A 72,089-nucleotide genomic window follows, 5' to 3' on the forward strand; every position below is an offset into this window, starting at 1 on the left:
AGGATATTATTCATTGTGTAGGCTATTATCTCTAAAATATGTCCGCGCATTAGTTGTACAGTTGTGAGCTATAAAATATTGGGGGACAAATTAATTGTAGACCTATACATTTTATAAAGTATAATAAAAATTCATTAATTGGAAATAGCGAAACCTCTCTCTCTTTTTTTCTTAGATAGGCCTATCATCAGGGCCGTAGCTGGGGTCAGCGGGGCCCCGGTGAAGGTTGTACCCAGTGGGCCCTGTTTGAAATTGTTTAATTTGTATGGTCATTCATTTTTATTTATTTGTGCTATTTACACAATGTACAAAAACAATTGTTTAAAGTTTGTAGGTGTCAAGGTACAGAAATCGAATAATTAAATGTAAAATAGCACTGGATAGTCTTCAATGTAAAAATGAAATCTACAATCAAACCTACATTTATTCAGACACCTTCAACATTTCTCACATTATTACAGTTTATTTGCTATCGCTTGTAAAATGGTTATAAAATATGACAAGAACTTAGAGTTAAACTGTGTCAGAACAAAATTCGTCTTGATAATGTCATAACTTTGATAGAAATGTATGTAATGGATTACAATAAACCAAAACTACAGACAACTGTTATTATGACAATATTTACACAACTATCAATACTTTGTTGACTGTGCATTAATTCTTGTTAAAACTACAAAGTAATTCAGTAAAGAGCAGTGAGTGATTTTCTTTCATTTTCTTGGATTAACATTACAGCAACCAGTAGCTAAATTGGGCACGGTCTCTTTAAGGGACGATGAACGCATCCAATATAATACACATCCCATTTTTTCCTCAACTGTTTACTTTCACTTAAGAAATAACTGACAGTTTTTTCGAGCATACTTTCCAAGGCGGATATTTTGTCAAGTCAACTCAAGTCACCTTTATTTATATAGCGCTTTAAACAAAATACATTGCGTCAAAGCAACTGAACAAAATTCATTAAGAAAACAGTGTGTCAATAATGCAAAATGACAGTGACAGAATGGAGAAAAAAAACCTTGGGAGAAACCAGGCTCAGTTGGGGGGCCAGTTCTCCTCTGACAAGACGAAACCAGTAGTTCAATTCCAGCCTGCAGCAAAGACAGATTGTGCAGAAGAATCATCTGTTTCCTGTGGACTTGTCCTGGTGGTCATCTGAGACAAGGTCTTTACAGGGGATCTGTATCTGGGGCTCTGGCTGTCCTGGTCTCCACTGTCTTTCAGGGATATAGAGGTCCTTTCTAGGTGTTGATCCACCATCTGGTTTGGATACGTACTGGATCCGGGTGACTGCAGTGACCCTCTGATCTGGATACAGACTGGATCTGGTGGCTACGGTGACTTCAGAATAAGAGAGAAACAGACTAATATTAGCATAGATGCCATTCTTCTAATGATGTAGCAAGTACATTGGGTGTTATGGGAAGCGTTACCGGTTCCGGTTTACCTTATTAACGCAGCCTAAAAATCCTTTAACGGATTTGGATATTAAAAGCATATTAGTATGTTATGTGTAAGCCAGGTTAAAGAGATGGGTCTTTAACCTAGATTTAAACTGTAAAGAGTGTGTCTGCCTCCCGAACAATGATAGGTGGGTTATTCCAGAGTTTAGGCACCAAATAGGAAAAGTTTATTTTTATATTCTAGGTATTTTGTATGTATTTGTTGGCACAAGAGAATTTTCGGTGTTCAAGAGTTTTGAGACGCCTCTCTCTGTGCTTTTTGTTTGTTTAAACTGTGATTTGTATTTGTTCGTTCATCAGAATCAGAAAGAGCTTAAGCATACAAGGAATTTGTTTTAGTGACATAAGCTTCCAGTACACAGAGACAACAACACACAGAAAAAAATAAAATAAAATTAATTGAGATTTGCAAATTGACAAATAAATAAGTGTATAAACAATTGTGCTATAAATGATAATGGAATAGGATTGAGTGAGATGTGGGAATGTTCTAGGATGGAGGGTTAACAAATAAATATAAGGATATTGCACGTTTATAAGCATAAGTAGGGAACATTTAACTGTTCATGAGGTAGATTGCCTGGGGGAAGAAACTGTTCTTGTGCCTTGCTGTTCCCTATAATCGTCACCACCTTTCACCGCACTAGCGACGGCCCTATCTATCATCCATATACATAGTCACTGTGATGTTCGGATGTCTTTGAGGCAAATATTCTGAGACTCCAGTTGTTTCATGTCTGAAGAGTTAACAGACAGAACAGAGCACCCGTTTTATTTTCTTTAATTTTACAAAAGCCTATTGTTTTAGGACTATACACACACACTTTGCAATTTCAAATACCTTGTGTACAATAAAAACAATGGCTTAGTTTTCACAAAGTACAAGATAGACCAGTGCTGGCTTCAACCCCAGTGCGTTAAGGCATTTAACAAAATTAGTCATAGCTATGCGTCATTGTATTCAAGTAAATCCCCATATGCATCGGCGACTATGCCATTAATAAACAGCTTGCAAAACAGTGCAAGAGACACTTGCTTTCTACAAAATGTAAATGAAACTTCAAACAGATGAAAGCTAAAATGGGAACGAACCACTAACAAAACTAGACAGAACAACCTTGGATGGGATCAAAAGATCTTAAGTTAGCCAGCAAATATAGAAACTGTTCAAAATTCCCCAGGTCTCATTTAAACGGACACAATTTGAATCTTAAGCTGTTCGTTATTTTCCGTACGATGGATTTCCCCTCACGGTCCTTAAGTATTCCTCAAAGTGTTGGGGGCACCTTCTGGAACCATTTAATTGTAATCTTCTTGGCACAGTTCAGGCATATTTCAAGGCACCTTTTCTTCACTCAAGTTGGATTTAAAAATAAAAAAAATATAGACCCAGACAACACCAATTCTGCAATCAAGCATGTTTATTTGAGGAATGGTGACAAATCTTTCTGAACCATTTAAACGGGGTGGGGGAATCCATGAATAAGAGCACTGAATTGAAAGATTCCAACAAGTATCCATGCAAAAAAGCCCACGTATTAATGTGCCCGACCACATCCCTGACTGGGACCACGTGCCCGAACATTTCCCCAAGCACCTCCCTGACCTTGTCCCTGTCCGCTTCCCTGACCTTGTCCCTGTCCGCTTCCTTGACCTTGTCCTTGACCTTGTCCCTGTCCGCTCCCCTGACCCTGTCCTTGTCCCTGTCCGCTCCCCTGACCCTGTCCCTGACCTTGTCCCTGTCCGCTCCCCTGACCCTGTCCCTGACCTTGTCCCTGTCCGCTCCCCTGACCCTGTCCCTGACCTTGTCCCTGTCCGCTCCCCTGACCCTGTCCCTGACCTTGACCCTGTCCCTGACCCTGTCCGCTCCCCTGACCCTGTCCCTGACCTTGTCCGCTCCCCTGACCCTGTCCCTGACCTTGACCCTGTCCCTGACCCTGTCCTTGTCCCTGTCCCTGACCTTGTCCCTGACCCTGTCCGCTCCCCTGACCCTGTCCCTGACCTTGTCCCTGTCCGCTCCCCTGACCCTGTCCCTGACCTTGTCCCTGTCCGCTCCCCTGACCCTGTCCCTGACCTTGACCCTGTCCCTTACCCTGTCCGCTCCCCTGACCCTGTCCGCTCCCCTGACCCTGTCCTTGTCCGCTCCCCTGACCCTGTCCCTGACCTTGTCCGCTCCCCTGACCCTGTCCCTGACCTTGACCCTGTCCCTGACCTTGACCCTGTCCCTGACCCTGTCCTTGTCCCTGTCCCTGACCTTGTCCCTGACCTTGTCCCTGACCCTGTCCGCTCCCCTGACCCTGTCCCTGACCGCTCCCCTGACCCTGTCCCTGTCCGCTCCCCTGACCCTGTCCGCTCCCCTGACCCTGACCCTGTACGCTCCCCTGACCCTGACCCTGTCCCTGTCCGCTCCCCTGACCCTGACCCGGTCCCTGACCTTGTCCCTGTCCCTGTCCGCTCCCCTGACCTCGTCCCTGTCCGCTCCCCTGACCCTGTCCTTGACCTTGTCCGCTCCCCTGTCCCTGACCTTGACCTTGTCCCTGTCCCTGACCCTGTCCCTGACCCTGTCCCTGACCTTGTCCCCTTCCATAACTCTGACCACTTCCCTGACCATACCCACTTCCCTGGCCACTTCCATAACCCTGACCATACCCACTTCCCTGACCACTTCCGTAACCACTTCCCTGACCATACCCACTTCCCTGACCACTTCCGTACCCACTTCCCTGACCACTTCCGTACCCCTGACCACTTCCCTGGCCGTAACCACTTCCCTGACCACTTCCGAAACCCTGACCACTTCCCTGACCATACCCACTTCCCTGACCACTTCCGTACCCCCTTCCCTGACCACTTCCGTACCCCTGACCACTTCCCTGGCCGTAACCACTTCCCTGCCCACTTCCGAAACCCTGACCACGTCCCTCGCCATAACCACTTCCCTGGCCGTAACCACTTCCCTGGCCACTTCCATAACCCTGACCACTTCCCTGACCACTTCCGTAACCCTGACCGCTTCCTTGTCCATAACCACCTCCGTATCCCTGACCACTTGCCTCATCACTTTCCTGATCATCTGGTTCACTACATACATGGCCACAGGTGGTTGGGCAACACTTCTGTGCGGCAGGACACTGGCCATCATGGAAACAGCTTTCAGCACATCCTGGAACGCTCTTCGTTTTGGGACATTGACCCGGCTTCACTGCATGGACACAGATAGTCAGCTTTAGTCTGTGCATACAGGCTGTATGCCACTTCAATATACAGCACGAAACACAAATAGCAAGTTTCAGCTGCAGAGTAAATTATATTCCAATTATTCCTCTTTGGTAAAGCCATCCTAGGCTTAAAACCATCCTAAGAGAGTAAAGGTGGGGCATGGATTTTCAAAAGTGCTTTAGAAAGAGTTGGGTAGAGAACCAAAACACTTTGAGCCAATCAGCAGTAAGGGGCGCGTGTTCTGCTGATGGGGAGGAGAGAGAACGCTGTACACAGGACTGGCATAAGCAGAGGAACAGCAGAAGAGATGACGGATTAAAAAGGGAATTAAATGAGAAGTCTGCAGAACAAAAGGAGGTTTGCGATAAAGGCAAGTAGGACCGGTTTAAGTATGGGGTCAGCTTTCCAGCACTGGAGAAAACTCATGGAGCAGGAAGGCCTTCAATCGGATGCCAAGGTTGCTTGGTTTCTTCTCGATAGGCACATATTAATTCTGCTTAGTCGCTTGATATGCACATGTCAGGTTTGCTAAATGTATTATCGTGCACTTCAGCCATGTATATGTGGGGCTGGGCTACCAAAATAGGGGCAAAACCTTTTTGGGGGTCTTGAAGTTAATATTGGCTACCGGAAGAAATAAAAACCCCTCATCTACCAACAAAAGCAATAACATACCTGTATAAGGAGATGTACAGGAACGTCCACATCCATTGCTGCAACACTTCTCATTGTCAGGACAGCTAGAGTCACAGTCACATAACCTGGTACAGGAGCTTCCAGGTGTTTGGGGTGGACACTCTCCTGGCTTTACTGTTATACAAACATGACCAAAAGATTCACTGAAGTCCAAACACTTCCATTCACTTTCAACATTTTAGTCTATGCTTCAAGCTTATGTTGAATTCAATGGGTTACATTTGCTTGGTTTTGGCCTTTTTTTGTGGCCCCCTAGCATCCATTATTAACTGGAACTCTGGAAAACGGTAACATGCACACGCCCAATCAAATTGACAGCATGTGTATCCTACAGAACAGCCTCCATCAGAACAACAACCTCGATGGGACAGCACAACTGTCAGTGTCACCAGACAGTAACCAGCCACTAGAGGACTTAAGAGGATCTTTGGGGGAGGCCAGGGAGTGTGGTTTGGGTCAGGGGTTATGCAATGGGTCTCAAACCCTAAATTTAACCACTTAAAATCAAGGGTTGTAAGACCTACCACTCATTCCTTAATAGTGTTACTTTCAGAAGACCTTATTTCCTGATTGCTGCATTAACAATTTAACAGATCTTCTCACCTGCAGTTTGTCCTGGAGTAACATCTGTTGCATTTAAGTATCCACAAAGACACAAAACCGCAATCAATGAACAGTACACTAGAGCAGTCATCCTCCTGACCTGCTATATCACAATTTTCCTTGCTGGAAAAAATGCACTGAATTGGTGCGTCACAAAGCACAGACAACAAGGCACACAAAACTAACACAAATAACAGCGTCAATGCAATAGAAATTGCGGTAAAATGGGTTTTTAAAGACCCAAGGAGATCAAGTCAACTCCAGCCCTGATCAAACTCACCTGCCTGTAGCTGTAATCTGGAAGACCTTGATTAGCTTGTTCAGATGTGTTTGATTGGGGTTGGACGAGCTGAATGCTGAAGTGTGTTCACGCCATGTCATAATAATTTAGGTAGTTTAATTACTAGAGGACTGTGTGTTTCTACGTTGCCACTATCAACTACAAAATTAATATACAGTGGTCAGCAGGTACAGCAATCGTTTTATGGTACTGATAGGCATGCTTTGATTTATGTTCCTGAAGCATATAGTATACTGCCACATAAAACTGTGTGCTATTGCCTAATGAGCTACTGATAATGAAAACTGCACAAAATTAAAGGGTGTTTCAGAGATGAGTGTGCTCTATAGCCTCATTGCATATACATTTTTCTGTATACTGTATTTTTGCTCTGCATTCAACCCAAGGGGAAGTCGTGGACAGGGTAAGTCATGGCGCTTGCGGAGGGATGTAAACACTGACCAGAATGAACGAATGAAACTCCCGCGGCGAATAGAACGGCTTGCAGTTGACAAACTGCATTTCTAAATCAGGACAGCACATCTTCTTTAACACAGTTACATCTGTACACCACCGTTCATTGATGTAAAAGCATGTCCTGCCGCCGCGCGATTTCCCAGTTGATTCTGATTAGCGATCCGCTCTGAACAACTGAAAGCCCGGCAGATGGAGTGCGCTGTCCGGTATGGCGTCATTCAGCCAGGTTTCCGTGAAACACAGAGCAGCAGAGTGAGAGAAATCCTTATTTGTCCGAGAGAGCAGAAGCAGTTCGTCTGTTTTGTTGGGTAGAGAGCGGAGATTTGCGAGATGGATGCTAGGCAACGGCGTTCGAAATCCGCGCTTCCCGAGTCTGACGAGCGCTCCCGCTCGCTTCCCCCGTCTGCGCGTCCTGAAGCGCTTGATCAGCGCCGCCGCTCCTCCGATAACAACGTTCAGTAAAACGTCTGAATAATTTAAATCCGGTAAAAGATCTTGTGGTGTGTTCTGCCGAATGTTCAGCAGTTCATCCCTGGTGAAACTGATCGTGTTTGTTAAACAAAAAACAGGAAAAACGAACAAAAACAGCACAAACACTGGAGAGCCAAGCACTGAAGCAGCCATCTGGGGCGCCATCGAGTACATGTGCAGGAGGGACTGCGAGGAGAACTTCACAGAAGAGAGCACGGTTCAGTGTTGCAGTCCGTGATATGTGACTCTCTCTCTCTGGGTGTGAACTAAACACAGCGTGCGAGTAACCAGCTACTCTGTTAAGCTTTTCCGCGTCTTGTGTTTGGATGCTTTAATGTTTAAATCGAAAAGGCTTAAAAACACGTGAAAAAGATAAGCTTTCGTGACGATGCACAGCAGTGGCCCGTCAACTGTCCTGAGCATCTTTTTAGGCTGAGATTGTTGGGCCCGCCCCCTCAGCGGTGGGCCCCTATAATCGTCACCACCTTTCACCGCACTAGCGACGGCCCTGTCTATCATCCATATACATAGTCACTGTGATGTTCGGATGTCTTTGAGGCAAATATTCTGAGACTCCAGTTGTTTCATGTCTGAAGAGTTAACAGACAGAACAGAGCACCCGTTTTAATTTCTTTAATTTTACAAAAGCCTATTGTTTTAGGACTATACACACACACTTTGCAATTTCAAATACCTTGTGTACAATAAAAACAATGGCTTAGTTTTCACAAAGTACAAGATAGACCAGTGCTGGCTTCAACCCCAGTGCGTTAAGGCATTTAACAAAATTAGTCATAGCTATGCGTCATTGTATTCAAGTAAATCCCCATATGCATCGGCGACTATGCCATTAATAAACAGCTTGCAAAACAGTGCAAGAGACACTTGCTTTCTACAAAATGTAAATGAAACTTCAAACAGATGAAAGCTAAAATGGGAACGAACCACTAACAAAACTAGACAGAACAACCTTGGATGGGATCAAAAGATCTTAAGTTAGCCAGCAAATATAGAAACTGTTCAAAATTCCCCAGGTCTCATTTAAACGGACACAATTTGAATCTTAAGCTGTTCGTTATTTTCCGTACGATGAATTTCCCCTCACGGTCCTTAAGTATTCCTCAAAGTGTTGGGGGCACCTTCTGGAACCATTTAATTGTAATCTTCTTGGCACAGTTCAGGCATATTTCAAGGCACCTTTTCTTCACTCAAGTTGGATTTAAAAATAAAAAAATAGACCCAGACAACACCAATTCTGCAATCAAGCATGTTTATTTGAGGAATGGTGACAAATCTTTCTGAACCATTTAAACGGGGTGGGGGAATCCATGAATAAGAGCACTGAATTGAAAGATTCCAACAAGTATCCATGCAAAAAAGCCCACGTATTAATGTGCCCGACCACATCCCTGACTGGGACCACGTGCCCGAACATTTCCCCAAGCACCTCCCTGACCTTGTCCCTGTCCGCTTCCCTGACCTTGTCCCTGTCCGCTCCCCTGACCCTGTCCTTGACCTTGTCCCTGTCCGCTCCCCTGACCCTGTCCTTGACCTTGTCCCTGTCCGCTCCACTGACCCTGTCCCTGACCTTGTCCCTGTCCGCTCCCCTGACCCTGTCCCTGACCTTGTCCCTGTCCGCTCCCCTGACCCTGTCCCTGACCCTGTCCGCTCCCCTGACCCTGTCCCTGACCCTGTCCGCTCCCCTGACCCTGTCCCTGACCCTGTCCGCTCCCCTGACCCTGTCCGCTCCCCTGACCCTGTCCTTGTCCGCTCCCCTGACCCTGTCCCTGTCCGCTCCCCTGACCCTGTCCCTGACCCTGACCCTGTCCCTGACCCTGACCCTGTCCCTGACCTTGTCCGCTCCCCTGACCCTGTCCCTGACCTTGTCCCTGTCCGCTCCCCTGACCCTGTCCCTGACCTTGACCCTGTCCCTGACCCTGTCCGCTCCCCTGACCCTGTCCGCTCCCCTGACCCTGTCCGCTCCCCTGACCCTGTCCCTGACCTTGTCCGCTCCCCTGACCCTGTCCCTGACCTTGACCCTGTCCCTGACCCTGTCCCTGTCCCTGTCCCTGACCTTGTCCCTGACCTTGTCCGCTCCCCTGACCCTGTCCCTGACCCTGTCCCTGTCCCTGACCGCTTCCCTGACCTTGTCCCCTTCCATAACCCTGACCACTTCCCTGACCATACCCACTTCCCTGGCCACTTCCATAACCCTGACCATACCCACTTCACTGACCACTTCCGTAACCACTTCCCTGACCATACCCACTTCCCTGACCACTTCCGTACCCACTTCCCTGACCACTTCCGTACCCCTGACCACTTCCCTGGCCGTAACCACTTCCCTGACCACTTCCGAAACCCTGACCACTTCCCTGACCATACCCACTTCCCTGACCACTTCCGTACCCCCTTCCCTGACCACTTCCGTACCCCTGACCACTTCCCTGGCCGTAACCACTTCCCTGCCCACTTCCGAAACCCTGACCACGTCCCTCGCCATAACCACTTCCCTGGCCGTAACCACTTCCCTGGCCACTTCCATAACCCTGACCACTTCCCTGACCACTTCCGTAACCCTGACCGCTTCCTTGTCCATAACCACCTCCGTATCCCTGACCACTTGCCTCATCACTTTCCTGATCATCTGGTTCACTACATACATGGCCACAGGTGGTTGGGCAACACTTCTGTGCGGCAGGACACTGGCCATCATGGAAACAGCTTTCAGCACATCCTGGAACGCTCTTCGTTTTGGGACATTGACCCGGCTTCACTGCATGGACACAGATAGTCAGCTTTAGTCTGTGCATACAGGCTGTATGCCACTTCAATATACAGCACGAAACACAAATAGCAAGTTTCAGCTGCAGAGTAAATTATATTCCAATTATTCCTCTTTGGTAAAGCCATCCTAGGCTTAAAACCATCCTAAGAGAGTAAAGGTGGGGCATGGATTTTCAAAAGTGCTTTAGAAAGAGTTGGGTAGAGAACCAAAACACTTTGAGCCAATCAGCAGTAAGGGGCGCGTGTTCTGCTGATGGGGAGGAGAGAGAACGCTGTACACAGGACTGGCATAAGCAGAGGAACAGCAGAAGAGATGACGGATTAAAAAGGGAATTAAATGAGAAGTCTGCAGAACAAAAGGAGGTTTGCGATAAAGGCAAGTAGGACCGGTTTAAGTATGGGGTCAGCTTTCCAGCACTGGAGAAAACTCATGGAGCAGGAAGGCCTTCAATCGGATGCCAAGGTTGCTTGGTTTCTTCTCGATAGGCACATATTAATTCTGCTTAGTCGCTTGATATGCACATGTCAGGTTTGCTAAATGTATTATCGTGCACTTCAGCCATGTATATGTGGGTCTGGGCTACCAAAATAGGGGCAAAACCTTTTTGGGGGTCTTGAAGTTAATATTGGCTACCGGAAGAAATAAAAACCCCTCATCTACCAACAAAAGCAATAACATACCTGTATAAGGAGATGTACAGGAACGTCCACATCCATTGCTGCAACACTTCTCATTGTCAGGACAGCTAGAGTCACAGTCACATAACCTGGTACAGGAGCTTCCAGGTGTTTGGGGTGGACACTCTCCTGGCTTTACTGTTATACAAACATGACCAAAAGATTCACTGAAGTCCAAACACTTCCATTCACTTTCAACATTTTAGTCTATGCTTCAAGCTTATGTTGAATTCAATGGGTTACATTTGCTTGGTTTTGGCCTTTTTTTGTGGCCCCCTAGCATCCATTATTAACTGGAACTCTGGAAAACGGTAACATGCACACGCCCAATCAAATTGACAGCATGTGTATCCTACAGAACAGCCTCCATCAGAACAACAACCTCGATGGGACAGCACAACTGTCAGTGTCACCAGACAGTAACCAGCCACTAGAGGACTTAAGAGGATCTTTGGGGGAGGCCAGGGAGTGTGGTTTGGGTCAGGGGTTATGCAATGGGTCTCAAACCCTAAATTTAACCACTTAAAATCAAGGGTTGTAAGACCTACCACTCATTCCTTAATAGTGTTACTTTCAGAAGACCTTATTTCCTGATTGCTGCATTAACAATTTAACAGATCTTCTCACCTGCAGTTTGTCCTGGAGTAACATCTGTTGCATTTAAGTATCCACAAAGACACAAAACCGCAATCAATGAACAGTACACTAGAGCAGTCATCCTCCTGACCTGCTATATCACAATTTTCCTTGCTGGAAAAAATGCACTGAATTGGTGCGTCACAAAGCACAGACAACAAGGCACACAAAACTAACACAAATAACAGCGTCAATGCAATAGAAATTGCGGTAAAATGGGTTTTTAAAGACCCAAGGAGATCAAGTCAACTCCAGCCCTGATCAAACTCACCTGCCTGTAGCTGTAATCTGGAAGACCTTGATTAGCTTGTTCAGATGTGTTTGATTGGGGTTGGACGAGCTGAATGCTGAAGTGTGTTCACGCCATGTCATAATAATTTAGGTAGTTTAATTACTAGAGGACTGTGTGTTTCTACGTTGCCACTATCAACTACAAAATTAATATACAGTGGTCAGCAGGTACAGCAATCGTTTTATGGTACTGATAGGCATGCTTTGATTTATGTTCCTGAAGCATATAGTATACTGCCACATAAAACTGTGTGCTATTGCCTAATGAGCTACTGATAATGAAAACTGCACAAAATTAAAGGGTGTTTCAGAGATGAGTGTGCTCTATAGCCTCATTGCATATACATTTTTCTGTATACTGTATTTTTTTTTAAGGAACCCTACTTAAAACCCAAACTCATTTGGGAGGGGCACCTTGCTACAATCTGGGTAGCCATCAAAGGCAACATGAACACCCTTGATATACTTTGAACTTACACTTAAGAGAGGTAACGAGGAGCTTGAATGGAAACTTTCTACTCCTCTCGTGCACCATTTACAACCCCATGCTTGATCCCGCCTCACTGCAATGGTGGCCATGGGAACCGAACCATGGAGTGTAGGGGCTCAACTCTCATCCCTCGAGAGAGTCAAGCCTTGGTGGGACCGATTATTGTGACTGCATCACACAACACCCATTTAACTCAGAGAGCTAAACTTGCTTAATTCAAGCATCACTTTAATCCCATCGAGAGCTAGACATGCTCTCGCAAATGCTGACTGAAATCCCTCTGGAGAGAACAGAAAAGCAAAGCTCTTTACCCATCTGCATCATACCTAGCACATCCACTTTCTCATATTACACATATTCTTATTTGTATAAAAAATTAGAAACAACATGGAATTTTATTTGAAAAAAGTGAAAGTGATGTGACAAAGCCTAATATGGCGATTTATACTCTGAATTCATGCTCTGCATTCAACCCAAGGGGAAGTCGTGGACAGGGTAAGTCATGGCGCTTGCGGAGGGATGTAAACACTGACCAGAATGAACGAATGAAACTCCCGCGGCGAATAGAACGGCTTGCAGTTGACAAACTGCATTTCTAAATCAGGACAGCACATCTTCTTTAACACAGTTACATCTGTACACCACCGTTCATTGATGTAAAAGCATGTCCTGCCGCCGCGCGATTTCCCAGTTGATTCTGATTAGCGATCCGCTCTGAACAACTGAAAGCCCGGCAGATGGAGTGCGCTGTCCGGTATGGCGTCATTCAGCCAGGTTTCCGTGAAACACAGAGCAGCAGAGTGAGAGAAATCCTTATTTGTCCGAGAGAGCAGAAGCAGTTCGTCTGTTTTGTTGGGTAGAGAGCGGAGATTTGCGAGATGGATGCTAGGCAACGGCGTTCGAAATCCGCGCTTCCTGAGTCTGACGAGCGCTCCCGCTCGCTTCCCCCGTCTGCGCGTCCTGAAGCGCTTGATCAGCGCCGCCGCTCCTCCGATAACAACGTTCAGTAAAACGTCTGAATAATTTAAATCCGGTAAAAGATCTTGTGGTGTGTTCTGCCGAATGTTCAGCAGTTCATCCCTGGTGAAACTGATCGTGTTTGTTAAACAAAAAACAGGAAAAACGAACAAAAACAGCACAAACACTGGAGAGCCAAGCACTGAAGCAGCCATCTGCTGCGCCATCGAGTACATGTGCAGGAGGGACTGCGAGGAGAACTTCACAGAAGAGAGCACGGTTCAGTGTTGCAGTCCGTGATATGTGACTCTCTCTCTCTGGGTGTGAACTAAACACAGCGTGCGAGTAACCAGCTACTCTGTTAAGCTTTTCCGCGTCTTGTGTTTGGATGCTTTAATGTTTAAATCGAAAAGGCTTAAAAACACGTGAAAAAGATAAGCTTTCGTGACGATGCACAGCAGTGGCCCGTCAACTGTCCTGAGCATCTTTTTAGGCTGAGATTGTTGGGCCCGCCCCCTCAGCGGTGGGCCCCTATAATCGTCACCACCTTTCACCGCACTAGCGACGGCCCTGTCTATCATCCATATACATAGTCACTGTGATGTTCGGATGTCTTTGAGGCAAATATTCTGAGACTCCAGTTGTTTCATGTCTGAAGAGTTAACAGACAGAACAGAGCACCCGTTTTAATTTCTTTAATTTTACAAAAGCCTATTGTTTTAGGACTATACACACACACTTTGCAATTTCAAATACCTTGTGTACAATAAAAACAATGGCTTAGTTTTCACAAAGTACAAGATAGACCAGTGCTGGCTTCAACCCCAGTGCGTTAAGGCATTTAACAAAATTAGTCATAGCTATGCGTCATTGTATTCAAGTAAATCCCCATATGCATCGGCGACTATGCCATTAATAAACAGCTTGCAAAACAGTGCAAGAGACACTTGCTTTCTACAAAATGTAAATGAAACTTCAAACAGATGAAAGCTAAAATGGGAACGAACCACTAACAAAACTAGACAGAACAACCTTGGATGGGATCAAAAGATCTTAAGTTAGCCAGCAAATATAGAAACCGTTCAAAATTCCCCAGGTCTCATTTAAACGGACACAATTTGAATCTTAAGCTGTTCGTTATTTTCCGTACGATGAATTTACCCTCACGGTCCTTAAGTATTCCTCAAAGTGTTGGGGGCACCTTCTGGAACCATTTAATTGTAATCTTCTTGGCACAGTTCAGGCATATTTCAAGGCACCTTTTCTTCACTCAAGTTGGATTTAAAAATAAAAAAATATAGACCCAGACAACACCAATTCTGCAATCAAGCATGTTTATTTGAGGAATGGTGACAAATCTTTCTGAACCATTTAAACGGGGTGGGGGAATCCATGAATAAGAGCACTGAATTGAAAGATTCCAACAAGTATCCATGCAAAAAAGCCCACGTATTAATGTGCCCGACCACATCCCTGACTGGGACCACGTGCCCGAACATTTCCCCAAGCACCTCCCTGACCTTGTCCCTGTCTGCTTCCCTGACCTTGTCCCTGTCCGCTCCCCTGACCCTGTCCTTGACCTTGTCCCTGTCCGCTCCCCTGACCCTGTCCCTGACCTTGTCCCTGTCCGCTCCCCTGACCCTGTCCCTGACCCTGTCCGCTCCCCTGACCCTGTCCGCTCCCCTGACCCTGTCCGCTCCCCTGACCCTGTCCCTGTCCGCTCCCCTGACCCTGTCCCTGACCTTGACCCTGTCCCTGACCCTGTCCTTGTCCCTGTCCCTGACCTTGTCCCTGTCCGCTCCCCTGACCCTGTCCCTGACCTTGTCCCTGTCCGCTCCCCTGACCCTGTCCCTGACCTTGACCCTGTCCCTGACCCTGTCCGCTCCCCTGACCCTGTCCGCTCCCCTGACCCTGTCCTTGTCCGCTCCCCTGACCCTGTCCCTGACCTTGTCCGCTCCCCTGACCCTGTCCCTGACCTTGACCCTGTCCCTGACCCTGTCCCTGACCTTGACCCTGTCCCTGACCCTGTCCCTGACCCTGTCCTTGTCCTTGACCTTGTCCGCTCCCCTGACCCTGTCCCTGACCGCTCCCCTGACCCTGTCCCTGACCGCTCCCCTGACCCTGACCCTGTCCGCTCCCCTGACCCTGACCCTGTCCGCTCCCCTGACCTTGTCCCTGACCCTGTCCGCTACCCTGACCCTGTCCCTGACCTTGTCCCTGTCCGCTCCCCTGACCCTGTCCCTGACCTTGACCCTGTCCCTGACCCTGTCCGCTCCCCTGACCCTGTCCGCTCCCCTGACCCTGTCCTTGTCCGCTCCCCTGACCCTGTCCCTGACCTTGTCCGCTCCCCTGACCCTGTCCCTGACCCTGTCCCTGTCCCTGACCCTGACCTTGTCCCTGACCCTGTCCGCTCCCCTGACCCTGTCCCTGACCCTGTCCGCTCCCCTGACCCTGACCCTGTCCGCTACCCTGACCCTGACCCTGACCTTGTCCCTGTCCCTGTCCGCTCCCCTGACCTCGTCCCTGTCCGCTCCCCTGACCTCGTCCCTGTCCGCTCCCCTGACCCTGTCCTTGACCTTGTCCGCTCCCCTGACCCTGTCCCTGACCTTGACCTTGTCCCTGTCCCTGACCCTGACCCTGTCCCTGACCGCTTCCCTGACCTTGTCCCCTTCCATAACCCTGACCACGTCCCTGACCATACCCACTTCCCTGGCCACTTCCATAACCCTGACCATACCCACTTCCCTGACCACTTCCGTAACCACTTCCCTGACCATACCCACTTCCCTGACCACTTCCGTACCCACTTCCCTGACCACTTCCCTGGCCGTAACCACTTTCCTGACCACTTCCGAAACCCTGACCACTTCCCTGACCATACCCACTTCCCTGACCACTTCCGTACCCCCTTCCCTGACCACTTCCGTACCCCTGACCACTTCCCTGGCCGTAACCACTTCCCTGCCCACTTCCGAAACCCTGACCACGTCCCTCGCCATAACCACTTCCCTGGCCGTAACCACTTCCCTGGCCACTTCCATAACCCTGACCATACCCACTTCCCTGACCACTTCCGTAACCACTTCCCTGACCATACCCACTTCCCTGACCACTTCCCTGGCCGTAACCACTTCCCTGACCACTTCCGAAACCCTGACCACTTCCCTGACCATACCCACTTCCCTGACCACTTCCGTACCCACTTCCCTGGCCGTAACCACTTCCCTGACCACTTCCGAAACCCTGACCACTTCCCTGACCATACCCACTTCCCTGACCACTTCCGTACCCCCTTCCCTGACCACTTCCGTACCCCTGACCACTTCCCTGGCCGTAACCACTTCCCTGCCCACTTCCGAAACCCTGACCACGTCCCTCGCCATAACCACTTCCCTGGCCGTAACCACTTCCCTGGCCACTTCCATAACCCTGACCACTTCCCTGACCACTTCCGTAACCCTGACCGCTTCCTTGTCCATAACCACCTCCGTATCCCTGACCACTTGCCTCATCACTTTCCTGATCATCTGGTTCACTACATACATGGCCACAGGTGGTTGGGCAACACTTCTGTGCGGCAGGACACTGGCCATCATGGAAACAGCTTTCAGCACATCCTGGAACGCTCTTCGTTTTGGGACATTGACCCGGCTTCACTGCATGGACACAGATAGTCAGCTTTAGTCTGTGCATACAGGCTGTATGCCACTTCAATATACAGCACGAAACACAAATAGCAAGTTTCAGCTGCAGAGTAAATTATATTCCAATTATTCCTCTTTGGTAAAGCCATCCTAGGCTTAAAACCATCCTAAGAGAGTAAAGGTGGGGCATGGATTTTCAAAAGTGCTTTAGAAAGAGTTGGGTAGAGAACCAAAACACTTTGAGCCAATCAGCAGTAAGGGGCGCGTGTTCTGCTGATGGGGAGGAGAGAGAACGCTGTACACAGGACTGGCATAAGCAGAGGAACAGCAGAAGAGATGACGGATTAAAAAGGGAATTAAATGAGAAGTCTGCAGAACAAAAGGAGGTTTGCGATAAAGGCAAGTAGGACCGGTTTAAGTATGGGGTCAGCTTTCCAGCACTGGAGAAAACTCATGGAGCAGGAAGGCCTTCAATCGGATGCCAAGGTTGCTTGGTTTCTTCTCGATAGGCACATATTAATTCTGCTTAGTCGCTTGATATGCACATGTCAGGTTTGCTAAATGTATTATCGTGCACTTCAGCCATGTATATGTGGGGCTGGGCTACCAAAATAGGGGCAAAACCTTTTTGGGGGTCTTGAAGTTAATATTGGCTACCGGAAGAAATAAAAACCCCTCATCTACCAACAAAAGCAATAACATACCTGTATAAGGAGATGTACAGGAACGTCCACATCCATTGCTGCAACACTTCTCATTGTCAGGACAGCTAGAGTCACAGTCACATAACCTGGTACAGGAGCTTCCAGGTGTTTGGGGTGGACACTCTCCTGGCTTTACTGTTATACAAACATGACCAAAAGATTCACTGAAGTCCAAACACTTCCATTCACTTTCAACATTTTAGTCTATGCTTCAAGCTTATGTTGAATTCAATGGGTTACATTTGCTTGGTTTTGGCCTTTTTTTGTGGCCCCCTAGCATCCATTATTAACTGGAACTCTGGAAAACGGTAACATGCACACGCCCAATCAAATTGACAGCATGTGTATCCTACAGAACAGCCTCCATCAGAACAACAACCTCGATGGGACAGCACAACTGTCAGTGTCACCAGACAGTAACCAGCCACTAGAGGACTTAAGAGGATCTTTGGGGGAGGCCAGGGAGTGTGGTTTGGGTCAGGGGTTATGCAATGGGTCTCAAACCTTAAATTTAACCACTTAAAATCAAGGGTTGTAAGACCTACCACTCATTCCTTAATAGTGTTACTTTCAGAAGACCTTATTTCCTGATTGCTGCATTAACAATTTAACAGATCTTCTCACCTGCAGTTTGTCCTGGAGTAACATCTGTTGCATTTAAGTAGCCACAAAGACACAAAACCGCAATCAATGAACAGTACACTAGAGCAGTCATCCTCCTGACCTGCTATATCACAATTTTTCCTTGCTGGAAAAAATGCACTGAATTGGTGCGTCACAAAGCACAGACAACAAGGCACACAAAACTAACACAAATAACAGCGTCAATGCAATAGAAATTGCGGTAAAATGGGTTTTTAAAGACCCAAGGAGATCAAGTCAACTCCAGCCCTGATCAAACTCACCTGCCTGTAGCTGTAATCTGGAAGACCTTGATTAGCTTGTTCAGATGTGTTTGATTGGGGTTGGACGAGCTGAAAGCTGAAGTGTGTTCACGCCATGTCATAATAATTTAGGTAGTTTAATTACTAGAGGACTGTGTGTTTCTACATTGCCACTATCAACTACAAAATTAATATACAGTGGTCAGCAGGTACAGCAATCGTTTTATGGTACTGATAGGCATGCTTTGATTTATGTTCCTGAAGCATATAGTATACTGCCACATAAAACTGTGTGCTATTGCCTAATGAGCTACTGATAATGAAAACTGCACAAAATTAAAGGGTGTTTCAGAGATGAGTGTGCTCTATAGCCTCATTGCATATACATTTTTCTGTATACTGTATTTTTTTTTAAGGAACCCTACTTAAAACCCAAACTCATTTGGGAGGGGCACCTTGCTACAATCTGGGTAGCCATCAAAGGCAACAAGAACACCCTTGATATACTTTGAACTTACACTTAAGAGAGGTAACGAGGAGCTTGAATGGAAACTTTCTACTCCTCTCGTGCACCATTTACAACCCCATGCTTGATCCCGCCTCACTGCAATGGTGGCCATGGGAACCGAACCATGGAGTGTAGGGGCTCAACTCTCATCCCTCGAGAGAGTCAAGCCTTGGTGGGACCGATTATTGTGACTGCATCACACAACACCCATTTAACTCAGAGAGCTAAACTTGCTTAATTCAAGCATCACTTTAATCCCATCGAGAGCTAGACATGCTCTCGCAAATGCTGACTGAAATCCCTCTGGAGAGAACAGAAAAGCAAAGCTCTTTACCCATCTGCATCATACCTAGCACATCCACTTTCTCATATTACACATATTCTTATTTGTATAAAAAATTAGAAACAACATGGAATTTTATTTGAAAAAAAGTGAAAGTGATGTGACAAAGCCTAATATGGCGATTTATACTCTGAATTCATGCTCTGCATTCAACCCAAGGGGAAGTCGTGGACAGGGTAAGTCATGGCGCTTGCGGAGGGATGTAAACACTGACCAGAATGAACGAATGAAACTCCCGCGGTGAATAGAACGGCTTGCAGTTGACAAACTGCATTTCTAAATCAGGACAGCACATCTTCTTTAACACAGTTACATCTGTACACCACCGTTCATTGATGTAAAAGCATGTCCTGCCGCCGCGCGATTTCCCAGTTGATTCTGATTAGCGATCCGCTCTGAACAACTGAAAGCCCGGCAGATGGAGTGCGCTGTCCGGTATGGCGTCATTCAGCCAGGTTTCCGTGAAACACAGAGCAGCAGAGTGAGAGAAATCCTTATTTGTCCGAGAGAGCAGAAGCAGTTCGTCTGTTTTGTTGGGTAGAGAGCGGAGATTTGCGAGATGGATGCTAGGCAACGGCGTTCGAAATCCGCTCTTCCTGAGTCTGACGAGCGCTCCCGCTCGCTTCCCCCGTCTGCGCGTCCTGAAGCGCTTGATCAGCGCAGCCGCTCCTCCGATAACAACGTTCAGTAAAACGTCTGAATAATTTAAATCCGGTAAAAGATCTTGTGGTGTGTTCTGCCGAATGTTCAGCAGTTCATCCCTGGTGAAACTGATCGTGTTTGTTAAACAAAAAACAGGAAAAACGAACAAAAACAGCACAAACACTGGAGAGCCAAGCACTGAAGCAGCCATCTGCGGCGCCATCGAGTACATGTGCAGGAGGGACTGCGAGGAGAACTTCACAGAAGAGAGCACGGTTCAGTGTTGCAGTCCGTGATATGTGACTCTCTCTCTCTGGGTGTGCACTAAACACAGCGTGCGAGTAACCAGCTACTCTGTTAAGCTTTTCCGCATCTTGTGTTTGGATGCTTTAATGTTTAAATCGAAAAGGCTTAAAAACACGTGAAAAAGATAAGCTTTTGTGACGATGCACAGCAGTGGCCCGTCAACTGTCCTGAGCATCTTTTTAGGCTGAGATTGTTGGGCCCGCCCCCTCAGCGGTGGGCCCCTATAATCGTCACCACCTTTCACCGCACTAGCGACGGCCCTATCTATCATCCATATACATAGTCACTGTGATGTTCGGATGTCTTTGAGGCAAATATTCTGAGACTCCAGTTGTTTCATGTCTGAAGAGTTAACAGACAGAACAGAGCACCCGTTTTATTTTCTTTAATTTTACAAAAGCCTATTGTTTTAGGACTATACACACACACTTTGCAATTTCAAATACCTTGTGTACAATAAAAACAATGGCTTAGTTTTCACAAAGTACAAGATAGACCAGTGCTGGCTTCAACCCCAGTGCGTTAAGGCATTTAACAAAATTAGTCATAGCTATGCGTCATTGTATTCAAGTAAATCCCCATATGCATCGGCGACTATGCCATTAATAAACAGCTTGCAAAACAGTGCAAGAGACACTTGCTTTCTACAAAATGTAAATGAAACTTCAAACAGATGAAAGCTAAAATGGGAACGAACCACTAACAAAACAACCTTGGATGGGATCAAAAGATCTTAAGTTAGCCAGCAAATATAGAAACTGTTCAAAATTCCCCAGGTCTCATTTAAACGGACACAATTTGAATCTTAAGCTGTTCGTTATTTTCCGTACGATGGATTTCCCCTCACGGTCCTTAAGTATTCCTCAAAGTGTTGGGGGCACCTTCTGGAACCATTTAATTGTAATCTTCTTGGCACAGTTCAGGCATATTTCAAGGCACCTTTTCTTCACTCAAGTTGGATTTAAAAATAAAATATAGACCCAGACAACACCAATTCTGCAATCAAGCATGTTTATTTGAGGAATGGTGACAAATCTTTCTGAACCATTTAAACGGGGTGGGGGAATCCATGAATAAGAGCACTGAATTGAAAGATTCCAACAAGTATCCATGCAAAAAAGCCCACGTATTAATGTGCCCGACCACATCCCTGACTGGGACCACGTGCCCGAACATTTCCCCAAGCACCTCCCTGACCTTGTCCCTGTCCGCTTCCCTGACCTTGTCCCTGTCCGCTTCCTTGACCTTGTCCTTGACCTTGTCCCTGTCCGCTCCCCTGACCCTGTCCTTGTCCCTGTCCGCTCCCCTGACCCTGTCCCTGACCTTGTCCCTGTCCGCTCCCCTGACCCTGTCCCTGACCTTGACCCTGTCCCTGACCCTGTCCGCTCCCCTGACCCTGTCCTTGTCCGCTCCCCTGACCCTGTCCCTGACCCTGTCCGCTCCCCTGACCCTGTCCCTGACCTTGACCCTGTCCTTGTCCCTGTCCCTGACCTTGTCCCTGACCCTGTCCGCTCCCCTGACCCTGTCCCTGACCTTGTCCCTGTCCGCTCCCCTGACCCTGTCCCTGACCTTGACCCTGTCCCTGACCCTGTCCGCTCCCCTGACCCTGTCCGCTCCCCTGACCCTGTCCCTGACCTTGTCCGCTCCCCTGACCCTGTCCCTGACCCTGTCCCTGACCTTGACCCTGTCCCTGACCCTGTCCTTGTCCCTGTCCCTGACCTTGTCCCTGACCTTGTCCCTGACCCTGACCCTGTCCCTGTCCCTGACCGCTCCCCTGTCCCTGTCCCTGACCCTGTCCGCTCCCCTGACCCTGACCCTGTCCGCTCCCCTGACCCTGTCCCTGTCCCTGTCCGCTCCCCTGACCCTGACCCTGTCCCTGACCTTGTCCCTGTCCGCTCCCCTGACCTCGTCCCTGTCCGCTCCCCTGACCCTGTCCTTGACCTTGTCCGCTCCCCTGACCCTGTCCCTGACCCTGTCCCTGACCCTGACCCTGTCCCTGACCCTGTCCCTGACCCTGTCCGCTCCCCTGACCCTGTCCGCTCCCCTGACCCTGTCCCTGACCTTGTCCGCTCCCCTGACCCTGTCCCTGACCTTGACCCTGTCCCTGACCCTGTCCCTGACCTTGACCCTGTCCCTGTCCCTGACCCTGTCCTTGTCCCTGACCTTGTCCCTGACCCTGTCCGCTCCCCTGACCCTGTCCCTGACCCTGTCCCTGTCCCTGACCGCTCCCCTGACCCTGTCCCTGACCCTGTCCGCTCCCCTGACCCTGACCCTGTCCCTGACCTTGTCCCTGTCCCTGTCCGCTCCCCTGACCTCGTCCCTGTCCGCTCCCCTGACCCTGTCCTTGACCTTGTCCGCTCCCCTGACCCTGTCCCTGACCTTGTCCCTGTCCCTGACCGCTTCCCTGACCTTGTCCCCTTCCATAACCCTGACCACTTCCCTGACCATACCCACTTCCCTGGCCACTTCCATAACCCTGACCATACCCACTTCCCTGACCACTTCCGTAACCACTTCCCTGACCATACCCACTTCCCTGACCACTTCCGTACCCACTTCCCTGACCACTTCCGTACCCCTGACCACTTCCCTGGCCGTAACCACTTCCCTGACCACTTCCGAAACCCTGACCACTTCCCTGACCATACCCACTTCCCTGACCACTTCCGTACCCCCTTCCCTGACCACTTCCGTACCCCTGACCACTTCCCTGGCCGTAACCACTTCCCTGCCCACTTCCGAAACCCTGACCACGTCCCTCGCCATAACCACTTCCCTGGCCACTTCCATAACCCTGACCACTTCCCTGACCACTTCCGTAACCCTGACCGCTTCCTTGTCCATAACCACCTCCGTATCCCTGACCACTTGCCTCATCACTTTCCTGATCATCTGGTTCACTACATACATGGCCACAGGTGGTTGGGCAACACTTCTGTGCGGCAGGACACTGGCCATCATGGAAACAGCTTTCAGCACATCCTGGAACGCTCTTCGTTTTGGGACATTGACCCGGCTTCACTGCATGGACACAGATAGTCAGCTTTAGTCTGTGCATACAGGCTGTATGCCACTTCAATATACAGCACGAAACACAAATAGCAAGTTTCAGCTGCAGAGTAAATTATATTCCAATTGTTCCTCTTTGGTAAAGCCATCCTAGGCTTAAAACCATCCTAAGAGAGTAAAGGTGGGGCATGGATTTTCAAAAGTGCTTTAGAAAGAGTTGGGTAGAGAACCAAAACACTTTGAGCCAATCAGCAGTAAGGGGCGCGTGTTCTGCTGATGGGGAGGAGAGAGAACGCTGTACACAGGACTGGCATAAGCAGAGGAACAGCAGAAGAGATGACGGATTAAAAAGGGAATTAAATGAGAAGTCTGCAGAACAAAAGGAGGTTTGCGATAAAGGCAAGTAGGACCGGTTTAAGTATGGGGTCAGCTTTCCAGCACTGGAGAAAACTCATGGAGCAGGAAGGCCTTCAATCGGATGCCAAGGTTGCTTGGTTTCTTCTCGATAGGCACATATTAATTCTGCTTAGTCGCTTGATATGCACATGTCAGGTTTGCTAAATGTATTATCGTGCACTTCAGCCATGTATATGTGGGGCTGGGCTACCAAAATAGGGGCAAAACCTTTTTGGGGGTCTTGAAGTTAATATTGGCTACCGGAAGAAATAAAAACCCCTCATCTACCAACAAAAGCAATAACATACCTGTATAAGGAGATGTACAGGAACGTCCACATCCATTGCTGCAACACTTCTCATTGTCAGGACAGCTAGAGTCACAGTCACATAACCTGGTACAGGAGCTTCCAGGTGTTTGGGGTGGACACTCTCCTGGCTTTACTGTTATACAAACATGACCAAAAGATTCACTGAAGTCCAAACACTTCCATTCACTTTCAACATTTTAGTCTATGCTTCAAGCTTATGTTGAATTCAATGGGTTACGTTTGCTTGGTTTTGGCCTTTTTTTGTGGCCCCCTAGCATCCATTATTAACTGGAACTCTGGAAAACGGTAACATGCACACGCCCAATCAAATTGACAGCATGTGTATCCTACAGAACAGCCTCCATCAGAACAACAACCTCGATGGGACAGCACAACTGTCAGTGTCACCAGACAGTAACCAGCCACTAGAGGACTTAAGAGGATCTTTGGGGGAGGCCAGGGAGTGTGGTTTGGGTCAGGGGTTATGCAATGGGTCTCAAACCTTAAATTTAACCACTTAAAATCAAGGGTTGTAAGACCTACCACTCATTCCTTAATAGTGTTACTTTCAGAAGACCTTATTTCCTGATTGCTGCATTAACAATTTAACAGATCTTCTCACCTGCAGTTTGTCCTGGAGTAACATCTGTTGCATTTAAGTATCCACAAAGACACAAAACCGCAATCAATGAACAGTACACTAGAGCAGTCATCCTCCTGACCTGCTATATCACAATTTTTCCTTGCTGGAAAAAATGCACTGAATTGGTGCGTCACAAAGCACAGACAACAAGGCACACAAAACTAACACAAATAACAGCGTCAATGCAATAGAAATTGCGGTAAAATGGTTTTTTAAAGACCCAAGGAGATCAAGTCAACTCCAGCCCTGATCAAACTCACCTGCCTGTAGCTGTAATCTGGAAGACCTTGATTAGCTTGTTCAGATGTGTTTGATTGGGGTTGGACGAGCTGAATGCTGAAGTGTGTTCACGCCATGTCATAATAATTTTTTGTAGTTTAATTACTAGAGGACTGTGTGTTTCTACGTTGCCACTATCAACTACAAAATTAATATACAGTGGTCAGCAGGTACAGCAATCGTTTTATGGTACTGATAGGCATGCTTTGATTTATGTTCCTGAAGCATATAGTATACTGCCACATAAAACTGTGTGCTATTGCCTAATGAGCTACTGATAATGAAAACTGCACAAAATTAAAGGGTGTTTCAGAGATGAGTGTGCTCTATAGCCTCATTGCATATACATTTTTCTGTATACTGTATTTTTTTTTTAACGAACCCTACTTAAAACCCAAACTCATTTGGGAGGGGCACCTTGCTACAATCTGGGTAGCCATCAAAGGCAACAAGAACACCCTTGATATACTTTGAACTTACACTTAAGATAGGTAACGAGGAGCTTGAATGGAAACTTTCTACTCCTCTCGTGCACCATTTACAACCCCATGCTTGATCCCGCCTCACTGCAATGGAGGCCATGGGAACCGAACCATGGAGTGTAGGGGCTCAACTCTCATCCCTCGAGAGAGTCAAGCCTTGGTGGGACCGATTATTGTGACTGCATCACACAACACCCATTTAACTCAGAGAGCTAAACTTGCTTAATTCAAGCATCACTTTAATCCCATCGAGAGCTAGACATGCTCTCGCAAATGCTGACTGAAATCCCTCTGGAGAGAACAGAAAAGCAAAGCTCTTTACCCATCTGCATCATACCTAGCACATCCACTTTCTCATATTACACATATTCTTATTTGTATAAAAAATTAGAAACAACATGGAATTTTATTTGAAAAAAAGTGAAAGTGATGTGACAAAGCCTAATATGGCGATTTATACTCTGAATTCATGCTCTGCATTCAACCCAAGGGGAAGTCGTGGACAGGGTAAGTCATGGCGCTTGCGGAGGGATGTAAACACTGACCAGAATGAACGAATGAAACTCCCGCGGTGAATAGAACGGCTTGCAGTTGACAAACTGCATTTCTAAATCAGGACAGCACATCTTCTTTAACACAGTTACATCTGTACACCACCGTTCATTGATGTAAAAGCATGTCCTGCCGCCGCGCGATTTCCCAGTTGATTCTGATTAGCGATCCGCTCTGAACAACTGAAAGCCCGGCAGATGGAGTGCGCTGTCCGGTATGGCGTCATTCAGCCAGGTTTCCGTGAAACACAGAGCAGCAGAGTGAGAGAAATCCTTATTTGTCCGAGAGAGCAGAAGCAGTTCGTCTGTTTTGTTGGGTAGAGAGCGGAGATTTGCGAGATGGATGCTAGGCAACGGCGTTCGAAATCCGCTCTTCCTGAGTCTGACGAGCGCTCCCGCTCGCTTCCCCCGTCTGCGCGTCCTGAAGCGCTTGATCAGCGCAGCCGCTCCTCCGATAACAACGTTCAGTAAAACGTCTGAATAATTTAAATCCGGTAAAAGATCTTGTGGTGTGTTCTGCCGAATGTTCAGCAGTTCATCCCTGGTGAAACTGATCGTGTTTGTTAAACAAAAAACAGGAAAAACGAACAAAAACAGCACAAACACTGGAGAGCCAAGCACTGAAGCAGCCATCTGCGGCGCCATCGAGTACATGTGCAGGAGGGACTGCAAGGAGAACTTCACAGAAGAGAGCACGGTTCAGTGTTGCAGTCCGTGATATGTGACTCTCTCTCTCTGGGTGTGCACTAAACACAGCGTGCGAGTAACCAGCTACTCTGTTAAGCTTTTCCGCGTCTTGTGTTTGGATGCTTTAATGTTTAAATCGAAAAGGCTTAAAAACACGTGAAAAAGATAAGCTTTTGTGACGATGCACAGCAGTGGCCCGTCAACTGTCCTGAGCATCTTTTTAGGCTGAGATTGTTGGGCCCGCCCCCTCAGCGGTGGGCCCCTATAATCGTCACCACCTTTCACCGCACTAGCGACGGCCCTATCTATCATCCATATACATAGTCACTGTGATGTTCGGATGTCTTTGAGGCAAATATTCTGAGACTCCAGTTGTTTCATGTCTGAAGAGTTAACAGACAGAACAGAGCACCCGTTTTATTTTCTTTAATTTTACAAAAGCCTATTGTTTTAGGACTATACACACACACTTTGCAATTTCAAATACCTTGTGTACAATAAAAACAATGGCCTAGTTTTCACAAAGTACAAGATAGACCAGTGCTGGCTTCAACCCCAGTGCGTTAAGGCATTTAACAAAATTAGTCATAGCTATGCGTCATTGTATTCAAGTAAATCCCCATATGCATCGGCGACTATGCCATTAATAAACAGCTTGCAAAACAGTGCAAGAGACACTTGCTTTCTACAAAATGTAAATGAAACTTCAAACAGATGAAAGCTAAAATGGGAACGAACCACTAACAAAACTAGACAGAACAACCTTGGATGGGATCAAAAGATCTTAAGTTAGCCAGCAAATATAGAAACTGTTCAAAATTCCCCAGGTCTCATTTAAACGGACACAATTTGAATCTTAAGCTGTTCGTTATTTTCCGTACGATGGATTTCCCCTCACGGTCCTTAAGTATTCCTCAAAGTGTTGGGGGCACCTTCTGGAACCATTTAATTGTAATCTTCTTGGCACAGTTCAGGCATATTTCAAGGCACCTTTTCTTCACTCAAGTTGGATTTAAAAATAAAAAAAATATAGACCCAGACAACACCAATTCTGCAATCAAGCATGTTTATTTGAGGAATGGTGACAAATCTTTCTGAACCATTTAAACGGGGTGGGGGAATCCATGAATAAGAGCACTGAATTGAAAGATTCCAACAAGTATCCATGCAAAAAAGCCCACGTATTAATGTGCCCGACCACATCCCTGACTGGGACCACGTGCCCGAACATTTCCCCAAGCACCTCCCTGACCTTGTCCCTGTCCGCTTCCCTGACCTTGTCCCTGTCCGCTTCCTTGACCTTGTCCTTGACCTTGTCCCTGTCCGCTCCCCTGACCCTGTCCTTGTCCCTGTCCGCTCCCCTGACCCTGTCCCTGACCTTGTCCCTGTCCGCTCCCCTGACCCTGTCCCTGACCTTGACCCTGTCCCTGACCCTGTCCGCTCCCCTGACCCTGACCTTGTCCGCTCCCCTGACCCTGTCCCTGACCCTGTCCGCTCCCCTGACCCTGTCCCTGACCTTGACCCTGTCCTTGTCCCTGTCCCTGACCTTGTCCCTGACCGCTCCCCTGACCCTGTCCCTGTCCGCTCCCCTGACCCTGTCCCTGACCCTGTCCCTGACCTTGACCCTGTCCCTGACCCTGTCCGCTCCCCTGACCCTGTCCGCTCCCCTGACCCTGTCCCTGACCTTGTCCGCTCCCCTGACCCTGTCCCTGTCCCTGACCCTGTCCCTGACCTTGACCCTGTCCCTGACCCTGTCCTTGTCCCTGTCCCTGACCTTGTCCCTGACCTCGTCCCTGACCCTGTCCCTGACCCTGTCCCTGACCGCTCCCCTGACCCTGTCCCTGACCCTGTCCGCTCCCCTGACCCTGACCCTGTCCGCTCCCCTGACCCTGACCCTGTCCCTGTCCGCTCCCCTGACCCTGACCCTGTCCCTGACCTTGTCCCTGTCCCTGTCCGCTCCCCTGACCTCGTCCCTGTCCGCTCCCCTGACCCTGTCCTTGACCTTGTCCGCTCCCCTGACCCTGTCCCTGACCTTGACCTTGTCCCTGTCCCTGACCGCTTCCCTGACCTTGTCCCCTTCCATAACCCTGACCACTTCCCTGACCATACCCACTTCCCTGGCCACTTCCATAACCCTGACCATACCCACTTCCCTGACCACTTCCGTAACCACTTCCCTGACCATACCCACTTCCCTGACCACTTCCGTACCCACTTCCCTGACCACTTCCGTACCCCTGACCACTTCCCTGGCCGTAACCACTTCCCTGACCACTTCCGAAACCCTGACCACTTCCCTGACCATACCCACTTCCCTGACCACTTCCGTACCCCCTTCCCTGACCACTTCCATACCCCTGACCACTTCCCTGGCCGTAACCACTTCCCTGCCCACTTCCGAAACCCTGACCACGTCCCTCGCCATAACCACTTCCCTGGCCGTAACCACTTCCCTGGCCACTTCCATAACCCTGACCACTTCCCTGACCACTTCCGTAACCCTGACCGCTTCCTTGTCCATAACCACCTCCGTATCCCTGACCACTTGCCTCATCACTTTCCTGATCATCTGGTTCACTACATACATGGCCACAGGTGGTTGGGCAACACTTCTGTGCGGCAGGACACTGGCCATCATGGAAACAGCTTTCAGCACATCCTGGAACGCTCTTCGTTTTGGGACATTGACCCGGCTTCACTGCATGGACACAGATAGTCAGCTTTAGTCTGTGCATACAGGCTGTATGCCACTTCAATATACAGCACGAAACACAAATAGCAAGTTTCAGCTGCAGAGTAAATTATATTCCAATTATTCCTCTTTGGTAAAGCCATCCTAGGCTTAAAACCATCCTAAGAGAGTAAAGGTGGGGCATGGATTTTCAAAAGTTCTTTAGAAAGAGTTGGGTAGAGAACCAAAACACTTTGAGCCAATCAGCAGTAAGGGGCGCGTGTTCTGCTGATGGGGAGGAGAGAGAACGCTGTACACAGGACTGGCATAAGCAGAGGAACAGCAGAAGAGATGACGGATTAAAAAGGGAATTAAATGAGAAGTCTGCAGAACAAAAGGAGGTTTGCGATAAAGGCAAGTAGGACCGGTTTAAGTATGGGGTCAGCTTTCCAGCACTGGAGAAAACTCATGGAGCAGGAAGGCCTTCAATCGGATGCCAAGGTTGCTTGGTTTCTTCTCGATAGGCACATATTAATTCTGCTTAGTCGCTTGATATGCACATGTCAGGTTTGCTAAATGTATTATCGTGCACTTCAGCCATGTATATGTGGGGCTGGGCTACCAAAATAGGGGCAAAACCTTTTTGGGGGTCTTGAAGTTAATATTGGCTACCGGAAGAAATAAAAACCCCTCATCTACCAACAAAAGCAATAACATACCTGTATAAGGAGATGTACAGGAACGTCCACATCCATTGCTGCAACACTTCTCATTGTCAGGACAGCTAGAGTCACAGTCACATAACCTGGTACAGGAGCTTCCAGGTGTTTGGGGTGGACACTCTCCTGGCTTTACTGTTATACAAACATGACCAAAAGATTCACTGAAGTCCAAACACTTCCATTCACTTTCAACATTTTAGTCTATGCTTCAAGCTTATGTTGAATTCAATGGGTTACATTTGCTTGGTTTTGGCCTTTTTTTGTGGCCCCCTAGCATCCATTATTAACTGGAACTCTGGAAAACGGTAACATGCACACGCCCAATCAAATTGACAGCATGTGTATCCTACAGAACAGCCTCCATCAGAACAACAACCTCGATGGGACAGCACAACTGTCAGTGTCACCAGACAGTAACCAGCCACTAGAGGACTTAAGAGGATCTTTGGGGGAGGCCAGGGAGTGTGGTTTGGGTCAGGGGTTATGCAATGGGTCTCAAACCTTAAATTTAACCACTTAAAATCAAGGGTTGTAAGACCTACCACTCATTCCTTAATAGTGTTACTTTCAGAAGACCTTATTTCCTGATTGCTGCATTAACAATTTAACAGATCTTCTCACCTGCAGTTTGTCCTGGAGTAACATCTGTTGCATTTAAGTATCCACAAAGACACAAAACCGCAATCAATGAACAGTACACTAGAGCAGTCATCCTCCTGACCTGCTATATCACAATTTTCCTTGCTGGAAAAAATGCACTGAATTGGTGCGTCACAAAGCACAGACAACAAGGCACACAAAACTAACACAAATAACAGCGTCAATGCAATAGAAATTGCGGTAAAATGGGTTTTTAAAGACCCAAGGAGATCAAGTCAACTCCAGCCCTGATCAAACTCACCTGCCTGTAGCTGTAATCTGGAAGACCTTGATTAGCTTGTTCAGATGTGTTTGATTGGGGTTGGACGAGCTGAATGCTGAAGTGTGTTCACGCCATGTCATAATAATTTAGGTAGTTTAATTACTAGAGGACTGTGTGTTTCTACGTTGCCACTATCAACTACAAAATTAATATACAGTGGTCAGCAGGTACAGCAATCGTTTTATGGTACTGATAGGCATGCTTTGATTTATGTTCCTGAAGCATATAGTATACTGCCACATAAAACTGTGTGCTATTGCCTAATGAGCTACTGATAATGAAAACTGCACAAAATTAAAGGGTGTTTCAGAGATGAGTGTGCTCTATAGCCTCATTGCATATACATTTTTCTGTATACTGTATTTTTTTTTTAAGGAACCCTACTTAAAACCCAAACTCATTTGGGAGGGGCACCTTGCTACAATCTGGGTAGCCATCAAAGGCAACAAGAACACCCTTGATATACTTTGAACTTACACTTAAGAGAGGTAACGAGGAGCTTGAATGGAAACTTTCTACTCCTCTCGTGCACCATTTACAACCCCATGCTTGATCCCGCCTCACTGCAATGGTGGCCATGGGAACCGAACCATGGAGTGTAGGGGCTCAACTCTCATCCCTCGAGAGAGTCAAGCCTTGGTGGGACCGATTATTGTGACTGCATCACACAACACCCATTTAACTCAGAGAGCTAAACTTGCTTAATTCAAGCATCACTTTAATCCCATCGAGAGCTAGACATGCTCTCGCAAATGCTGACTGAAATCCCTCTGGAGAGAACAGAAAAGCAAAGCTCTTTACCCATCTGCATCATACCTAGCACATCCACTTTCTCATATTACACATATTCTTATTTGTATAAAAAATTAGAAACAACATGGAATTTTATTTGAAAAAAAGTGAAAGTGATGTGACAAAGCCTAATATGGCGATTTATACTCTGAATTCATGCTTTGCATTCAACCCAAGGGGAAGTCGTGGACAGGGTAAGTCATGGCGCTTGCGGAGGGATGTAAACACTGACCAGAATGAACGAATGAAACTCCCGCGGCGAATAGAACGGCTTGCAGTTGACAAACTGCATTTCTAAATCAGGACAGCACATCTTCTTTAACACAGTTACATCTGTACACCACCGTTCATTGATGTAAAAGCATGTCCTGCCGCCGCGCGATTTCCCAGTTGATTCTGATTAGCGATCCGCTCTGAACAACTGAAAGCCCGGCAGATGGAGTGCGCTGTCCGGTATGGCGTCATTCAGCCAGGTTTCCGTGAAACACAGAGCAGCAGAGTGAGAGAAATCCTTATTTGTCCGAGAGAGCAGAAGCAGTTCGTCTGTTTTGTTGGGTAGAGAGCGGAGATTTGCGAGATGGATGCTAGGCAACGGCGTTCGAAATCCACGCTTCCTGATTCTGACGAGCGCTCCCGCTCGCTTCCCCCGTCTGCGCGTCCTGAAGCGCTTGATCAGCGCCGCCGCTCCTCCGATAACAACGTTCAGTAAAACGTCTGAATAATTTAAATCCGGTAAAAGATCTTGTGGTGTGTTCTGCCGAATGTTCAGCAGTTCATCCCTGGTGAAACTGATCGTGTTTGTTAAACAAAAAACAGGAAAAACGAACAAAAACAGCACAAACACTGGAGAGCCAAGCACTGAAGCAGCCATCTGCGGCGCCATCGAGTACATGTGCAGGAGGGACTGCGAGGAGAACTTCACAGAAGAGAGCACGGTTCAGTGTTGCAGTCCGTGATATGTGACTCTCTCTCTCTGGGTGTGCACTAAACACAGCGTGCGAGTAACCAGCCACTCTGTTAACCTTTTCCGCGTCTTGTGTTTGGATGCTTTAATGTTTAAATCGAAAAGGCTTAAAAACACGTGAAAAAGATAAGCTTTCGTGACGATGCACAGCAGTGGCCCGTCAACTGTCCTGAGTATCTTTTTAGGCTGAGATTGTTGGGCCCGCCCCCTCAGCGGTGGGCCCCTATAATCGTCACCACCTTTCACCGCACTAGCGACAGCCCTGTCTATCATCCATATACATAGTCACTGTGATGTTCGGATGTCTTTGAGGCAAATATTCTGAGACTCCAGTTGTTTCATGTCTGAAAAGTTAACAGACAGAACAGAGCACCCGTTTTATTTTCTTTAATTTTACAAAAGCCTATTGTTTTAGGACTATACACACACACTTTGCAATTTCAAATACCTTGTGTACAATAAAAAAAATGGCTTAGTTTTCACAAAGAAAGTACAAGATAGACCAGTGCTGGCTTCAACCCCAGTGCGTTAAGGCATTTAACAAAATTAGTCATAGCTATGCGTCATTGTATTCAAGTAAATCCCCATATGCATCGGCGACTATGCCATTAATAAACAGCTTGCAAAACAGTGCAAGAGACACTTGCTTTCTACAAAATGTAAATGAAACTTCGAACAGATGAAAGCTAAAATGGGAACGAACCACTAACAAAACTAGACAGAACAACCTTGGATGGGATCAAAAGATCTTAAGTTAGCCAGCAAATATAGAAACTGTTCAAAATTCCCCAGGTCTCATTTAAACGGACACAATTTGAATCTTAAGCTGTTCGTTATTTTCCGTACGATGGATTTCCCCTCACGGTCCTTAAGTATTCCTCAAAGTGTTGGGGGCACCTTCTGGAACCATTTAATTGTAATCTTCTTGGCACAGTTCAGGCATATTTCAAGGCACCTTTTCTTCACTCAAGTTGGATTTAAAAATAAAATATAGACCCAGACAACACCAATTCTGCAATCAAGCATGTTTATTTGAGGAATGGTGACAAATCTTTCTGAACCATTTAAACGGGGTGGGGGAATCCATGAATAAGAGCACTGAATTGAAAGATTCCAACAAGTATCCATGCAAAAAAGCCCACGTATTAATGTGCCCGACCACATCCCTGACTGGGACCACGTGCCCGAACATTTCCCCAAGCACCTCCCTGACCTTGTCCCTGTCCGCTTCCCTGACCTTGTCCCTGTCCGCTTCCTTGACCTTGTCCCTGTCCCTGTCCTTGTCCCGGTCCGCTCCCCTGACCCTGTCCTTGACCTTGTCCCTGTCCGCTCCCCTGACCCTGTCCCTGACCTTGTCCCTGTCCGCTCCCCTGACCCTGTCCCTGACCTTGTCCCTGTCCGCTCCCCTGACCCTGTCCCTGACCTTGTCCCTGTCCGCTCCCCTGACCCTGTCCCTGACCTTGACCCTGTCCCTGTCCGCTCCCCTGACCTTGTCCCTGACCTTGACCCTGTCCCTGTCCGCTCCCCTGACCTTGTCCGCTCCCCTGACCCTGTCCTTGTCCGCTCCCCTGACCCTGTCCCTGACCTTGTCCGCTCCCCTGACCCTGTCCCTGACCTTGACCCTGTCCCTGACCCTGTCCCTGTCCCTGACCCTGTCCCTGACCCTGTCCCTGTCCCTGACCCTGTCCCTGTCCTTGTCCGCTCCCCTGACCCTGTCCTTGTCCGCTCCCCTGACCCTGTCCCTGACCTTGTCCGCTCCCTTGACCCTGTCCCTGACCTTGACCCTGTCCCTGACCCTGTCCTTGTCCCTGTCCCTGTCCGCTCCCCTGACCCTGTCCCTGACCCTGTCCCTGACCCTGTCCCTGTCCGCTCCCCTGTCCCTGACCCTGTCCGCTCCCCTGTCCCTGACCCTGTCCGCTCCCCTGACCTTGTCCCTGTCCGCTCCCCTGACCCTGTCCTTGACCTTGTCCGCTCCCCTGACCCTGTCCCTGACCTTGACCTTGTCCCTGTCCCTGACCGCTTCCCTGACCTTGTCCCCTTCCATAACCCTGACCACTTCCCTGACCATACCCACTTCCCTGGCCACTTCCATAACCCTGACCATACCCACTTCCCTGACCACTTCCGTAACCACTTCCCTGACCATACCCACTTCCCTGACCACTTCCGTACCCACTTCCCTGACCACTTCCGTACCCCTGACCACTTCCCTGGCCGTAACCACTTCCCTGACCACTTCCGAAACCCTGACCACTTCCCTGACCATACCCACTTCCCTGACCACTTCCGTACCCCCTTCCCTGACCACTTCCATACCCCTGACCACTTCCCTGGCCGTAACCACTTCCCTGCCCACTTCCGAAACCCTGAACACGTCCCTCGCCATAACCACTTCCCTGGCCGTAACCACTTCCCTGGCCGCTTCCATAACCCTGACCACTTCCCTGACCACTTCCGTAACCCTGACCGCTTCCTTGTCCATAACCACCTCCGTATCCCTGACCACTTGCCTCATCACTTTCCTGATCATCTGGTTCACTACATACATGGCCACAGGTGGTTGGGCAACACTTCTGTGCGGCAGGACACTGGCCATCATGGAAACAGCTTTCAGCACATCCTGGAACGCTCTTCGTTTTGGGACATTGACCCGGCTTCACTGCATGGACACAGATAGTCAGCTTTAGTCTGTGCATACAGGCTGTATGCCACTTCAATATACAGCACGAAACACAAATAGCAAGTTTCAGCTGCAGAGTAAATTATATTCCAATTATTCCTCTTTGGTAAAGCCATCCTAGGCTTAAAACCATCCTAAGAGAGTAAAGGTGGGGCATGGATTTTCAAAAGTGCTTTAGAAAGAGTTGGGTAGAGAACCAAAACACTTTGAGCCAATCAGCAGTAAGGGGCGCGTGTTCTCCTGATGGGGAGGAGAGAGAACACTGTGCACAGGACTGGCATAAGCAGAGGAACAGCAGAAGAGATGACGGATTAAAAAGGGAATTAAATGAGAAGTCTGCAGAACAAAAGGAGGTTTGCAATAAAGGCAAGTAGGACCAGTTTAAGTATGGGGTCAGCTTTCCAGCACTGGAGAAAACTCATGGAGCAGGAAGGCCTTCAATCAGATGCCAAGGTTGCTTGGTTTCTTCTCGATAGGCACATATTAATTCTGCTTAGTCGCTTGATATGCTCATGTCAGGTTTGCTAAATGTATTATCGTGCACTTCAGCCATGTAAATGTGGGGCTGGGCTACCAAAATAGGGGCAAAACCTTTTTGGGGGTCTTGAAGTTAATATTGGCTACCAGAAGAAATAAAAAAACCCTCATCTACCAAAAAAAGCAATAACATACCTGTATAAGGAGATGTACAGGAACGTCCACATCCATTGCTGCAACACTTCTCATTGTCAGGACAGCTAGAGTCACAGTCACATAACCTGGTACAGGAGCTTCCAGGTGTTTGGGGTGGACACTCTCCTGGCTTTACTGTTATACAAACATGACCAAAAGATTCACTGAAGTCCAAACACTTCCATTCACTTTCAACATTTTAGTCTATGCTTCAAGCTTACGTTGAATTCATTGGGTTACATTTGCTTGGTTTTGGGGTTTTTAGTGGCCCCCTAGCATCCATTATTAACTGGAACGCTGGAAAACTGTAACATGCACACACCCAATCAAATTGACAGCATGTGTATCCTACAGAACAGCCTCCATCAGAACAACAAACTCAATGGGACAGCACAACTGTCAGTGTCACCAGACAGTAGCCAGCCACTAGAGGATTTAAGAGGATCTTTGGGGGAGGCCAGGGAGTGTGGTTTGGGTCAGGGGTTATGCAATGGGTCTCAAACCTTAAATTTAACCACTTAAAATCAAGGGTTGTAAGACCTACCACTCATCCCTTAATAGTGTTACTTTCAGAAGACCTTATTTCCTGACTGCTGCATTAACAATTTAACAAATCTTCTCACCTGCAGTTGATCCTGGAGTAACATCTGTTGCATTTAAGTATCCACAAAGACACAAAACCACAATCAATGAACAGTACACTAGAGCAGTCATCCTTCTGACCTGCAACATCACAATTTTCCTTGCTGGAAAAATACACGGAATTGGTGCGTCACAAAGCACGGACAACAAGGCACACAAAACTAACACAAATAACAGCGTCAATGCAATAGAAATTGCGGTAAAATGGGTTTTTAAAGACCCAATGAGATCAAGTCAACTCCAGCCCTGATCAAACTCACCTGCCTGTAGCTGTAATCTGGAAGACCTTGATTAGCTTGTTCAGATGTGTTTGATTGGGGTTGGACGAGCTGAATGCTGAAATGCGTTCACGCCATGTCATAATAATTTAGGTAGTTTAATTACTAGAGAACTGTGTGTTTCTACGTTGGCACTATCAACTTCAAAATTAATATAGAGTGGTCAGCAGGTACAGCAATCATTTTATGGTACTGATAGGCATGCACTGATTTATGTTTCTGAAGCATATAGTCTACTGCCACATAAAACTGTGTGCTATTGCCTAATGAGCTACTACTTCATATAGCCAAAATTGTAAATTCTACTTCTTGTTACAAGTATCAAAGAACCATCACTTCTACCACAAAATACTGCTTTTTAAGTTATGTTCCTGATGTATCCGAATTCCTTAGCATATCCAAAACCTCAGAACAACTTGATGATGTAAAAGAAACTATGAACTCTCTCTTTTCTAGTACTTTAAATACAGTTGCTCCTTTACGCTTAAGGAAGGTTAAGGAAAACAGTTTGACACCATGGTATAATGAGCATACTCGCACCCTAAAGAGAGCAGCCCGAAAAATGGAGAGCATCTGGAGGAAAACAAAACTAGAGGTATTTCGTATTGCTTGGCGGGAAAGTAGCATATCCTATAGAAAAGCATTAAAAACTGCTAGATCTGATTACTTTTCTTCTCTTTTAGAAGAAAACAAACATAACCCCAGGTATTTATTCAATACAGTGGCTAAATAAACGAAAAATAAAGCCTCAACAAGTGTTGACATTTCCCAACACCACAACAGTAATGACTTTATGAACTACCTTACTTCTAAAATCGATACTATTAGAGATAAAATTGCAACCATTCAGCCGTCAGCTACCGTATCACATCAGACAGTGCACTATAGACCCCCTGAGGAACAGTTCCACTTATTCTCTACTATAGGAGAGGAAGAATTGTATAAACTTGTTAAATCATCTAAACCAACAACATGTATGTTAGACCCTATACCATCTAAGCTCTTAAAAGAAGTGCTTCCAGAAGTCATAGGTCCTCTTCTGACTATTATTAATTCCTCATTGTCCTTAGGATATGTCCCCAAAACCTTCAAACTGGCTATTAAGCCTCTCATAAAAAAGCCACAACTTGACCCCAGAGAACTTGTTAATTATAGACCAATCTCGAATCTCCCTTTTCTGTCCAAGATACTAGAAAAGGTGGTATCCTCACAATTATATTCCTTCTTGGAGAATAATGGTATAAGTGAGGATTTCCAGTCAGGATTTAGACCGTATCATAGTACTGAGACTGCTCTCCTTAGAGTTACAAATGATCTGCTCTTATCATCTGATCGTGGGTGTATCTCTCTATTAGTTTTATTGGATCTTAGTGCTGCGTTTGACACAATTGACCACAACATTCTTTTGCATAGACTTGAACACTTTGTTGGCATCAGTGGAAGTGCATTAGCATGGTTTAAATCGTACTTATATGACCGCCATCAGTTCGTAGCAGTGAATGAAGATGTATCATATCGATCACAAGTGCAGTATGGAGTACCTCAAGGCTCAGTACTAGGGCCGCTACTCTTCACACTTTATATGTTACCCTTGGGAGATATCATTAGGAAACATGGTGTTAGCTTTCACTGTTATGCTGATGATACGCAGCTCTATATTTCCTCACAGCCTGGTGAAACACACCAATTTGAAAAACTAATGGAATGCATAGTCGATATAAAAAATTGGATGACGAGTAATTTCTTACTGCTAAATTCAGAAAAAACAGGTGTTAATCATAGGGCCTAAAAACTCTGCTTGTAATAACCTAGAACACTGTCTAAGACTTGATGGTTGCTTTGTCAATTTTTCGTCATATGTTAGGAACCCAGGTGTGCTACTTGATCGCAATCTTTCCTTAGAAAGCCACGTTTCTAGCATTTGTAAAACTGCATTTTTCCATCTCAAAAATATATCTAAATTACGGCCTATGCTCTCAATGTCAAATGCAGAAATGTTAATCCATGCATTTATGACTTCAAGGTTAGATTATTGTAATGCTTTATTGGGTGGTTGTTCTGCACGCTTGGTAAACAAACTACAGCTAGTCCAAAATGCAGCAGCAAGAGTTCTTACTAGAAGCAGGAAGTATGACCATATTAGCCCGGTCCTGTCCACACTGCACTGGCTCCCTATCAAACATCGTATAGATTTTAAAATATTGCTTATTACTTATAAAGCCCTGAATGGTTTAGCACCTCAGTATTTGAATGAGCTCCTTTTACATTATACTCCTCTACGTCCGCTACGTTCTCAAAAAGATCCTTTTCCTATTTGGCGCCTAAACTCTGGAATAACCTACCTAACATTGTTTGGGAGGCAGACACACTCTTGCAGTTTAAATCTAGATTAAAGACCCATCTCTTTAACCTGGCATACACATAACATACTAATATGCTTTTAATATCCAAATCCGTTAAAGGATTTTTAGGCTGCATTAATTAGGTAAACCGGAACCGGAAACACTTCACATAACACCGTACTTTCTACATCATTAGAAGAATGGCATCTACGCTAATATTTGTCTGTTTCTCTCTTGTTCCAAGGTCACCGTGGCCACGAGATCCAGTCTGTGTCCAGATCAGAGGGTCACTGCAGTCACCCGGATCCAGTACGTATCCAGACCAGATGGTGGATCAGCACCTAGAAAGGACCTCTACTGCCCTGACAGACAGCGGAGACCAGGACAACTAGAGCCCCAGATACAGATCCCCTGTAAAGACCTTGTCTCAGAGGAGCACCAGGACAAGACCACAGGAAACAGATGATTCTTCTGCACAATCTGACTTTGCTGCAGCCTGGAATTGAACTACTGGTTTCGTCTGGTCAGAGGAGAACTGATCCCCCAACTGAGCCTGGTTTCTCCCAAGGTTTTTTTTCTCCATTCTGTCACCGATGGAGTTTCGGTTCCTTGCCGCTGTCGCCTCTGGCTTGCTAAGTTGGGGTCACTTCATCTACAGCGATATCATTGACTTGATTGCAAATAAAAACAGACACTATTTCAACTGAACAGAGATGACATAACTGAATTCAATGATGAACTGCCTTTAACTATCATTTTGCATTATTGAGACACGGTTTTCCAAATGAATGTTGTTCAGTGCTTTGACGCAATGTATTTTGTTTAAAGCACTATATAAATAAAGGTGATACTGATAATGAAAACTGCACAAAATTAAAGGGTGTTTCAGAGATCAGTGTGGTCTATAGCCTCATTGCATATATATTTTCCTGTATACTGTATCTTTTTTTTAAGGAACCCTACTTAAAACCCAAACTCATTTGGGAGGGGCACCTTGCTACAATCTGGGTAGCCATCAAAGTCAACAAGAACACCCTTGATATACTTTGAACTTACACTTAAGAGAGGTAACGAGGAGCTTGAATGGAAACTTTCTACTCCTCTCGTGCACAATTTACAACCCCATGCTTGATCCCGCCTCACTGCAATGGTGGCCATGGGAACCGAACCATGGAGTGTAGGGGCTCAACTCTCATCCCTCGAGAGAGTCAAGCCTTGGTGGGACTGATTATTGTGACTGCATCACACAGCACCCATTTAACTCAGAGAGCTAAGCTTGCTTAATTCAAGCATCACTTTAATCTCATCGAGAGCTAGACATGCTCTTGCAAATGCTGACTGAAATCCCTCTGGAGAGAACAGAAAAGAAAAGCTCTTTACCCATCTGCATCACACCTAGCACATCCACTTTCTCATATTACAGATATCCTTATTTGTATAAAAAATTAGAAACAACATGGAATTGTATTTGAAAAAAAGTGAAAGTGATGTGACAAAGCCTAATATGGCAATTTATACTCTGAATTCATGCTCTGCATTCAACCCAAGGGGAAGTCATGGACAGGGTAAGTCGTGGCCTATTGGTTAGAGAGTATAACTCCTAACCTTAAGGTTGTGGGTTTGAGTCTTGGGCTGGCAATACCATGACTTAGGTGCCCTTGAGCAAGGCTCTGAACCCCAAAACTGCTCCCTGGGCACTGCAGCATTTTTGGCTGCACACTGCTCCAGGGGTGTGTGTGTTCACTGCAGTGTGTGTGCACTGTGTGTGGCTGTATGTCACGTCACTTTTATCCAAAGTGAACATACGCAGAGCAGTGGGCAGGCATTTATGCTGCAGCACCTGGGAAGCAGTTGGGTGTTCGGTGCCTTGCTCAGGAGAGAGTGCTGTATATTCACTCCCCCCACTTATAATTCCTGCTGGCCAGAGACTCGAATTCGTAACCGACTCCGACTCTGTAACCATTAGGGCACTACTCAGTAAAACAACTACAGAACCCGTAGTCAAGTTTTTTTTTCTTTCCAAGAATTGGATAAACAAGAAATGGTAAGTGCTATTAATAGGTCAAGTGCTGGCAAAAAAGATGAGTCTTTAGATGTTTTTTGAAAATGAGTAATGAAGCTGTTTGAATTGAGATTGCAAGGTCATTACACCAGCTGGGAACAGTCCAGGAAAAGGTCTGTGAACGTGATTTTGAACCTCTTTGGGATGGCACCACAAGGTGTTGTTTCCTTGAAGAATGAAAGCTTCTGAAGGGCACATAAGTTTGAACTAGCAGCAGCAGGACTCAAACCATGGATGCTAGGATGTAAATCTCACTGCGACTGCATCAGTAACACGCAGTGTCTGCAAGAGGCGAGCACGGTTATGCAAACACTGTCTACAGTATCAGGTAAAAGGTGAAGCAAAGAAGAACCAGGCTTTCTACTTTCCCTCTCAGCAGTTCTGCAATTTGCATACTATGTATTCACAAAGAAATAACCGCAAGGAGTGCATTCAGCTCCCCCGAGATTTAAATATATGTGCTTCTTGCCCACACACACAGCATATGAGTCACTTGAATCTGTGGATATCAAAGCAAAGCTTCATTTTATAATGACGTGCATTTTAACCCTTTAGGCGCCAGAGGTTTACAGGGGAAATGAATTCACTTTAGCAACATATAAAATACTAAGTTCCCTTCTTAGGGAGCTCTCAATCTGAATAGCATTATGGGCAATAAATTCTTAAAGGGGAACAGCCCAATTAATTACTATATATATAGTTAATGTTCTTATTATTGAAAACAATTAATTAAACATTGTACTAAACATTTATGACTCTCATTAATCTAATTTAAGTTACAACATCCTCCCCCCCGATGAACGACTGTTCATCAACTTAAATCTCTAATGCATAAAGCAACTGAACGGGTCTTCTTAATACAGTTGCTGTGGTGATCCGTGAATGGTGGTGATAATCCAGAATCGGCCGAAAAGGAAACAGAGCAAGAGCAGGAACAATGAAGGACGAAAACAGTCCCAAGTCAATATCTGCCTAGGAAATTGCCTAGTGTTAATCTGGATCGCTATTTGTACTCGTTGTGAATACGCAGGCCACAAGAAGTAATTAGGTGGGTTTTTTTATTTTTTTGATCACTTTTACTCAGGCCATGCTAGCTGGCAACAAAGGATTCCATTCATTGTGCTAAGCTAAGCTAACGCCGACCCAGTCAAACTAAAACAATGCATGCACTGACACAAAAATGCATTTGCCCACCTATCTAAATGTAGGAAATAATGTGAATAAGCCCTATTTCAAAAAACGGTGGAGTGTTCCTTTAAGGTGGAGTGGGATAACCCCGCAGAGAGCCTAGCTTGTAAGAACTCCAGAACTGTACCAACTGGGCAGTTAACAGGGTCAAGGTGGCGATCTCTGCACCAAGAAGTGAAGAATGTCCACTTCAGGGAATACAGTTTCCTCGTGGAGGGAGCTCTGGATTGGAGTAGGGTCTCAACAACCTCTGTTGAGAGACCAGCTGCTAACAGTTGTGCCCCCTCAGGGGCCACACCCACAGCTTCAACGACTCCGGGCGAGGGTGAATTATCGTGCCCTGCACCTGTGAGAGTAGGTCTGTCCTGATCGGTATCTCCCACGGAGAGCCGTCAAGGAGCGAGACTAGATCTGAGAACCATACTTGGCCCGGCCAGAACGGGGCTACTAACAACAGACGGACCCCGTCCTGGCGTACTCTCGCCAGAACTCCCGGGAGCAGAGCGATAGGGGGAAATGCATACAGACGAAGCCTCGGCCAGGTCTGTACCATAGCGTCCAGTCCCAGAGGAGCTGGATGAACTAGAGAGAACCAGAGGGGACATTTCGATGTCTCTTGAGTTGCAAAGAGGTCCACCTGGGCTTTGCCAAACACTCTCCATATCTGCTTCACCACCTCGGGGTGAAGCATCCATTCCCTGGGCCTCTGCCCCTGCCTCGACAGTATGTCTGCTCCCACTTTCAATCTCCCAGGAATATACACTGCTCTGATCGAGAGGAGTTTGCCCTGGGACCAGAGAAGAATCTGGTATGCCAGCTTGTACAAGGGGCGTGGCGCAGACCCCCCTGGTGATTGATATAAGAGACCACTGATGTGTTGTCGGTGCGCACCAACACATGGTGACCTCTCAGGTCTGGGAGGAAATATTTTAATGCTCGATAGACTGCTAACATCTCTAGGCAATTGATGTGCCATGTCAGATGGCGACCACTCCACAGACCGCGGGCAGGGTGGCCACTCATGACCGCACCCCAACCGGTGAGGGACGCATCTGTCGCTAGCGTTACACGGTGACGAAGAGCTCCCAGCACCGGGCCCTGATTCAAGAACCAAGGTTTCTTCCACATGTCTAAGGCACGAAGGCATCGCCGCATGACTTTGATAACTCGAAGTGGATTTCCCCTCGGGGAAAAACCCTTGGACTTGAGCCACCACTGTAGGGGTCTCATGTGCAGCAGGCCAAAAGGTATCACGTTGGACGCAGCTGCCATCAGCCCTAACAATCTCTGGAATTGTTTGACAGTGAGTGACTGGCCTTCTTTGACTCTCTAGACTGATGTGAGGATCGACTCGATCCGAGCAGGAGACAGACGTGCCTGCATCGTGGTCGAATCCCACACTACGCCTAGATAGGTGGTTCTCTGAACTGGAGAAAGTACACTCTTCTTGGCATTTAGTCTCAAACCCAGCTCCCCCATGTGTGCGAGAACGACATCTCGATGTCAAACTGCCATCTGCTCTGATTGAGCTAGGATCAACCAATTGTCAATATAATTTAGAATGCGGAATGCTCTGCATACGGAGGGATACCAGAGCCGCATCTACACATTTCGTGAACGTGCAGGGTGAGAGTGCAAGGCCGAAGGGAAGTACTCGATATTGATAAGCTTTGCCCCCGAAAGCGAACCTCAGAAACTTCCTGTGTTGTGGAAGGATGGATATGTGGAAGTATGCGTCTTTGAGATCTATTGTGACAAACCAGTCCTCGGATCTGATTTGAGCTACAACCTGCTTGACAGTAATCATTTTGAACTTCAGTGACATAACTGAGCGGTTCAGGTGACATAAGTCTATGATCGGACGCAACCCCCCCATCCTTCTTTGGAACTATGAAATACCGGCTGTAAAATCCGGATTCCCTGTCTAGAGGAGGGACCACCTTGATGGCCTCCTTCCTTAATAGGGTATTCACTTCTTGTTCCATAACCAGAGCCTGCCGGGGGCCGACCACAGTTGGTGTAACCCCGTTGAACTTCGGTGGTGGATGACCGAACTGAATGCAATAGCCTTTTTCTAATGTACCCGGGACCCAATGAGATACATTTGGCAGTAGCTTCCACGCTGCTAAATAATCTACTAAGGGAATCAGTCTCTCGAGACTGACCTCTGGTGTAAGAGGCCCCCGAAGGGGCGGCGAGCATCCCAGCTCCGCTGCGCTCACGGGCGGAAATAACTGGGAGTAGTGCTCGCTGGAGGCCGCTGCGCCCTGAAACTCTGGCAGGGTTGGCAGACCGACCTCCTGAGGGCACTGAGGTGAGGCGTGCACCGTATACTGAGGTGGACTGTGCTCTACCCCAGTAGGGGCTACCCTCTGGACCCTGGTGTCAGGATCTTTTCGTCGAGGACTTCCGGGCCTCGATGACTGTTCTTAAATCTGGCTTTTTAGCTTTGGAAGTCCCCGACTCAGGGCGTCGCTGAGGCCCTCGGTCCCGTCATGGGGGAGCACGAGCGGCGACACTCTGTTTTTGCGCTTCCCGGTATGAGGAGCCGGTATGTGGCGTGGTGATCTCCCGCCCAGATGCACCACGAGAGCGACGAGGGAGGAAATTCTGGAACTCCGCCACCTGTTTGCGTGCCTCCTGGAACCTGTCGACGACAGTGTTGACTGTGTCGCCAAACAGGCCCGAGGCTTGAAGCGGGGCGTCCAGAAGGCAGACCCTGTCTCTTTCTTTTATCTCCGACAGGGTCAGCCACAAATGCCTCTCCGCGGCCACTAAGGCTGCCATAGACCGCCCAATCGCGCGAGCGGTCTCTTTAGTGGCGCGGAGGGAGAGATCAGCGGTCTTTCTAAGTTCTTCAATATCTTCAGACTTAATCTCCTCTCCCTCATCGATATCTCCCAGCAGATCGGCCTGATAAGCTTGTAGGACTGCCATAGTATGAAGGCAAGCCCCAGCCTGACCTGCTGCCACATAACCCTTGCCCACAAGCAATGATGTAACTCGCAGCGGCTTAGTGGGCAACGCCCGAGCCTTTAGGGACGATGCCGAGCCGGGTGACAGATAGCCCGCGAGAGTCTGTTCGACTCGTGGCATCGTTCTATAACCACGCTCTCCCAGCCCCATCACGTTGCCATAGTATAGTGAATCGGGGCCGAAGAGGCGGGTAGAATGTGGGTGCTTCCACGATCTCGATAACTCGTCATGGAGATCGGGAAAAAATGGTAGACTCCGGCGTGGAGGTGGTTGCCTCGGCCGCAGAAAGCGTTCATCTAGCTTGCTTTTCTGCGGCTCAGTATGTTTTTCTGCAGGCCATTTGATTTTTAATTTATCTACTGCACGTGTAACCACCTCCAAAAGCTCCTCATACTGGGGCGACAGGGGTGGCGAATCCCCAGCAACAGTCTCCACATCGACCTCCTCGGAGGAAGAGAGGCGAAGAGCTGATCCCTCACCCTGGGGAGAAGAAACCGACGAGCGTGCTTCCGAACCCAGGGTTTGGGCGCCTGATCTGGCAGATGAGGAAGGAGATAAGGACTGGCCCGTCTCCATTCCCTCTGACAGATCCACCTGTGAACCCCACGAGTGCAGCAGCCGCTCTAGCTCGGCAGAAGCGGGGTCAGCACCGCGAGGAACGCTGGTGAAGGCTCCCTCCTCGAAGAGAGCCCTCCGGGATCGAAGCGTCCGCATTGGCAATCGCTCGCAATGCGGACAGTCGGCCCCCTCGAGAGCCGACTCAGCGTGCTTCGATCCCAGCCAAGACACGCACAGACTGTGTGTATCCCCGCTCATGATGTAGCGAGGGCAGGGAGGAACACACAATCTGTAACGTGGCTTGGAATAGCCCTTTATATGTTTGGTCTTTTGCTTTGCTTTAGGCATATTGAGCTGTTTAGCGATCTTTTAATGGCTAGGGACAGACAACAATAAATAGGACCAACGGGACAGACTTTTGACATGCACACCCAGAGCGCTTGCTGACAGAGCGAAGCTGAAGCCAGCTGCACGGCACGTGCTTATATAGCTTCCTGGTCGCTACATCACCCCGCTCCATGACGTCACGCCCGTCCATTGGACAGATTGCACACGATATTCAGAGTCGGTCTCGTCAGGGACATTCCCCAAAGCGTTGTCGACGCAGCTCGAGTTCCCGAAAAGGAACTGACAATTTTTTCGAGGATACTTTCCAAGGCGGATATTTTAACATATTTTGTCAAGTCAAGTCACCTTTATTTATATATCGCTATAAACAAAATACATTGCGTCAAAGCAACTGAACAACATTCATTAGGAAAACAGTGTGTCAATAATGCAAAATGACAGTTAAAGGCAGTTCATAATTGAATTCAGTGATGTCATCTCTGTTCAGCTTAAAGAATCATCTTTAACACTTTGCAATTTCAAATACCTTATGTGTACAATCAAAAATGGCTTAGTTTTCACAGTCAAAGAAAGTACAAGACACACCAGTGCTGGCTTCAACCCCAGTGGGTTAAGGTATTTAACAAAATTAGTCAAAGCTATGCATCTTTGTATTCAAGTAAATCTCCAAATGCATCGGCGACTATGCCATTAATAAACAGCTTGTAAAACAGTGCAAAAGACATTTGCTTTCTACAAAATGTAAATGAAACTTCAAATGTAGTTTCATAACAAGGTTCGGGAGAAGCACGTCAGATAGTTAACCTAATTAGCACAGGTGGAACCACTCAAGATAATCAACCTTAGGGTATAAATACAGCTGAATCAGCCTACCTGTCTCCATTGATGGTTTATCAGCATGCCGGTTCGCTTCGTCTGTCACCTTACTTCACCGGGGATTTATAAGACCTGCTGCTTTTGCCGGACCCGTGATCATTCCTACTCAGTCAAACACGACCATTGAGCAGCATTAAGCGTCATCGCTACAGCTGCTCTCCTCGTCAAGCCACAAGTCGTGGCCAATAGACCGTGCAAGCTCCGAGCTCGCTCGCTCAACACAATGATCATGCCGCCCGAGACCGAGCTCTCCTCGAGCTGGAATCCAACCAGCCTGGGCCGCACCCAAGTTCTCACCGCAGCAAGGCTCTCACTTCCCGTCGCGGCTCAGCCTTTCACACCGGCGTTCCGGCCAAGTTGCAGTTTGACGCCGCTTCTTCTAGCGCCGCAGACCGCGCGATGTTAACCAACACATTTTCAGGCGAAAACTCTAAAAGCAGGTTCGCGGCTAAAGTTTGTTAAATGACGTCATGACGCAGTTCCGTATTCTACTAGTGTTTTGTGGCGGTTTTGGCAAACCAGCGTAAAGATGCATTACCGCCACCTGCTGATCTGGAGTGTGGAGTGCGCATAGATTTGGACTACAGATACAAACGTAGATCCGTCAGATGATGATGCCACATTTAACCACGAACAAAGGCATTATTTCCACATTTAGACCTCATTGAAATTATACAATAATGTTCCATGATAAGTAAAAAAAATAAAATAAAAAAAATGCCTGAATGCAACATAAGTCGCTGGATTAAACCGTCGGCTAAATGCTTAATTCAATTTTAATTTTTTATCTCCATTCAATTTTTCTGGCAGGACCAAATTACTTAGGGACTTATTTAGTGATCACTCAAAAAATTCATGTAAAACGCATCTGCCCTCGTGTTTTGACGCAGGACAGCAAGTGGGAGTAAAATTACTGTTGCCTTTTCAGGACCGTAATATGAAAAACAGGCAAGTAAATGTCTTTAGAAACCACTTAGAAGCGAATAGCACATAACTGCTATTAACCCATTTGCTTGCAAGCATTGCCTACGGCCCCAGTTTATTATCGTTTCACTTCCACAGCACGTTAAACTTCACTCAGACTTGATATGGATAAACCGTGCATCAATTGAAAGTCTAAAGACTCTGGCTTCGATATTTGACCAATATTTCGATAAAACATCTTTTCAGTAACAGTTATTTAGTAAATTATATCAGGAATACGATTCCTATTCCTGAACGGTAAAACGTCGAAGGGTCAGCTCGTGGACAAACGTTGATAATGTATCTAGTCCGAAAGAATCAAGAGCAGAAACATTTTTATTTTGGGTATGTAATTTCTGTCTCCATGCAAAATGGGGGGTGACTGTCCATACAATGAAACATACCTGAAAACAGCCTTCCAAACGTATACACCCTGGAGACCGCCTAAGAGCCCGGAGGCCAAATGAGAGAAAAATATGCTTTTCCAACAGTAACATAATAATGTGGACAAGGCTTGAGGAATTGTCAAATCAGGCAACCAATTGCTAAGCTGGTAACACAGTAGGCTACCCATTCATTTTTTGCTTGCCCCATCAAATGTTACTAACCCTTTTTACTCTTCCCGCAGCCAATATCTACTGCAGCCGAAAGCAAGTAGCCTTTCCTGTACCTCCTCACTGCCGCAGCAGTGTCTGCTCCCGCAGGAGCCTTTCCCATATCTCCCCACTGCCGCAGCAGTGTCTGCTCCCGCAGGAGCCTTTCCTGTACCTCCTCACTGCAGTATCTGCTCACGCAGGAGCTTTTTCCGTATCTCCCCACTGCCACAGCAGCGTCTGCTCCCGCAGGAGCCTTTCCCGTATCTCCCCACTGCCGCAGCAGTGTCTGCTCCCACAGGAGCCTTTTTTGTATCTCCCCACTGCTGCAACAGTGTCCACTCCCGCATGAGCCTTTTTTTGCATCTCCCGCATTTGGTCTTGTAGCGAGAACTGTTCTAGTAGAGCTCTTACGTTTTCTCTTTTGTCCAGTGAGCAATGGGTCTCTCAGCGGACACAGTGTGAGAAATCTCCCGGTCAAGCTCTCATTTTCCCTCTTTCCTGTTTTCTATTTCTGTCCAGCGAGCATTTGGTCTCACAGCGGACGCAGCGAGAACTTTCCCGGTAGAGCACTTACCTTTTCTCTTCCGTCCAGTGAGTATTGGGTCTCACAGTGGACACAGTATGAGAAAATCTCCCGGTCAAGCTCTCATTTTCCTCTTTCCTCCCTTTCCTGTTTTCTATTTCTGTCCAGCGAGCATTTGGTCTCACAGTGGACACAGTATGAGAAAATCTCCCGGTCAAGCTCTCATTTTCCCTCTTTCCTGTTTTCTATTTCTGTCCAGCGAGCATTTGGTCTCACAGCGGACGCAGCGAGAACTTTCCCGGTAGAGCACTTACGTTTTCTCTTTCGTCCAGCGAGCATTGGGTCTCACAGCGGACGCAGTGTGAGAAAATCTCCCGGTCAAGCTCTCATTTTCCTCTTTCCTCCCTTTCTTGTTTTCTATTTCTGTCCAGCGAGCATTTGGTCTCACAGCGGACGCAGCGAGAACTTTCCCGGTAGAGCACTTACGTTTTCTCTTTCATCCAGCGAGCATTTGGTCTCACAGCGGACGCAGTGAGAACTTTCCCGGTAGAGCACTTAATTTGTTGTCTTCCGTCCAGCGAGCATTGGGTCTCACAGTGGACACAGTATGAGAAAATCTCCCGGTCAAGCTCTCATTTTCCCTCTGTCCTGTTTTCTATTTCTGTCCAGCGAGCATTTGGTCTCACAGCGGATGCAGCGAGAACTTTCCCGGTAGAGCACTTACGTTTTCTCTTTCGTCCAGCAAGCATTGGGTCTCACAGTGGACGCAGTGTGAGAAAATCTCCCGGACATTTCCCCAAGCACCTCCCTGACCTTGTCCCTGTCCGCCTCCCTTACCTTGTCCTTGTCCCTGACCGCTTCCCTGACCTTGTCCCTGACTGCTTCCTTGTCCTTGACCCTGTCCCTGTCCCTGACCTTGTCCCTGTCAGCTTCCCTGACCTTGTCCCTGTCCCTGTCCTTGACCTTGTCCCTGACCGCTCCCCTGACACTGTCCCTGTCCCTGTCCTTGACCCTGTTCACTCCCCTGTCCCTGTCCTTGTCCCTGACCACTCCCCTGACGCTGTCCCTGTCCTTGACCGTGTCCCTGTCCGCTTCTCTGACCTTGTGCTTGTCCAAGATCGCTTCCCTGACCTTGTCCTTGTCTGCTTCCCTGACCACTTCCCTGTTCTTGACCTTGTCCTTGTCCACTTCTCTGACCTTGTCCTTGTCCACTTCTCTGACCTTGTCCCTGTCCACTTCCCTGACCTTGTTCCTGTTCTTGTCCCTGTCCACTTCCCTGACCTTGTCCCTGTCCTTGACCTTGTCTCTGTCCACTTGCCTGACCTTGTCCCTGTCCGCTTCCCGGTCCTTGACCTTGTCCCTGTCCGCTTCCCTGACCTTGTCCCTGTCCCTGTCCGCTTCCCTGACCTTGACTCTGACCTTGTCCCTGACCGCTTCCCTGACCTTGTCCCTGTCCCTGTCTGCTTCCCTGACCTTGTCCCTGTCCGCTTCCATAACCCTGACCACTTCCATAACCCTGACCACTTCCCTGACCATACCCACTTCCCTGACCACTTCCATATCCCTGACCACTTCCCTGACCATACCCACTTCCCTGACCACTTCCATAACCCTGACCATACCCACTTCCCTGACCACTTCAGAAACCCTGACCACTTCCCTGACCACTTCCATAACCCTGACCACTTCCCTGACCATAATCGCTTCCCTGACCATTTCCCTGACCACTTCTGAAACCCTGACCACTTCCCTGGCCATATCCACTTCCTTGACCACTTCCATAACCCTGACCACTTCCCTGGCCGTAACCACTTCCTTGACCACTTCCGTAACCCTGACCGCTTCCCTGACCACTTCCATAACCCTGACAGTTTCCTTGTCCATAACCACCTCTGTATCCCGGACCACTTCCCTGATCACTTTCCTGATCATCTGGTTCCCTGCATACATGGCCACAGGGAGTTGGGCAACACTTCTGTGCGGCAGGACAATGGCCATCATGGAAACAGCTTTCAGCACATTCTGGAACGCTCTTCGGTTTGGGACATTGTCCCGGCTTCACTGCATGGACACAGATAGTCAGCTTTAAGGCCTGTTCACACCGGGACAAATTTCACGCGCGTTATTCGCCGACGTTTAACGCCTCGTGACTAAACAAAGGGCGCCAATGTGAGTGTGCACACCAACGCGAAAAACGCCACGCGTAAAAGAGTCATTTTTTAAAAAACGCCTCGGGTTCGTTTTTTTGGTTTGACGCACCGCGTCAAAAACTATACGACCAATGAGAATGGCGCTTTTGCACACGTGTCTGGAGCTTCTGAAGTTACAGTAAAACACAACTTGGGGGCGCTCAAACACAAAACTGTCTTGCTGTGAGCACACATACGTAACGGCGAAGAAGATATACCCCAAGTAGCGTCTACACTGCCGGGAAGAAATAAGACGAAGAAGATGCAAGGCAAGATGAATGTAGAGTTGCTGGTCTCGTTGGTGTCGGAACACAAAGAACTATATGACAAACGTGACAGCGATTACAAAAATCTTGATAAAAGAGAACTGTTATGGAGTGGTATTGCACAGCAAATAGGCCTTGATGGTGAGTTTAATTTCATTTAATTGTCTTTCATGTACGTTCCTACAAACGTTTGACAATCGCCATCGTTTGTGTGCTGTAGTGGAGGAGGTAAAACACAAATGGAAAAGCCTGCGAGATACATATACACGAAAAAAGCGCGAAGATGATTGCCGAAGTGGACAGGCTGCTAAAAACAAGAAGACGTGGAAATTTATGAAGGTCATGGAGTTCCTCGCAACATCAACTGAATTTCGAAGGTAATATTATTAGAACATTACAATACATAGCTGTGTGAGCTCTGCTATAATGCATTGACATTAAACATTGATTAACATGATATCATTGCATGTTCCCTGTTCACCATGCATTCACACCTCTAGTTCAGTATATTAGTTTATGTTCTGTGTATAGGTAACCTCTGCTGAAATTTTGTTGCCTGACATATGGTACATTAAAATTTGTATGAATCTAAACTAAATTAGTAATTAAACATTAAGCTATGGAGTATTTTGTCAAGATGGGTATGAAGTATGGCATGGCCCACAGTGTGAGTTATTGTTTCTGATGTAAACTGAATTTGTCTTTACAGTGTTCACAGCAATATTTCTCCTGAAAATATGGATGAAGGGGTTGAGCAAGTGGTGGTTCAAAAAGAAGTCAGCGACAGAGAAGAAGCATCAGCAAGCACGTCTCCAGGATCATCCTTCTCCAGCCCAACTGTGACCAGGTCTACTTTAAACAAAAGAAAACGGCCAGAGACACCAGACTTGTTGGACCGGTACCTTTTATCCAAAGAAGCCAGGGAAAGTGAGAAAGAGGAACGCAGAAGAGAGAAAGAGGAGCGCAGAGAGCAACGAAGAGAGCAACAAAATGATGAAAATTACTTGTTTGCTCTTGGCTTGATACTAGCACTAAGGAGATTGTCCCCAGCCGTACAGTCTTCAGTCAAATTAAAAATACATCAGCTGTTGCATGATGCTGAGTTTGGCCAGGCCTCTTCTGCTTTTTTTCCACAGCAGTCGCCGGTGTCCTACCATCAGGTCCCCCCACAGACCCCAACAAACTATGGCTGCTCTACAACTTCTTGGCTACCATAATAGATGTTTACTGTATACATTTTAATTCTGTATTTTTTTGTTTGTTTTTTTACATTCAAGAAATTTAGTTGAAAATGGACATTTCATAAATGTTTATTTGCACTATTGTTCACTTGCACTACAGTCATTGTGACTTATTTGCACAACCTTTTCTGACTCCCTTTTTTACTTTATGTCTGTGATTGTTATTGCAACTTGTAGTTCATTAAAAAAAGTTTCATTTTTCCAAAAGAAATTGTGCCTTGAAAATGTGACTTGAAAGTAATTTAACATATTTTGGGATTTGGCATATATTTGTACATAAGTATTCTTGACCTCTTATTGAAATAGCTATGTGCCTAATTATGGAGTCACTGCATTTATAGGCAACAGTTATCAATCTACAGGAACATAACCATTTTGGGCACAGCATTGTGCAGGGAATGAGAACATTTTAAAGAAAATGCTAGTAAAAATGTTTATTAAAAATACACATTTTCAAAAATACAACTTACATTTAGTTGTAAATAAGTATATGTTGAAGTGACCAAATACTTTATTTTTTGCAACAAAAAAAAACTATGCTTTAACTTTGGTAGAACATGTTATATCAAAAATATTTAATTTGCTGTGGTGAGTGCTGCCATATTAATTAATGAAGAATCAGATGCAATAGATTTGATAGTGTATTCAAGTTCACAGAAATTGTATATATACACATACACTAGCAGTTTTCACAATGGAAAATGTAATTAAAATGGCTCAAATTTATAGGTTGATATTATCTGTTCCCCAGAGCATGGTTCACATGGTCATACTGCCAAGCAACTTCTCCTGCTGTTGAGTTGAAGTACTCTTTTACAGTTCTCGGACATTTTGGGCCTCCACAGATGCCTGGTCTGGTCATTTCCGTTCGGGCGCAAATAATTGCACAATGCACAAGCAGCTTTGACAACTTTGTCAACAACACTTGGTTGAACCTGTAAAGTTCTTTGGAAAACCCGGAAGCGTTGACTGAGGATGCCAAATACATTTTCAGAGATGTGCCGTGCCCGAGACAAACGATAATTGAAAATTCTCTTGTCTGTGGGGAGGGGAATTGGCAAAGATTCCTCCATCACTGTTGCTACCATAGCTCCCCACATCAACCACCAGGAAGCGGTAATCTGCATCAACTAAGGCCAGCAATACAACGGAGAATGTACCTTTATAATTAAAGTATAGAGAACCAGAGTTTGCAGGGGCCTGGATGAATATGTGTTTCCCATCCATGGCTCCCAAGCAGTTAGGGAAATTCCATCTTTCATGGAATCTCCTGGCTGTACTCCTCCACATCTCTTCAGTAGGCACTGGCAAATGTTAATCTCTGAGGCAGTGCCACAATGCATCACAGGTTTCACTCACTATCGAAGCCACAGTTGACACACTAAGTCGAAAGCTGGACGCAATAGTGCGGTACGAGTCCCCAGTGCTTAGAAAACTGAAATAGAAATAGAAATAGACAAATACTAATTTTTAACAACGCTCCACATATGTTTTTACAACATTCATTGAAGTGAATAACAATGTAAACGAACTCACCGTAAACACACGGCCAAACGCTGTTCTGGGTCGATTGGTTTACGGTAGTGTGTCTGTTCTTTCATCAGCGAGGGAGCCAGTTGTTGAAGTAAATTTTCGAACTCACTGACGGACATTCTAAAATACCCCCGAAAACGCTCATGATACATTTTCAGCTCTTGTACCAGTCAATAAAACTCCCCATGTTCTTCTCTTCTCGTAACTATGGGATGTACCCAAAATCGGCGTCTTTTCCGGCGTCTTTCCTCATTCAACAGAACAATAATTTCTTCATCGCTGGAACTGGAGCAACTGGTGCTTGAAATATTAATGTTTTCTTTGTATGATTCTGACAAGCGCGTAAATACTTGCTCTCTTCTTCTGAGTGAAAAGCGAGTTTAAGAAGTGTAAAGTTGCGCAGCGCCACCTTGTGTACAGGGGTATTTCTGTTTTACATTAAGCGCCATCTAATGTCAGGGAATGAATTTGCATGTTCACTCAGCTCATCGTCAGCGAAAATCGCTTGGGTGTGAACACAAAAAACGTGTTGAAAAACGCTGGCGAATAATGCGCGCCGATATTCGTCCCGGTGTGTACGGCCCTTTAGTCTGTGCATAGAGACCGTATGCAACTTAAATATACAGCACGAAACACGGAACACAAATAGCTGTTTTGCAGCTGCAGAGTAAATTATATTCCAATTATTCCTTTTTGGTAAAGCCATCCTAGGCTTAAAACCATCCTAAGAGAGTAAAGGTAGGGTATGGATATACAAAAGTGCTTTAGAAAGAGTTGGGTAGAGTACCAAAACACTTTGAGCCAATAAGCAGTAAGGGGCGGGTGTTCTCCTGATGGGAAGGAGAGAGCATGCTGTGCACAGGACTGGCATAAGCGGAGCAACAGCAGAAGAGATGACCGATTAAAAAGTAAATACAATGAGAAGTCTGCGGAACAAAAGGAGGCTTAGTTTAAGTATGGGATCAGCTTTCCAACACGGGAGAGAAGTCAAGGAGCAGGAAGGCCTGCAATCGGATGCCAAGGTTGCTTTGTTTCTTCTCAATAGGCACATAATTTTAGTTCTGCTTAGTTGCTTGATATGTTCGTGTCATGTTTGCTTGTTCGTACTTATGCAAATGTATATCGAGCACTTTAGCCATGTTTATGTGGGGCTGGGCTACCAAAATAGGGGCAAAACCCTTTTGGGATTGGAAAAAAGTATGGACTTTGTCTTCAGAATAAATAAAAACTAATAAGGTTAGAGAAATATCATTCAAATTGTTACACAGATTTTACCCAGCTAAAGTGTTTTTGAAAAGGTTTAAATCAGTCATATTTACAAGCTGTTCTTTTTGTGGTGAACCTAATGAAACTGATATACATATCATTTGGGATTGTCCTCATACACAGCTATTTTGGATTTAATTCTCTAATGGTATCCATCGCAGTGTGCTACAGGGTTTCTCTCTGCTTTTTAAGGATGTACTGTTTGGTTTCTTTAATATTCAAAAAGACAAAATTAATCAATATTTTAGCCTATTATGACCTTGCAAAATTTTACATTCACCAAAATCCTTTATATATTGATAAAAAAAAAAAAACAGGTTCAACAGTATATCCAAACTATTTAATCTTCCAAAAATCTTAAGGCTGTTAAAACTAATATTTTTAAGGCTGTTTAATATTTTTTAATTTATTTTGTTAAAGCTTTCATTTAGTATTTTTTTTTTTATGTTTACATACGTTTAATGATAATGCCACTTCTTCGAAAGCAATATTGACATCCCCTGTACTTTTATTTTTGGTACCTTGGCATTAATAAAATATATAAAAAAGAACTTATCAATTATTTTTCCGGCTCAGATTGCATTGACTGAAACAGATGAACTAAAGTAGACTAATTCCAGGGACCCACTTTATATTAAGTGGCCTTAACTACTATGTACTTACATTTTAATTAATAATTTAGCACAATGTACTTATTGTGTATATACATGTTTTTACATTGTACTTATATTTAAAAAAAAAAAAACTACATGTAATTATATCTGAATTTAATTTCTGTAATAACATTCATAATTACTCTGTTGACCCATACTTTACACCTTAACCCACCCTTAAACTTACCCATAACTCCAACCCTCTCCCTAACCTTACCCCTATCCCACCTCAATAGCAGCAAAAGTGTTTTACAATACAATATGAAAACAATAAGTACATTGTACTTAGTTTTTTATGTAAGTACATAGTAGTTAAGGCCACCTAATATAAAGTGGGACCAATTCCAGTACAGAACCTATAGATTTTTGCACATGCAAATAAACGAATTGTTCAAGAACAACCCATCACTAGTTACCAGTGATGCATGTCTTGAATGAGAAACGGGCGCCTTGAGGTAGTGGATCAGGATAGTATTTTAGTAGTAAATACTTAGTTAAAACTTAAATTATGCCCTGCTCCTCGTACTACTATTATATTCTACCAGAGAGGACTGCAACTGAAATGCATCGTCATTTGGACTACTTTAGTACTGCTCTATGACACATCTGCAATAAATTCTTAGAAATAAAGTTACATTTGTATATCTGTTACGTTTCTCTTATAGACTGTATACATTATACACTAACTCTTTATTGGCTGATTTGTTCTTTATAAAAAATAAATAGAACAATGCAATACATTTTATTGCACAGTTACATGATTTGTTTTTTAGTCAGATTTTCTATTCAGTTTAATGTACTTTATTGACATATTTTGTGTTTACATTAAGCGTGTCACAAAATGAATAATGGTATTATAGTAATATGCAATGCAATAACATGAAATATTAAGATTCTGTATTGGTACTGGGCTACATTAGGCTCAGGTGTGGCTCAGATTTGGGGATTCTGGTTTACTTGAGGCTGATAATTGACACCGATAATAAAACACGTTTAGGTCCAGTTCAGGGCCAGTTAAGGGTGATTAACTGGCTGAGATTTGGTTATGGCCCATGTGTGGCCCTTGTCTTTAATCCAGTTCTGGGCCATTTCAGGGCCGTCATTGTTTGCGGCACTTGGGCCTAAGGACAACTGATTGTTTGGCCCAGAAAACAATTGCTACGTGGGGACATATATATATATATATATATATATTTGTCTATAGCTCTTTCAAGTGTGAATTCCATATATGTGAATATCAACCCTGAAACTTTGCAGCATGTATGTGGCCGAAAAACAATGAAATACAATTTTAAATGGATAATATAGCCTAGAAAGCACATAAAGAGGGCTACTCCCTTTATTATCACTAAAAGGCTGTTACTCAATGTAGTTAATTGCAATCTCAGGAAACGCTTTCGCTTTTTTTTTTTTTTTTTTTTTTTTCAGATCAATGAGCTTAAATGTACAATAATGAACATGAACATGTGGAAAATAATGTGTTTTCTGAACGTTAAATCACATAAACACATTGCATTTCACCAAATACGTTTCTTTTTGCAACTTCATATAACCCCTTTTATGAAAATTGTAGCTTCATCAGAATGAGATGACACTTGGTGACCTTTGTTGCATTAGCCATGTGAACACACAAAATCATGAATAGTATGCGGATATGTTAAAGGGTCAAAAAAAAAAAAAAAAAAAAAATTACATTTGGCTCCTTTGCTGTAAAAACGAACGACATATAAAAACAACAGGAACAGGGTCAGCGGGGCCCCAGTGAAGGTTGTACCCAGTGGGCACTGTTTGAAATTGTTTAATTTGTATGTTCGTTCATTTTTATTTATTTGTGCTATTTACACAATGTAAAAAAAAAAGAAAGTCAAGTTTGTAGGTGTCAATGTACAGAAACCAAATAATTAAATGTAAAATAGCACTGGATAGTCTTCAATGTAAAAATGAAATATACAATCAAACCTACATTTATTCAGACACCTTCAACATTTCTCACATTATTACAGTTTATCTGCTTTCGCTTGTAAAATGGTTATAAAATATGACAAGAACTTAGAGTTAAAATGTGTCAGAACAAATTCGTCTACTTAATGTCATAACTTTGATAGAAATGTATGTAATGGAAAACTGTTATTATGAGAATATTTACACATCAATACTTTGTTGACGAATTACCAAGAAAAATAAATAAATACATTAACAATACATGGTGCTTTAAATAGTGTCTGTGCTTTTATTTGCAATCAAGTCAACAATATCGCTGCAGATGAAGTGACCCCAACTAAGCAAGCCAGAGGCGACAGCGGCAAGGAACCAAAACTCCATCTGTGACTGAATGGAGAAAAAAAACCTTGGGAGAAACAAGTTGGGGGGGCCAGTTCTCCTCTGACCAGACGAAACCAGCAGTTCAATTCCAGGCAGCAGCAAAGTCAGATTGTGCAGAAGGATCATCTAGATCTCATGGTCCTGTCTCGGTGGTTATCTGAGACAAGGTCTCTACAGGGGATCTGTATCTGGCGCTCTAGTTGTCCTGGTCTCCGCTGTCTTTCAGGGCTGTAGAGGTCCTTTCTAGGTGCCGATCCACCATCTGGTCTGGATACGTACTGGATCCGGGTGACTGCAGAACTGGGTAACTGGATACAGACTATGGTGGCTATGGTGACGTCATTCTGCAGTAAGAATATTTCATCCAGCACGTTGAGTAATGGCTTCTCCTGCTATTGTTATTTGCACCTCTTGCCACATGTACAGTTTATCTATCTCTGTTGCAGATGAGGGATTCACATGTGATTAATGCAGGGAAATAGTTAGGCTGACAGAGAAGATTTCAGAATTAGAGACACGCATTCAAACTTTAATTGAGGACAGTAAGAATGTTAGGGCACTAGATATGGCTTTGGATGCATCTAGCTCAGGGATTCCTGTACATTGTTCGGTTCTGGAAACAGAGCCACTGCAGCAGGGCAACTGGGTGATGGTGAGGCAGCGTAGTTGTGGGTCAAAACACCGCTCTTCTGTTCCAATCAAAACATTAAACTGGTTCTCCCCACTCAGTGATGCACCCACTGACAAACCTGATCTGATGAAAGTGCTCTAGTTATTGGTGATTCTATTGTACGGAACGTGAAGCCAGAGCGCCTGACATCTTGGCAAATTTAAAAGTTCTGGCTAATGCTAAACGTATATACAGTAAGATTGTTATTCATGTCAGCGCTAATGATGTTCGACTTTTCAAATTACTTCGAATTACATTATTTTAAATGAGTCCTCCCCCCAAGATTACTGTTATAAACATGAGCCGCGTCTAAAAGGCAAAGGGGGAGGAGTTGCTTCAATTTATAACAACGTTTTTAGGATTTCTCATACAGCAGGCTTCAAGTATAACTCATTTGAAGTAATGGTGCTACATATAACTTTATCCAGAGAAACAAATGTTAATGATAAATCCCCTGTTATGTTTGTACTGGCTACTGTATACAGGCCACCAGGGCACCATACAGACTTTATTAAAGAGTTTGGTGATTTTACATCTGAGTTAGTTCTGGCTGCAGATAAAGTTTTAATAGTTGGTGATTTTAATATCCATGTTGATAATGAAAAAGATGCATTGAGATCAGAATTTATAGACATTCTGAACTCTATTGGTGTTAGACAACACGTTTCAGGACCTACTCATTGTCGAAATCATACTCTAGATTTAATACTGTCACATGGAATTGATGTTGATAGTGTTGAAATTATTCAGCCAAGTGATGATATCTCAGATCATTATTTAGTTCTGTGCAAACTTCATATAGCCAAAAATTTAAATGCTACTTCTTGTTACAAGTATGGAAGAACCATCACTTATACCACAAAATACTGCTTTTTAAGTTATCTTCCTGATGTATCCAAATTCCTTAGCATATCCAAAACCTCAGAACAACTTGATGATGTAACATAAACTATGGACTCTCTATTTTCTAGCACTTTAAATAAAGTTGCTCCTTTATGCTTAGGGAAGGTTAAGGAAAACAGTTTGACACCATGGAAGAATAAGCATACTCGCACCCTAAAGAGGGCAGCCCGAAAAAAGGAGCGCAGCTGGAGGAAAACAAAACTAGAGGTATTTCGTATTGCTTGGCGGGAAAGTAACCTATACTACAGAAAAGCATTAAAAACTGCTAGATCCGATTACTTTTCTTCTCTTTTAGAAGAATACAAACATAACCCCAGGTATTTATTCAATACACTGGCTAAATTAACGAAAAATAAAGCCTCAACAAGTGTTGACATTTCCCAACACCACAAAATCGATACTATTAGAGATAAAATTGCAAACATTCAGCCGTCAGCTACAGTATCGCATCACACAAATTTAAGTTATTTATACAATAAAAGTCTTGCTAATCCCATTATAAAATGTAAACTGATTTAGATTGATAATTTTAAGTTTTTGTAGGTACTGTATGAAGTTATTTTTTATTCAAAACAACTGAACACCTGTGGCAGTGCGATTTGTAGTTGTAGAGAAAAGCCACACATGTGTTTCAGTAAATTTGAAGTCACAGAGAGAAATGTTTTAAGAGTTGCAAACCTGTAGACTTTTTTCCTCTCCCACAAACACAACACAACAGTTACACCTTTCTCAAATTCTTCATTGCAGGTGCACAAATCCTATTCTACAAATCACACATTTAGAAACTTGTACGCTCACATTTGTTAAACAATTGCTGCAGTGAATGTGGTGCAAAACGTATTTACACACCCGCATCAAGAAATGTGAAGTCGTGGAGAAATCTTGAACATCCGCAAATCAGTACGTGAATTCATCAAATGAGAGTTGCACACTTGTAGAATATTTTCTCAGAAATGTCTTGTATATTTTTCTAACACAAACACAAAGTACATAACTACAGCTGCTTGAATCTGCTGCGATGAATCTCAAACACAGTTTTTCGCTTTTAAGTGACAAGTTTCTCGCTCTCCCTTTTGCACCGAGATATTTGGTTCAAAAGTGATTTGTGCATCTGTAGAGGTAGTGGGCGGGACTGTTTAGAAATGACAGAATTTCATCCAATCAGAAGAGCTACTGAGCCGGTAGATATACGCCCCAAGCAGTTTACGCCCCTGTTGTTCCTCATGCGTCCAGTAGGGGGAGGCTGTATATTAGTATATGAGCCCAGTCATATATAAGAACAGCAGACCATATCTACACTGTAAAATGTTTCCAGGATTTCACAAGATATAACTGTAATATTTCACAGTTAATTACATTATTACCACTTCACAGGCTTTAACTGTGATAATTCACAATATAATACCGTATTTAGACTTTTACTGTGAAAATAATGCAGGCGCGGGGCTTTTACAAGAAACTACTGTGAATGCCGTCTTTTTCGAGTGGCAACTGCGGCAGCGTCATCAGAGCGTCATCAGAGCTCTCTGATCTACGTGGTCTCATTCGGTGGATTCAGACAGCGGTAAGTGTTTAAATGTCAAACTTTATCAATTTGATGTTTTTTATATGATAGTGCATGTAATTTAAAAGTATGAACCAAATTAGCGTTAGTTGTAGGTTCTGTTGTCATGTTTTTGTAACTTAGCTGGAGCAGACTCGCGTCAACGTTTAAGCGCGCAAATTTGAATGAAAAGACTTTGGTTGTAGTGTTAATTATACCGTATTAAGTTAACTGTGAGATGTCTGATTAGATACACCGTCGAACATTTAACTTTAGCTTTACTTAAAGCTTATCTTAGTTACTCTAACAGCATTCTCTCTTTTACCACAGCATTTTCTACATTGACCGACGATAAATAAAGTTATGAGGTAAGATGTGGCCTTAATGTGGGTATTATGACAGTTATTATCAACTAGATAAATTATGGTGTTAAATTATGGTGTTTGTGGATTTGGGCAAAGGTGGATTAAATTCATCTCAAATTAGTAACTTTATAATTTTCTTCCCTGCTGTGTGTGTGAAACTGAGCAACCGTTGTCTTTCTCGTCAACAGAAAAATGAATGTCCATGTATTTTTTAAATGTAATTTTAATTTTATTTTTTGTAAATTATGTAAATTGTTGTGTGCGAATGCTTTGCCTAGGTAAATCACACACCTCTACTTTGGTGAAGGTCTATTCTTGACTGTGTTTGTGATGGAAATGTTTTTCAGTTCTGTTCCATTTTTTTTTTTTTTTCTGAATTACAGTACTTACACCTGAATTACAACTTTGTTTAAACTGAGCTAACTTTAGTTTGACTCTGTACTGCAAAAGCAGTGACCCACTGAAGGTGGTGACTGGGAACTGACACCTTTTTCATCACACTTGAATTAAACTAACAGGTTTCTTCTGTCTTTTTGTTTGTAGGTGCTTCTTGGGCATCAACCCAGAGATGGGCACAAAATCTAAGAGGCAGAGAGGTCACATGAACCAGCAAGTCTGCACTCTTATCAGGAAGCTCATTGACTTCGAATGGATGTCAATCTAATGTAAGCTGTGTTCCAATTTAAGAACTAATGAATGACTAATGGAACACAGTATCTGTGTTAAAGGAACACGCTGACTTTTTGTGACTTTATCTTATTCCCCGTATCCCCCAGAGTTAGATAAGTCTATACCCTTCTCATCTCCGTACTTGCCGTAAGTCTGTCTGAGGCACCCACCGCTAGCCTAGCTTAGCACGAAGACTGGAGGTAAACGGCTCCAGCTAGCATACTGCTCCCAATAAGTGACAAAATAACGCCAACATTTTCCTATTTACATGTTGTGATTTCTATAGTCACAGTGACTCTAACCATCTTCTAACCGTATACATACTGGGAACTATATTCTCAGAATGTGAAGCACTGCTACTTGGGGAGTGATTTTCTCACAGCACCCGAGAAGCCCTGTGGTGAGGAGCAGAGAGTTTGCTCAGAATTGGAGTAAATCACTCCACAGAAGTAGCAGTGCTTCGCCTTCTGAGAATATAGTTCCCAGTATGTATACAGTTAGAAGATGGTTGTGTCTCATATGACCTTGTTATTTGTACACACTGTGACTATACAAATCACAACATGTAAATAGGAAAATGTTGGCGTTATTTTGTCACTTATTGAGAGCAGTATGCTAGCTGGAGCCGTTTACCTCCAGTCTTTGTGCTAAGCTAGGCTAGCGGTGGGTGCGTCAAACAGAGGCACTCAAGGAGATGAGAAGGGTATGTATGGACTCATCTAACTCTGGGGGATACGGTGAATAAGCTAAAGTCCCAAAAAGTCGGCGTGTTCCTTTAAGCTAGATGTAGTTACGCAGTAAGAAGTTTACTGAAGCTATTAAAGGGTTAGTTCACCCAAAATTGAAAAATCTGTCATTAATTACATCCCCTCATGATGTTCCAAACACAAGAATTTTGTTCTACACAAATTAAGAAAATTTTAAGCAATCTGAGAGCTTTCTGATCCCACCTATAGACTACTATGTTATAACCATTTTCAAGTCCGAGAAAGGTAGTAAAACCATCGTTAAAATAGTCCATGTGACTACAGTGGTTCAACCTCAATGTTATGATACGACGAGAATACTTTTTGTGCAAAATGCAATCACATGCATGATCGAGAAAACATCACGTGAACAGCATCGGATACTGGCACAGAAAGGAAAAAAATTGTTGAATAAAGTCGGTATTCTATTTTGTTTTGTTTTGTTTCTGCGCAGTAAAAGTATTCTTGTCGCTTCATAACATTAAGGTTTAACCACTGTATACATATGGACTATTTTAACAATATTTCCGGGCCTTGAAAGTAAAATATATGGCTGTCCATGGAGTATACAGAAAGCTCTCGGATTTCTTAAAATATCTTAATTTGTGTTCCAAAGATTTTTGTGGTGAACTATCCCTTTAATGTGTTCTATAGTGTCTCCTGATTCAATGTATAGTTTAAACAGACTGCAAAATAAATGTGTAAAATTAATTGTTTTTACGTTTATTTGAATTTAACATGCCTTGACGTCTAAAAAACGTCAAATTTACAGTACTTTACAATAGTTTTAAGTGTAAATTTACATTACTTGCTACTGTGTTGAATTACTATGCAATTTAGCATGCAAATTTTGCTTAAAGGGTTAGTTCACCCAAAAATGAAAATTCTGTCAGTAATTACTCACCCTCATTTTTACCATTTTTACATGTTTACCAAGCAATGAGAATACTTTTTGTGCGCAAACCCCCCCCCCCAAAAAATAATGACTTTATTCCACTATTCATTTCCTTCTCTCTGGGCCTCGGGTGAATTCATGTAGTATAACAGCGTAGCGCTTCTGTGTTATACGTCACATGCATCACACACACGACCAGCGTCGGCCAATAGTGAGCCTACGTGTGACGTATAACACAGAAGCGCTACGCTGTTATACTACATGAAAAAACTCAAGGCCCACAGAGAAGGAAATGAATTGTGGAATAAAGTTGTTTTTTGTTTTTGTTTTTACGCACAAAGTATTCTCGTCACTTTATAAACTTAAGATTGAGCTACTGGAGTCACTTGGACTATATTAAAGATGTCTTTAATACATTTTTCTGGGCCAGCAAGTTTCAAACCCTTAGAAGCCGATGGAGGAGTGATCCAGCTCTCAGATTTCATCAAAAATATCTTAATTTGTGCTCTGTAATTACTGACAGAATTTTCATTTTTGGGTGAACTAACCTTTTAACCTCAATCATGTTACTTTCAGTCCTGTTACTCACGTGAAAAATAATAGAACTGGGTAAAAGTAACAGGAGTGATTAGAGTCCTGGTTTGTTGATTTAATATTAATTGAGAGTACTATTCACATAAGTTTTTTTTTAATAGTTGAAATTACTTAAATTGTAGACATTTTAGGATAAGTGTTACAATGCGAGCACCATACTTACAGGGAGTCAGTCCACCACAGAGTAACTTAAACTTTTTGTCTTTCTTATCTTTTGTATATAGTGGATAGATCCCACACTATGCAGGTGCCAGCTGCGAGGGATGGAGCGAGACACCTGCGACCCTCTCTATTCCCACCTTTTTGTCTTTTCTTACATCTCTCTCCCTCACTCTCACTTCTCTGTCTCCTTCTTTCTCTTTTTACACACATTCCTGTTACCCAGTGTCAATCCCTGTTGCCCAGTGTTTTATTCATGTAATTAAATTGTATTTTACTTCTAAAAAATAAAAGTTATGTCACTGCTTTTATCAGTTTTGTTTGGTCCATCATTTATGCTAAATCACAGTAATAGATAGACATTCACAGTTGTGTACAGTAATTCTACAGCTGCTTACTGCTAAATTACAGTAATAGATAGACTAACTAATTTCACAGTTAAATACATTAATTCTACATCTGCTTGCTGCTAAATTACAGTAATAGATAGACACTAACTAATTTCACAGTTAAATACATGAATTCTACAGCTGCTTACTGTTAAATTACAGTAATACATAGACACCAACTGTAATTTCACAGTTAAATACATTAATTCTACAGCAGCTTACCGCTAAATCACAGTAATGTGATGTCATAATTACTGTGAAGTCACAGTATACAGCTGTCATTTCACAATAATTTACTGTAAAATGTTACAGTAACTTACTGTGAAAGTCATGCAATTATTAACCTGCAATTTATTGAAAATTTACAGTCAAATAATTAACAGTGTATATGTATGATAGCAGCAGACCTTCTTGAAGCGATACGTATGAGGTATGTTAAATAATCTGCTAAAGTTATTGTTGTTGATTGTATTGTGTAATGATGCAACATTTATTATTTATAAAAGATCAATTAAATATCAATGAGCAATATCAATTCAAAAGATGGGTCAATTTATTTCGAGAGGCAAAAGTACTTGATTGAGTCAGATGTTCTAAATATATGCGTTAATAAATGCGATAGATATAGATAAATGCGTTTTGCACCACATTCACTGCAGCAATTGCTTAAAAAATGTGAGCGTACGAGTTTCTAAATGTGTGATTTGTAGAATAGGATTTGTGCACCTGCAATGAAGAATTTGAGAAGGTGTAACTGTTGTGTTGTGTTTGTGGGAGAGGAAAAAAGTCTACAGGTTTGCAACTCTTAAAACATTTCTCTCTGTGACTTCAAATTTACTGATACACATGTGTGGCTTTTCTCTTCAACTACAAATCGCACTGCCACAGGTGTTCAGTTGTTTTGAATCAAAAATAACTTCATAGTACTGCTCAATACTTAAATTAGTTATATATAACAATGAGTGATTTTTTAAGTTGTATTATTGTATTTTGGGGATATTTCATTCATCTCTTACCAGTCTAAAAAATGTAAGGGATAATTTTTTATATGTATCATCAGAAATTTTAATTTTATATACTACGCTATACAGTCTTGTTCAAAATAATAGCAGTACAATGTGACTAACCAGAATAATCAAGGTTTTTCGTATATTTTTTTATTGCTACATGGCAAACAAGTTACCAGTAGGTTCAGTAGATTGTCAGAAAACAAATGAGACCCAGCATTCATGATATGCACGCTCTTAAGGCTGTGCAATTGGGCAATTAGTTGAATTAGTTGAAAGGGGTGTGTTCAAAAAAATAGCAGTGTGGCATTCAATCACTGAGGTCATCAATTTTGTGAAGAAACAGGTGTGAATCAGGTGGCCCCTATTTAAGGATGAAGCCAACACTTGTTGAACATGCATTTGAAAGCTGAGGAAAATGGGTCGTTCAAGACATTGTTCAGAAGAACAGCGTACTTTGATTAAAAAGTTGATTAGAGAGGGGAAAACCTATAAAGAGGTGCAAAAAATGATAGGCTGTTCAGCTAAAATGATCTCCAATGCCTTAAAATGGAGAGCAAAACCAGAGAGACGTGGAAGAAAACGGAAGACAACCATCAAAATGGATAGAAGAATAACCAGAATGGCAAAGGCTCAGCCAATGATCACCTCCAGGATGATCAAAGACAGTCTGGAGTTACCTGTAAGTACTGTGACAGTTAGAAGACGTCTGTGTGAAGCTAATCTATTTTCAAGAATCCCCCGCAAAGTCCCTCTGTTAAAAAAAAGGCATGTGCAGAAGAGGTTAGAATTTGCCAAAGAACACATCAACTGGCCTAAAGAGAAATGGAGGAACATTTTGTGGACTGATGAGAGTAAAATTGTTCTTTTTGGGTCCAAGGGCCACAGGCAGTTTGTGAGACGACCCCCAAACTCTGAATTCAAGCCACAGTACACAGTGAAGACAGTGAAGCATGGAGGTGCAAGCATCATGATATGGGCATGTTTCTCCTACTATGGTGTTGGGCCTATTTATCGCATACCAGGGATCATGGATCAGTTTGCATATGTTAAAATACTTGAAGAGGTCATGTTGCCCTATGCTGAAGAGGACATGCCCTTGAAATGGTTGTTTCAACAAGACAATGACCCAAAACACACTAGTAAACGGGCAAAGTCTTGGTTCCAAACCAACAAAATTAATGTTATGGAGTGGCCAGCCCAATCTCCAGACCTTAATCCAATTGAGAACTTGTGGGGTGATATCAAAAATGCTGTTTCTGAAGCAAAAGCAAGAAATGTGAATGAATTGTGGAATGTTGTTAAAGAATCATGGAGTGGAATAACAGCTGAGAGGTGCCACAAGTTGGTTGACTCCATGCCACACAGATGTCAAGCAGTTTTAAAAAACTGTGGTCATACAACTAAATATTAGTTTAGTGATTCACAGGATTGCTAAATCCCAGAAAAAAAAATGTTTGTACAAAATAGTTTTGAGTTTGTACAGTCAAAGGTAGACACTGCTATTTTTTTGAACACACCCCTTTCAACTAATTGCCCAATTGCACAGCCTTAAGAGCGTGCATATCATGAATGCTGGGTCTTGTTTGTTTTCTGACAATCTACTGAACCTACTGGTAACTTGTTTGCCACGTAGCAATAAAAAATATACTAAAAACCTTGATTATTCTGGTTAGTCACATTGTACTGCTATTATTTTGAACAAGACTGTATATAATCACATTTAAAATTAGACAAAATGTTCTTCTTTTTTAAAAGAAGAGAATGGTGTGTTTTATAATTTTAATTAACTTAAATGTTGAATACTTTTTTGAAGGAATGAATGAGTTGCTTTAGTAGCCTGATGTCATTATATAATTATTGGATGAAATGGCTAAAGTCTGAATATCCATAAATATGTGAGCGGCATGATTGTGATTGTACATGTCTGTGATTTTGAGAAGGCAGCGTTTATGACCAGTTTTTATTTAAAATATGTTTAAAAAGTGTTTTATAAGCTCAATAAACATTAGTATTGGTTGAATACACCATTAAAATGTATGATAAATGATTTGCTTTGGTTTAGTAACATGTCTTTAACCGCGATGTGTTTTTCTGGGCCAGCAAGTTTCAAACCCTTAGAAGCCGATGGAGGAGTGATCCAGCTCTCAGATTTCATCAAAAATATCTTAATTTGTGCTCTGTAATTACTGACAGAATTTTCATTTTTGGGTGAACTAACCTTTTAACCTCAATCATGTTACTTTCAGTCCTGTTACTCACGTGAAAAATAATAGGACTGGGTAAAAGTAACAGGAGTGATTAGAGTCCTGGTTTGTTGATTTAATATTAATTGAGAGTACTATTCACATAAGTTTTTTTTTAATAGTTGAAATTACTTAAATTGTAGACATTTTAGGATAAGTGTTACAATGCGAGCACCATACTTACAGGGAGTCAGTCCACCACAGAGTAACTTAAACTTTTTGTCTTTCTTATCTTTTGTATATAGTGGATAGATCCCACACTATGCAGGTGCCAGCTGCGAGGGATGGAGCGAGACACCTGCGACCCTCTCTATTCCCACCTTTTTGTCTTTTCTTACATCTCTCTCCCTCACTCTCTCTTCTCTGTCTCCTTCTTTCTCTTTTTACACACATTCCTGTTACCCAGTGTCAATCCCTGTTGCCCAGTGTTTTATTCATGTAATTAAATTGTATTTTACTTCTAAAAAATAAAAGTTATGTCACTGCTTTTATCAGTTTTGTTTGGTCCATCATTTATGCTAAATCACAGTAATAGATAGACATTCACAGTTGTGTACAGTAATTCTACAGCTGCTTACTGCTAAATTACAGTAATAGATAGACTAACTAATTTCACAGTTAAATACATTAATTCTACATCTGCTTGCTGCTAAATTACAGTAATAGATAGACACTAACTAATTTCACAGTTAAATACATGAATTCTACAGCTGCTTACTGTTAAATTACAGTAATACATAGACACCAACTGTAATTTCACAGTTAAATACATTAATTCTACAGCAGCTTACCGCTAAATCACAGTAATGTGATGTCATAATTACTGTGAAGTCACAGTATACAGCTGTCATTTCACAATAATTTACTGTAAAATGTTACAGTAACTTACTGTGAAAGTCATGCAATTATTAACCTGCAATTTATTGAAAATTTACAGTCAAATAATTAACAGTGTATATGTATGATAGCAGCAGACCTTCTTGAAGCGATACGTATGAGGTATGTTAAATAATCTGCTAAAGTTATTGTTGTTGATTGTATTGTGTAATGATGCAACATTTATTATTTATAAAAGATCAATTAAATATCAATGAGCAATATCAATTCAAAAGATGGGTCAATTTATTTCGAGAGGCAAAAGTACTTGATTGAGTCAGATGTTCTAAATATATGTGTTAATAAATGCGATAGATATAGATAAATGCGTTTTGCACCACATTCACTGCAGCAATTGCTTAAAAAATGTGAGCGTACGAGTTTCTAAATGTGTGATTTGTAGAATAGGATTTGTGCACCTGCAATGAAGAATTTGAGAAGGTGTAACTGTTGTGTTGTGTTTGTGGGAGAGGAAAAAAGTCTACAGGTTTGCAACTCTTAAAACATTTCTCTCTGTGACTTCAAATTTACTGATACACATGTGTGGCTTTTCTCTTCAACTACAAATCGCACTGCCACAGGTGTTCAGTTGTTTTGAATCAAAAATAACTTCATAGTACTGCTCAATACTTAAATTAGTTATATATAACAATGAGTGATTTTTTAAGTTGTATTATTGTATTTTGGGGATATTTCATTCATCTCTTACCAGTCTAAAAAATGTAAGGGATAATTTTTTATATGTATCATCAGAAATTTTAATTTTATATACTACGCTATATATAATCACATTTAAAATTAGACAAAATTAGAGAATGGTGTGTTTTATAATTTTAATTAACTTAAATGTTGAATACTTTTTTGAAGGAATGAATGAGTTGCTTTAGTAGCCTGATGTCATTATATAATTATTGGCTGAAATGGCTAAAGTCTGAATATCCATAAATATGTGAGCGGCATGATTGTGATTGTACATGTCTGTGATTTTGAGAAGGCAGCGTTTATGACCAGTTTTTGTTTAAAATATGTTTAAAAAGTGTTTTATAAGCTCAATAAACATTAGTATTGGTTGAATACACCATTAAAATGTATGATAAATTATTTGCTTTGGTTTAGTAACATGTCTTTAACCGCGATGTGTTTTATATGTTTGATGAACTTGTTTAAAATGTATGTTCCACTTTAGTAACGTTGTCATATGTATTTTTTTTATTTTTACATATTCTTTAAAACAGAGATAAGTGTATTTTTAATTTTATGTTCATTTATATGTCTGCTTGTTTATATGATTTATCAGAATACAAATTTGTATAGTAGCATGAATATTACACTGATACAAGAAGGTACATGTGGTTTATGAGATTTATTGAGTAGTCATAATTCAGATGTGACGGTGGGGTGAAGGAAAGGCTGGAAGCAAATGCGAGTAATTGTTTTTAATGAAAATGGATAAACAAACAAACACAAGGGAACAATACAACTGAGAAGATGACACTCCGAGATGGTGGTGAGGAGGTGAGGAATCCGGATGATGATGGTGAGAAGGTGAGGAATCCGGATGATGGCGGTGAGTAGGCAGCAGGAGAGGATAGCACAGGAACTGCGGGGAATAGAGCCGAAGGTAAGTGTTTGTAGCGGAGTTGTAGTGCGTAGAGTGGATGAGGTTCTGGGGAAACACAGACATCCAACGTAGATGACACTGAAGCTGACAAACAGGATACACGACATTAAACAATGATCTCACAAACACAAGACGTGAGACAAGCCAATATATAGGGGATGAGTAATGAGTGACAGCTGTTGCTGATGAAAATTAGCGGAGACGCCCACAAACTAATCAGTGCAGACGCGAAACACACAGACTTCACCACAAGGTGCAAACACCCAGATCACGGTTTACCAACCATGACATCAGATCGCTTAACTAAATTTAATAAAAATGCGTGTGCATGCAGAATTGTATTGTGTGGGGGTAGGTGTACAGTTAAAATAAATAATTATACAACTTTTGAAAAAAGATCAGTTATACTACCGTTTACTGTGTTGGTAGGTTTAGGGGGTGATACAATAATCATTAATATGCTGTGCGTATGAATATAAAAGGTTTTAAATATAATATAGAAAATGTTATGCAACAATTAATGTGAATTGAATTTAACTGAATTGTGTCTTAACATTAAACCGCCAGCAGAATGGCAAAATTGTGACCAATCACGGAAAGTAGGGACACAAGTCAGTTCTGGGGAATTTTGAGTTATTCACATATTCTGAAAGTGTAGTCTCCAAGCTCTCCAATGATGTGTAACACATGGAAATCTGATAATATTTGGAGAAGTTGTG

General features: G+C 44.3%; 2 protein-coding genes and 1 long non-coding RNA gene across 3 annotated transcripts; all 3 read right to left on the reverse strand.

Annotated features, from left to right (window-relative positions):
* Window positions 1–4,131: 4,131 nt before the first annotated feature.
* On the reverse strand, window positions 4,132–11,523 carry LOC113117841 (hyphally regulated cell wall protein 1-like; the record flags this gene model as incomplete). The annotated part of the gene is made up of 5 exons (XM_026286768.1): window positions 11,308–11,523; window positions 10,684–10,818; window positions 9,554–9,991; window positions 4,180–4,419; window positions 4,132–4,133 (listed from the first exon to the last, which is right to left on the reverse strand). Coding segments are annotated over exons 1-5 (906 nt in total), but the record flags the coding sequence as incomplete, so codon positions are not given.
* Window positions 11,524–13,612: 2,089 nt separating this feature from the next.
* LOC113117842 (fibroin heavy chain-like) lies at window positions 13,613–30,676 on the reverse strand. The gene is made up of 7 exons (XM_026286769.1): window positions 30,457–30,676; window positions 29,833–29,967; window positions 28,703–29,140; window positions 16,303–16,458; window positions 15,919–16,104; window positions 15,666–15,846; window positions 13,613–13,706 (listed from the first exon to the last, which is right to left on the reverse strand). Exons 1-7 carry the CDS (start codon window positions 30,545–30,547, stop codon window positions 13,613–13,615), a joined length of 1,281 nt encoding a protein of 426 aa, XP_026142554.1. The 5' UTR covers window positions 30,548–30,676.
* A 4,477-nt stretch (window positions 30,677–35,153) lies between these two features.
* On the reverse strand, window positions 35,154–36,659 carry LOC113117004 (uncharacterized). Its single transcript, XR_003294113.1, has 3 exons — window positions 36,589–36,659; window positions 35,866–36,000; window positions 35,154–35,172 (listed from the first exon to the last, which is right to left on the reverse strand). It is a non-coding gene; the product is annotated as an uncharacterized LOC113117004 (long non-coding RNA).
* Window positions 36,660–72,089: the final 35,430 nt, after the last annotated feature.

Source organism: Carassius auratus, chromosome 17, assembly GCF_003368295.1.
Source record: "Carassius auratus strain Wakin chromosome 17, ASM336829v1, whole genome shotgun sequence".
Lineage (NCBI taxonomy): Eukaryota > Metazoa > Chordata > Actinopteri > Cypriniformes > Cyprinidae > Carassius > Carassius auratus.

Coding starts and splice junctions, on each gene's coding strand:
- LOC113117842 (XM_026286769.1), bottom strand. CDS start 30,547: ATGACTGCTCTAGTGTACTGTTCATTGATTGCGGTTTTGTGTCTTTGT. Junction 16,105..16,302: donor TGGGTATGGTCAGGGAAGTG/GTCAGGGTTTCG, acceptor GAAGTGGGTATG/GTCAGGGTTATGGAAGTGGC. Junction 13,707..15,665: donor GGTCAGGGACAGGGACAAGG/TCAAGGTCAGGG, acceptor TTAACTCTTCAG/ACATGAAACAACTGGAGTCT.